The 72,089-nt window shown below is 32.4% G+C and overlaps 7 protein-coding genes across 8 annotated transcripts in view; 3 read left to right on the top strand and 4 right to left on the bottom strand.

The window, feature by feature from the left end:
• LOC108327878 (aspartic proteinase 36) overlaps positions 1–2,280 on the bottom strand; it is a 5,248-nt gene extending 2,968 nt beyond the window's left edge. The window contains exons 1-4 of the mRNA XM_017561603.2: positions 1,783–2,280; positions 1,474–1,603; positions 898–1,145; positions 429–656 (exon numbers count right to left, since the gene is read on the bottom strand). Coding sequence (XP_017417092.1) covers positions 429–656; positions 898–1,145; positions 1,474–1,603; positions 1,783–2,003 — 827 coding nt within the window. The 5' untranslated portion in view covers positions 2,004–2,280. The remainder of the gene's footprint in view (positions 1–428; positions 657–897; positions 1,146–1,473; positions 1,604–1,782) is intronic.
• Positions 2,281–13,211: 10,931 nt separating this feature from the next.
• On the top strand, positions 13,212–16,084 carry LOC108326886 (thioredoxin F-type, chloroplastic). The gene is made up of 3 exons (XM_017560480.2): positions 13,212–13,555; positions 15,260–15,359; positions 15,753–16,084. Exons 1-3 carry the CDS (start codon positions 13,245–13,247, stop codon positions 15,885–15,887), a joined length of 546 nt encoding a protein of 181 aa, XP_017415969.1. The 5' UTR covers positions 13,212–13,244; the 3' UTR covers positions 15,888–16,084.
• A 9,676-nt stretch (positions 16,085–25,760) lies between these two features.
• Positions 25,761–31,036, top strand: LOC108329724 (glutamine--fructose-6-phosphate aminotransferase [isomerizing] 1). Its single transcript, XM_017564075.2, has 11 exons — positions 25,761–26,200; positions 26,316–26,488; positions 26,591–26,702; positions 27,615–27,760; positions 28,009–28,173; positions 28,414–28,774; positions 28,870–29,120; positions 29,227–29,341; positions 29,928–30,183; positions 30,252–30,420; positions 30,746–31,036. The coding sequence occupies exons 1-11, from the start codon at positions 25,957–25,959 to the stop codon at positions 30,827–30,829; spliced, it is 2,076 nt and encodes a 691-aa protein (XP_017419564.1). The 5' UTR covers positions 25,761–25,956; the 3' UTR covers positions 30,830–31,036.
• A 6,026-nt stretch (positions 31,037–37,062) lies between these two features.
• Positions 37,063–40,030, bottom strand: LOC108329257 (uncharacterized). The gene is made up of 2 exons (XM_017563389.2): positions 39,375–40,030; positions 37,063–37,378 (listed from the first exon to the last, which is right to left on the bottom strand). Exons 1-2 carry the CDS (start codon positions 39,819–39,821, stop codon positions 37,337–37,339), a joined length of 489 nt encoding a protein of 162 aa, XP_017418878.2. The 5' UTR covers positions 39,822–40,030; the 3' UTR covers positions 37,063–37,336.
• A 4,251-nt stretch (positions 40,031–44,281) lies between these two features.
• LOC108329256 (biotin carboxyl carrier protein of acetyl-CoA carboxylase, chloroplastic) lies at positions 44,282–49,239 on the bottom strand. The gene is made up of 7 exons (XM_052873551.1): positions 48,941–49,239; positions 48,697–48,744; positions 48,088–48,236; positions 47,643–47,961; positions 47,488–47,559; positions 44,655–44,720; positions 44,282–44,559 (listed from the first exon to the last, which is right to left on the bottom strand). Exons 1-7 carry the CDS (start codon positions 49,046–49,048, stop codon positions 44,536–44,538), a joined length of 786 nt encoding a protein of 261 aa, XP_052729511.1. The 5' UTR covers positions 49,049–49,239; the 3' UTR covers positions 44,282–44,535.
• A 1,790-nt stretch (positions 49,240–51,029) lies between these two features.
• Positions 51,030–51,797, top strand: LOC108328260 (protein TIC 20-II, chloroplastic). Its single transcript, XM_017562093.2, has one exon. The coding sequence runs from the start codon at positions 51,076–51,078 to the stop codon at positions 51,664–51,666; it is 591 nt and encodes a 196-aa protein (XP_017417582.1). The 5' UTR covers positions 51,030–51,075; the 3' UTR covers positions 51,667–51,797.
• A 1,096-nt stretch (positions 51,798–52,893) lies between these two features.
• LOC108329431 (uncharacterized) lies at positions 52,894–58,798 on the bottom strand. 2 transcript variants are annotated; one of them, XM_052873390.1, is made up of 14 exons: positions 58,478–58,798; positions 58,336–58,388; positions 57,952–58,120; positions 57,811–57,874; positions 56,958–57,037; positions 56,656–56,809; positions 55,632–55,693; positions 55,382–55,444; positions 55,136–55,194; positions 54,728–54,809; positions 53,851–53,897; positions 53,526–53,771; positions 53,100–53,162; positions 52,894–52,977 (listed from the first exon to the last, which is right to left on the bottom strand). In XM_052873390.1, the coding sequence occupies exons 1-13, from the start codon at positions 58,622–58,624 to the stop codon at positions 53,144–53,146; spliced, it is 1,245 nt and encodes a 414-aa protein (XP_052729350.1). In that variant the 5' UTR covers positions 58,625–58,798; the 3' UTR covers positions 52,894–52,977; positions 53,100–53,143. The 2 variants fall into 2 exon arrangements, with proteins under 2 accessions (XP_052729350.1, XP_017419113.1); XM_017563624.2 differs by having other exon boundaries at positions 52,894–53,162; positions 58,478–58,797.
• Between the last annotated feature and the right edge of the window lie 13,291 nt (positions 58,799–72,089).

Genomic DNA, 72,089 nt, shown 5'->3' with positions numbered 1-72,089 from the left:
TGACGGCCTTACAAGAATAAAATATACAAAAAAGAAAACTTTATTGGATCAATTTTCCCCTCAAGTGGACCACAGAAAACAAAAGGACTTTCGAAAACAATATCAATAAAAACCAGTTACATATTATTTGTGTCCCACTTATATATCTCACATTTATAGTATTTTCATCAATTGATCAAATCAATTTGATACCATAATCATAAGGTTTTTGCTAAATATATCAAGACAATAAAGAATTCAAAAGTCAATAATAATCTTCAAAAATATTTCCTCTATAAAAACTCATCAGAAGTTAAATGGAAGTACCCTTATCATTCAATATATACTACACTAATCAATCAAAGTACAATTATCAAACAACAAATCAAATACAGTTACAAGAAATAACATGCTATGGAAACAAAAGGCTAAGACTATTCCGCACATACATTTTTTGTACCAATGAAGTTTTGTTAAATTTTGGCTGCACTACTTCCCCTATGGCAAATACTCCTCCTCCATTATAACTGTCAAGACAGTGGGAAAATACCCTTTTCACCTTTCCAGCTGCAGCAAGTTGTGAAAGCACAGACGCATTTGATTGTCCTAAACCAATTATTCCATCAAGGGATTCCTCAGAACCTGAACTCAGTGTCCCAGATTGTTTAGCTCCACACCTATCAGGAAGTGAATATTCAGGTAGAAATAAAACACAAATGGAATGGTGACCTTTTTCTTTATGTATTTACCAACCTAGGAAGAAGCAATATTATAGTTCCAAGCAAAACTGAAAACAAAAACAAAAACCTAGTGCTATGAAGCACTTGCTATCCAGAGGGTCTAGGGAAGGGTAACCATGACCTTTGGCTCACTCAATTATGCATGTGTTAAATATGAAGAATTACAAATTGCACTCACCCAAAAATAACAGTGCTATTATCTGGTACAGTCTTGAGATCACCATTGGCTCGGTTGAATGTAATATAATCCTTAATATAGGACCCAGTGGTTGTACTTCCATCTCCATAAGTTATGCTGTACGGACAAGCCATGTCTCTTGAGCAGCCAGAAATAGGACCATTATATGTGGAAGTGCAAAATTTATCGTCACAACCAACCAAAGTTGAAGCTGTGGATTGTGCAGGGTCGTAGAGGGTTAAGTCCATCTGCAACATGATAATAATATGGTAAAACCTACATCGGTAAGTTGTCAAGCATTACAAATTTTACTATGAAAAATATGATTCATTGTCATATACACAAGGATATATGACTACTCCTTAATAAGATCACATAACTCATTTCACCTCAACTAATCCAACTGAAAAACATGTATCCAAAATGTACGACATTTCATGTTAATCCAATCACTCTGATTCATGAACAAATGAAGCAAACATGTACCGTGCATTCTACCATAACAACTTTCAATATACTTATATTTTAACCAAATGCCATGAATGTTGAAACAGTAAATTAAGTGTGGATACATACACCAAGACCACTTTTCCTGGGACATGTTGTGCAGCCAACACAATTCACCCACAGAAGGTCACTTCCTGTATCAACCTGCACATAGTAGTCCTTCGCGGGAGAGCCAAGCCCAATTTTTGTATAATACAGTCTGAACAGATTACACAAACAACATCAAACACGCAAATAAAACATGGCGACAACCTTCAGAGCATGCAACACACAAACCACACATGATTGAGCGCAAAAACACAAAAAAAGAAAAGAAAATAGGTTTGCATGTGAAAAACAAAATGTAAAGAGAATACAGAGGAGGGAAAACAAACCGACCCATTTGAATTGGCACGACCATTGCCACCGAGAGGGATATCAACGGCAGAGAGAAACCTCCCTCGGCGCTGAGCATCATGATCTTTGATAGCAGCAAGGTTTTCAACGGAGCCTTTGAATTTGCTTTCAACAGGGAAAACCAAATTGGCATTGGCAACACAAAAAAGTTGCAAAAGAAACAATCCCACGAGGAAAAACACCAATCTTTCTTGAAGATCCATTTTTTGGGTAGAGGGTAGCTTCAAGAAAAAGCAACAACTAAGAACAACAACACAGAAACAACAACGACTAATTCAAAAGCATTGCCGACCCAGATAGACAATAAGGGTCGGTGAATGAAACAAAGAAGTGGGATAGGGAAGGTCCGAAGAAACAAACTAATACAAAATGAAAGCGACGCATCTTTGATAAACACGGACATACGAGAGGAAGAGAGAGACAAATGGAGAAAAAAGAGGGAATTTCGCGGTTTCAGTGGCAAACGACACATCTTGAACAACATATTTAGAATATATATATGGTCATATTTTAAAACGCTTAACCATAAATAAACAACTTGTTTCTTGTGACTGTAAATTTAACGTTTTTACTCTCTTTTATTTTTTGTTCCTTTCTTTGTTTTGTTTTATTCAGTTGGTCTCTTCTTCTTCTTCCTTCCTTGTTCTTTTCCTTCTAATCCAATTTTCAGCATCACTTTTTTTCATTCCAAACAAGCCCCATTGACTCTACTTTGCCACCTACTTATTCACGCCATTTTTGGAACAAAGATAAACATGCATCACACGCATGGATGATGCATCTTCAACTCTCATTTCGTGTTACATACATCACCATTTTTATTATTTATTATGTATTATTATAACTTATATTCTACTTTCCTTAATCTGCAATATTTATTTTCCAATTGTTAAAATCATATTTATATGAACCAACTTCGATGATCACGTCATGTTTGTGGATTAATTCATACAATTTTTTTGTTTAATCGATATTTTCAATTAGTCAAAACATTAACATCGTAATAACGCAGTTTACTTACAAACAAAAGGCTTACAAACAAAAGGCGTAGCTTAACGTAACGCAGTCTCCTGTTACTAGTTTTGTGGTGGAAATGCTATTTAGGCAATATCCTATCAACGTCATATATAATTATTAAATTTATTGCAAAATTACCTAATTCAAATAGCTTTCTTTAATAGTGATATACTGAGATATTCTTTTATTAAAATATATGTTTTTTTTAATCATCAAACAATGTACTTGTTTGCATCTCAATATAAAATTTCCAGTTTTGATTTTTTTTTTCAACAGAGAGATATTATTTAATTTTCTGTATTTCCAACAGATGAGAACCAGATCACTGATGATGGCATGTTGATTAATTATATATTTAAGAGTTGAGCTCAAAATTAGATTAAACTAAATGTAAGTCATTCATAGCTTACACTTTCTAATAAAATTCTTATTTAATAATAGTATTAATTAGGAAACCTCTGTTATTTTAATACTAGAAAGGTCTCTAACTTACTTCCTAAACTCCTCAGTTAAAACAATATTTTAGTTTCTATTTTCTTTTCAAATTTAGTCATAATATTGTTTTTAATATCTCCAATTTTATAAATTTTGTTCAATTTTGTTCGATTTAATGTTTTTCTAACATCATTTAACTAATAAGTGTAGAAACCTATGTTACTGTAATAAAAATAAGTCTCTAACTTCCTTCTTAAATTTCTTTTGCTTAAAATAATTTTGTTTGGAATTTATTGAAATTTTTAATTTTTATTAATTTTATTCAATTAAGTGTTTTTAATGGTGTTTAAATAACTGATGGACAATAAGTATTTGTTACTTTGTAATTTTTTTAATTTAAAAAAAATATTTAGGTGTTAAACACTATTGTGTCACATGTAGGAGTAGCATTTGTCACTACGATTTTTGTAAATTTCAATCACATATCAATATTTTATATTTAATTTGATTTATATATTTATTATTTTTGTTTAATTTAAACTTAAATTTTTTTAATGAACAATTTTGTTCATTTTTAAAGTTAAACCACATTTAATTTGCATTTAAATTTTATACGTATTTTTAGGATAAATTATTTGATTGATTTTTAACTTACAAATCACAAAAACTATTAATTAGTTTAGTTGATTTTTACCCAAAAATCACATAAAGTACTAAATAATTTATGTGATTTTTAACCTATTAATTCTTTTTTATGAATAGTGTCACACCTCTAAAAATTTTATTCTGATTTTAAACCAATTACATCTTTAAATTAGAAATATTTAATAAAAATGTGAATAATTTTGGTATAATATATTTTGCATTAATTTTTTTTAAGAAAGACAGAAGAAATTTGACACTAATGAGATGTGAGAAATTAAAATATTACTCCAATCCAAAACCTTAATTTGGTCTTAATTTAGAAAGAAATAAAATTGGTCCATTTTAAAAAATATTGGAACTAATTGAATAGAAATAATAAATATAGGGACCAAATTTAATATAAAAACATTGACACGTGACACTAACATGTATACATGGCACTGACACTAACACGTGACACGATAGCTTGACACATGAACATTTTTTAATTAAAAAATAATGAAAAATAAATAAGAAAAACACCATCTAACACTTGACATACATTGTTCACTGTCTATTAATTATTTAAATAGTGTTAGGAAATAACTAAATTGAACAAAATTAATGAAAATTAAGATCCTACTAAAAAATACTATGACTAAATTAACAAACCTGAACAAAAATAGAAACTAAATTAGTATTTTAACCATTCCTTTTTTTTTCTTTCAAAATGTAAACAAATTAAATTTCAAAATCAAAAAAATATACATATCTCTGATTTTGAAATTGAATGAAGTTTAAAGGATGTTCAAACTCTTGAAAAAGTATTTAGCAAACTAGTTCCACTACTTTTCATACATACATACATATATATATATATATATATATATATATATATATATATATATATATATATATATATATATATGGGTTTGCTAATGTGCGTATTCAGTTGGTACATTTTAGCAATGTGTACCAGGTTTTAGTAGCAAAAATATCCTTATATATCATGGATTCTAAGTTTTAAGGTTAAGGGTATTTTAATAATTTTCATTCTCAAAACTAAAAAAAAAAAAAAAGACCGAAACCCTTACTCACCCTTTACTCATCCCTTACTCACCTCTCTCATTCCTCTCAACCCTTTCTTTTTCATCTCTCTCATTCCCACATTTTCTCTGTCGTAGCTCCAACTGAAAAAAAATCAGAAAGACTCGTTGTTAAACAATTTATTACAAAAAATGATTTTATAATGAGTTTTCATTTTATAATTTTTGTCTTATCTAATTTTATCTAATTTTCACAAGCATAATGACATATGAAGGAATTGGTAATTGGTCTGGAAAAAAATTAGAAACACTCACTATTAAACAATTTCTTACAAAAATGATTTTATAATGAGTTTTCATTTTATAATTTTTGTCTTATCTAATTTTATGTAACTTTCACAAGCATAATAACATCTAAAGAAATTGGTATTTGGCATGGAAAAAATCAGAAACACTTGCGGTTAAACAATTTCTTAAATAAATGATTTTATAATGAGTTTTCATTTTATAATTGTTATCTTATATAATTTTCACAAGCATAATGACATATGAAAGAATTGGTAATTGACCTAGAGAGTTTTTTTTAGAGATGAAGGGTTTGGGGGTTTCTTGTTTTTTTTTTAGTTTTGAGAATGAAATTATTAAAATACCCTTAACCTTAAAACTTAGAATCCATGATATATAAGGGTATTTTTGTCTACTAAAATTCGGTATACATTGCTAAAATGTCCATAGATCTCCCCATTAGTAAGATATTGTCCGCTTTAGACTAAGCCCTCACGGATTTACTTTTCGTACCACTCCAAAACAATCCTTACTAAGGGATGTATCTTATGTGTATATAAACTCATGTGTATTTTATATTTTATCCGATGTGGGACTTTGTTTGTACCCAACATATTTATATATATATATATATATATATTTATATATATATATATATATTTATATATATATATATATATATATATTCTTTCACATACTTGTAATAAGGATTGTAAAGCGAGACTATGGTCACATCCAACGTACGATCTTAAGAACAAAAAAAATATTACGGAGTATGCATTGAATTCCAATTTGTATTGTTCGATTTAGAGAAGTCAACGATGACAGTGTCTTCAGCCTCATCCCCCTTCTTTCTTTTTTTTTCTTTTATTTCATTTGGGGATGTTCTGTCTAGAATTTGGGTATTATATGTTTTGTTCATCCACTCTCCCATGTTAGTTTATTTTTTCTTTCTGAGGGCCTCACATGTGTCTAAAAAAACCTTAGGTGATGAAGAATTATGATGATAAGAAACTAGACCAAAGGTCGTGAACCCAATTTGGTGTCCTTCACTCTAAAGTTGTTTATCATCTACACTTTCTAAATTCCTGCAAACAACACCAATAATAAAACATTTTCAAACATATTTCAAGGCAATGAAATATGGATTGTCCTTTAACATATATGTCTCCTTGTTGAATTAAGAAACAAAGGTGAAAACATTGTCAACAACAAAAAACTCGTTCACCATATTATCCATGACAAAAGGGGAATGTGGTGCAAATGACATTAACAACAAATCATCTTCGAATAGGGCAAAAAAAATATGAATTGTCCTTCATCATATGTTTTCTTATCCACTTAAGCATCAAAGGTGAAAACAATGTCAACCGCAAAAAAAAAACCTTTCACCACATGGTTAGTGACAAGAAGGGAATGTGGTGGTGTACCAAGAAACTTGAACTCAAAGAGAATAACAAATGCAACGTTAAAAATTAAGAGGGTCAGAAACACATTTGTAATCTTCATGGCCCCAACTAAAGATAAAAGAATCATCACTTAAGTGTCATTTGGTAGTTGTAGCTTTGTAGTGAAAATGTAATGAAAAGTAGTAGAACTACTTTGTTAAACACCTTTTCAAGAATTTTAACATACTTTAAACTTCATTAAATTTCTAAATCAAACATGTACTCTGATGCTAAAGTCAATAGATGAACATTTGATTAGCAAATGATGCATATTATTTGCATGTTATCTTAAAGTCATACCTAAGACATTTATATATAGTAGTTGTGGTGAGTCTTTACCTTTTGTCATATTTTATTTTGCATTAAGATGTTAATTTGTCATTACCGTTGTTAATATGGCCATGTTATGATTGGTCGACCATGTTTGATTTTGACACTAAGACTGGTTGGCTATTATATTATGACATGTTGTAATCTTGCTCGACCATGTTGTTCGGGCCATGCTGTGACCAATCTTAAAGCTCGACTTAGGAAAGCTCAGGTGAAGGAGCTCGCCCTGGAGGCTTAGGTGAAATAGCTTGGCCTGGGATAGAGCTTGGCCTTAGAGGACCTCGACTTATAGAGGTCGACTTGAGAGCTCGATCTAATAGGGATTGGCTTGAGGTTGACTTGAAAACTCAAATTTGAAGTTCAATCAGATGGACATACACTTGAATTATTATCATTATTATTCTCATTATTATCATTATCATTTTTCTCATCACGATTACATAATAAAGAGAATAGAATAACGTGGTAAAGGAATAGAATGAAATAAAAAAAATGTTTCAAAAAACTCTTTTTGAAATATATATATATATATATATATATATATATATATATATATATATATATATATATATTTCGAAAAAACTCTTTTTGTCATGCATAAATATTATTTTAGAAGAATCCTTATGTAAGATATAATATACATTTTAGAATGTTTTTTAAGGAATTCCCAAAAACTTTTTTCATGCATTTCATGCTTTAAAAAATTTTGCTTAACAAATATCATTATGAAAATTTTAAAAGTTGTATTTCCAAAATATTTATTCCAGAAGTCCCTTTCACCGAAAATATATATGGTCATTTTGAAAATATGAGGCGGTCCACGGAGAAATTTTCGGGGTGCAGAAAGTGAAAAACTTAAAGGGGTGAGAACTTTGAATTGGGCCTGAATGACAAAAGTAATGAGTGTTATTCCTCCACCATCCTATCTTCTCCCTCCACCTCCCCAATTTTTTCTAAATTCCAATTTTACCTTTTTTACTTTTACTTATTTTACTTTTTATTTTTTAAAACCCTAATCATCTTTCACTTTCACTCTTTCTCTCCGAGGCACCCCCCACCTCCACCAACTTTCACTTTTTCTCTTTCTTTTCAATTTCTACATTTGTTAACACCATTTTCCATTTTTTGCCTTTTCTTCATTCTTTATTCTCAAAAGCTTAGTTACGTTATATTATATATGGTTTGATCACTTTTGTCATATTTTTTAAAAAATAATGGAAAGAAGTTGACAGTTTGGACAACAAATTTCATGTTGTAGTTCACCAACATATGTGGATGTGAGGATTTCTCAATGTGGTGTAGATTCAATAAACTAGTTCTGATATTCAAAGTCACAGGGTGTGATACATGGTGGTGACATAGAGAAGATGAAGGGGACTCGTAACACTATTAGCAAAGAAGATTGTAGGGATTAAGTAGATTAGGTGTTAACCGATGTTGAAATTGAAAAGAAAGAGATGGGAGGTGGGGGGCTTACCTCTGAGAGAAGAGGGTTACTCCCTACACCACCCCACATTGCTTCCTGCACCACAACATTTTTTAAAAATTTCAAAACTATCCTTTATATTTTAAAATATCCTACCCCCACATTTTTTCTATGTCGATATCCTTTGAAGAAAAAATACTTCAACGGATATGTCACATCCGTTAACAGATGTGGCTACATCCATTCAAGTTTTTTTTTTTAGTTTTTTGTTTATTAATTTAATATATTTTTATATAATTAGTTAAAAGGATATGCCACATCCGTTAAAGGATGTGCCACATTCGTTAAAGGATGTGACGACATCCGTATGTTTTTTTTAAAGTTTATTAATTTATTATATTTTAAATTAATATATAAATATTATTTTATTTTATTTTAAATTTATTACATAATTATATATAAATTAATTTTATTTTATTTAATAAAATAATAATTATTAATTTAATTTATATATTATTATTTAATTAATTATTATAATATTTTCATATTATTAATTAAATGGATGTGTCACATCTGTAGGTTTTTTTTTAAAGTTTATTTATTTATTATATTTTAAATTAAAATATAAATATTATTTGATTTTATTTTAAGTTTATTACATAATTATATATAAATTAATTTTATTTTATTTAATAAAATAATTATTATTAATTTAATTTATATATTATTATTTAATTAATTATTATAATATTTTCATATTATTAATTAAACGGATGGATGTGTTACATCCGTAGATTTGTTTTTCTTTTTAAGTTTATTTATTTATTATATTTTAAATTAATATATAAATATTATTTATTTTTTTTTAAATTTATTACATAATTATATATAAATTAATTTTATTTTATTTAATAAAATAATAATAATTAATTTAATTTATGTATTATTATTTAATTAATTATTATAATATTTTTTATATTATTAATTAAACGGATACGCCACGTCCACGTCTATAAGGTTTTTGTTTTTGTTTATTAATTTATTATATTTTAAATTAATATATAAATATTATTTAATTTTATTTTAAATTTATTACATAATTATATATAAATTAACTTTATTTTATTTAATAAAATAATAATTATTAATTTAATTTATATATTATTATTTAATTAATTATTATAATATTTTTTATAATTAGTTAAACGGATGTGGCACATTCGTTAAGTTTTTTATTTTTTCTTTAAGTTTTTAGTGGTCACATTTATTGATGGATATCAAAGATGAAATGGATGTTGACATTCGTTGAAGGTGAAACGGATGCCGACATTTGTTTATTGGAAGAACAAATTAGGTATGAGGTGGTGCAGGGAGCAATTGGTGGTGGTGGAGAGAGTAACACTCCTCAGAGAAAGAGTGAAAGAGGATTAGGGTTTTAAAAAATAAAAAGTAAAATAAGTAAAAGTAAAAAGGATAAGATTGAAATTTAGAAAAAATTAGGGAGGTAGAGAAAGAAGACGGGGGTGGTGGAGAGAGTAACACTGAACTAATGTAAAAGCTATCATTTTGGGAGCTACAAATAGAAAACAGAAGCTACAAAAAAAAGGTGTAGTCGAATAGTAAAAATAAACAGATATTTTTCGAGAGCCCAATTACTTAAAGTAAAAGTAAGTATAAACAAATGTGAGTTACACACTAAACCACATTGTAAGGGTGAGCTAACAATTCAATACAATAAACATACCTCGATATCAAACCATACTATGCTCACTATACCAGATCAAATTACATCAACAAATATGAGTTACACACTAAACCACATTGCATGCATCAATATATATCAAACACCAAATCAGAATGCATACACCAATATGCATCATGCATACACCAATATGCATCATGCATACACCAATATGCATCAAACACCAAATCAGAATGCATACACCAATATGCATCATGCATACACCAATATGCATCACGTCCATCCATCCCAAAAGTCATACAAATTGACTATATCACATACATTCACATATCCTCCACATAAATCACATCATTATAATTCTCAATCATGTTCAGATGCATAAATTCAAATCTAATAAAATCCAATTATTTCAGAAATTATACAAACTGAATATATTCCAACAAGATATATTACACAATAATTTAACAGTACATAATCTGTTCAATAGGATTTAAGTTAAAAACTTGTCGAGTAGACTTCCAGGAAAGAGAGGTGCGTCACAATGGACAACTTAAGTACCAAATCTTTCCTTAGCCAAAGCGTTCCTCAACTAGTTTTTAACAAATTTCTTATTTACAGATTTAAAACAATAGCATATAATATTAACACCGAAAGTTAATATAGATATCAAAAAAATAGAAATTTAAGCAATATTGAGATCTCTAAGAAGATACGAAATTAATATCTATAAATCTGTAACTCCGATTTCAAATCCGAATGGTCACAATAATTCACTATTTGTTATGAACTACATATTAAAATTTCAGGTTGATCCAACGGTTAACTAGATAGATATTGAGGTTTTACCGAGGTAACTCAGGTGCAGAATTTTAAGTGGTTTTCGGTTATACTAAAAATGCGGAACTAATCTCCCTAAGCACAGACATTTAATTACAAATCTGAACGGTCAACATGACTTAATATGTCTTATGAATTACATTCTAAATTTTGGGCTCAATCTAACGGTAAATGAATTATATATGAAATTTTTATCATGATAACTTAAGAACAGAAATATAGTGTTCATCAGATTTTTCAAAACTTAAAAATTGTTTTCTCCAAACATAGACTTTCAATTTAAAATCCGATCGGTCAAAGTGTATTAATATATCTTAGGAATCATATATAAAATTTTCAAGTTGATCTAACTGTCAAATAAGTCATAATATATATTTTACCGAGATGCCTCAGTAACAGATCTACAGGGGTAATTAATTTACTCAAAACATGCAGAATTTATTTCTCTAAGTACAGACTTCTAATTATAAATCCAAACGGTCAAAGTGAAGAAATAGGTCTTAGGATTCATATATTAAAATTTTAGTTAAATCCAACGGTCAAAATAATTAAAAGAAAAGTTTTACCATACTAACTCAAAAATAAGAAAATTATAATCATGAAAACTAAATTTATATAAGTGAATAAATAACTATCATTACCAAAATTTTAACATACTCATAACTCATATATTCATTATCATAACATGGATAAAAATCATATACAAGAAGGATTAGCTTCCCTTACCTCTATTCCAGACTTAATCTCCTGCTCCGAATTTGTTTCCCCGAAACCCTTCAGAACCTCTACTCTTCTTGCAACTAAAAATTTCTCCCTAACTCTTTCTTCTCTATTTCTCAAGCTCTCACTTGATTCCTCTTTTCTTGGTGCAAAATACCCTTCCCTCCCATGGCTATTTATAGTAAAAAAAAATTTAGTATTCATTAATATTTTAATATTATTTATTATTTTAATATTATTTAAAAATAATATTTCAATCATTTTCTCACCAAATCTGATCCTAATTTCTACCTACTACTTTCTTCCATGCTAAGGAATCTTAATGCTGAAAATTTATTTTTTACTATTTACTTTTTACTATTTACTATTTACTTTTTACTATTCAATCTAAAAAAATTTACTAAATAAGTTACTAAAAATTTGAACCTCTCCTTCAAAAATTACTATAATTTTATATCCAAAATTTACAATTTTCTATCCATTAAAATTATTATTACTAATAAAATACTAAAATTTACTACTATATATATATATATATATATATTTTTTTTCATGAATCTTACAATTATCTCTTAATAAAAAACTGCAGATTTAAATTTAAACCTTTTAACGTTAGCTAGATAAGAAAACTGAGAGCACAGTCACAATTATTCTTGCAAAGTTTAACTAACATTTAATTTATGTAAAACAATTGTAAGAAAATAAAGTGAAGCTATACATATAAATACAAATAAAAACAAAAAGGAGTTTACGTTATTCAAATATTTTCAATTCAATTCAATTTTCATTGATATATATATGATATATATGACAATTTTTATTATACAAGATATATTTCAATAATAATAAAAATATTATTTTATGCTAATTATAAAAAGTATTTTTATTAAAATAAAAAATAATTAAGATAATATAATAAATAATAATTATATTAAAAATAAATAATTAAAAATAAAAATTCAACTAATAAATATTAAAAAAAAACTTTTTTTACAGGCTTAATCCTCAACAGTGTAACTAGGGATTGCTTCCAAATGCTAACGCTTTACCAGGGATGAATGATCTCACAAGTTTGTTCATTGTTCAGCAGCTTCTTCTCTCAATGCCATCGATTCCTCCTCTTTTCAGTGTTCGTCAAATCTCCATGCAAAGGTCTAATTTGTTCCTCTTTCTTTTTCCCATGTCTTCATCACAGTTTCAATTGCATCAGAAATTTCAACATAACGCCTTTATTTTTATGTGGAGATCAAAGATTTTATGATCATTTATGTGGAGAAGAAGAGCTCCAAAATGCAGAATCAAAGACGTTTTTGTTTTTTCTCGAATCCAAAAAATCAGACAAGGGTACTTTGGTAATAACAAAAAAACTAGACGTGCTTGTTTGTTCCACCATCACTGTGTCTGCTAATTTCAATTTACCAAAACCACCCTCATCCTGAGATAGCAACAATATCATACACAAATCACAAGGGCAATCATGTCTTTTCCTGTTGCACCTCCTCCCCTCCACATGCATTTGCTATATGTGAGATGAGTTCTTTCCCCTTTGCCATTGGAACTCCCAGCAACCACCAATGGCTCTGAATGTTTGTGTTTCTCCAAACCCTAAATGGGTTGCATCTCCTTCCTTAGATAGTGGTTCTTCTTTGAGACCTTCACTTGGGTCTTGTTTTGGTAACCTAAACATTCCTAGTGTGAATCTCAACTTGAGTACTAGAACCACAAGTTTGAGTTTGAGAAGAAGTTTTAGTGTAAGATCTAGTTTGGAAACTGCAGGGCCCACAGTCACAGTAGGACAAGTCACCGAGGTAAACAAGGACACCTTCTGGCCGATTGTTAAGGCTGCCGGGGATAAAACCGTTGTCCTAGACATGTACACCCAATGGTATGTTAATTTTCCTTTGTTAATTATGTATAGCTGTATCATGTGATATATACTGTTATACCTTATAACCACGTGCTTGTCTTTTTAAGAATATTGTTATATTGTATAGTGGATTGGATTGGAATTGAAGAAAGAATCATACTTTACTTTTCTTGTGAAGCTGCATGTGCTGGCTCTCTTAGCTGGGGGATTCCTTGGTAAACACTGTTATGGTTAGCTTTATTAGTATTTTGTCAAGATCCGAGATCATCGTTGGTATCACCTAACAATTAGTGATTTGGATGAAAAGGTGAAAAGAGGAATGAAAATCACTTTGTTGTATACACTGGCTTGGTACAAACCAAAATGTGAGATATAATTTGGAAATTGGAATGGCATTCATTTGCCCTTGCCTCATCCCCTCTTTTGCTTTAAAGTGAATTTCCCGCTCTACCGAGAATGAAAAATCCTATCATGTGTGATTCGAGCAATCTTAGTTTTTAACATAGTTTCACTCATAACAGGTGCTGAATTGTACAGCTCGGAAGTCGTAAGACAAATAAAAGTTTAGTTAATATCACAGTTTGCATATGTTTTGTGTGACTTGATTAGTGTTTTATATAATTCTTGTTAAAATTATTGGTCTATAAGCTCATTCTCTCTGCTGGCTTTTAATTATTTTCCTGCCTTCAGAATTGTGCATAAGCTGGCGTTTTTTGACCAGCATTGTCCATAATCAATTGCAGATCAGGCTTAGATTCCCTCATAATTTATCTTTGAGCAATTTGCACAGTATTGTATTTACCTTAGTGGGGATGGTTCAAGATGAACCTCAACCAAGGTAACACCCCGTAAACAAAAAGTTCATCATATGATTGGGTTTGATGTGAGAGAAATTGGATTTGTTTCATAAGGTGAGGCTTCATTTTAGATGGAAAAGTTAGATGCTATGACCAAGAAAATGAAGATAAATAAGTTTAAAGAACTGAATATTTATTATAAATGTGTATGCAACTTATCACACTATTTATTAGTTGATTTAACTATCAATAGTTATAACTTTTTGCTTTTGCCAACTTATCACAATATTTAATGTCGATGCTTTCCGCTCTGACATTGGTGGGAAGCTTCTAAGTTGGCTTTTGACCAACAATTATGTGTCAAACCTTTTAGGATCTATGTGCTTTGCAAAGGCCTATACATGTGTTGCAGTGTGAAGCTGTATCAGCTTTTGGTATATGAAACAAAGGGTTCCAAATCTGGTCGCTTGTATTAAATCACTGTCAAGTCGCTTTGCCTGATTTAGTTGTATAATGGGTGTAATTTTTTTTTATCTCCACCATGTGTACAAGAATGAATTGTACATGAAGTTTCATAGTGATGTTGTTTGACCTAAACAGTGATCAGCTTCAGAACAAGTTTCTTTGGTAATGATAAACTGGTTGGGTTACAACGTAACTAAAAGCAGAGCTAATTCTAAAAGTTAACTTCAAAAATCTGGTTAATTTGTTATTGTTATTCTCTGGTACGGTACTGCAGAAATGTTTGTTTTGAGAGTCTTTATTTCATTTTTACCATGTTGAAGGTGGGAAGTATTCGGCTTTGTCAATAACAACTCATCTTGAAAGTCTGGATATGGTTGATCCTTTTATGACATTGTTACCCTTGCTTGTTGCCAACTGAAAATTTGGATAACCTTTGATATAAATTTATGAATTTTTTCAGGTGTGGCCCTTGCAAAGTGATGGCTCCAAAGTTTCAAGAATTATCTAAGAAGTATGAGGATGTTGTCTTTCTAAAGCTTGATTGCAACCAAGACAACAGGGTATGGATGAAGTGTGCAAGATAGTATATAGTTTTTCAATTTATGGTTGAACATATAGTTTAGTCCTTTGGTCCCTACTATCTTTAATTTGACCGTTATATTTATAGTGCATTCTTACTTAAATCCTTATTTATAGGGATTAAACAATATATAACCAAATTAAGAATGCATTACATGTATAGGACTAAACTAAGAATGTGTAAAAATGTTAACTATTGGTCAACCACTATATTCACCAATTCAAAAATATTTACTTATAGGAATCCATTTAAGAACCGTGACACGTAGGGATGAGATCAAAGTTCATGTTTATCCTCAATTTATATGTGAACATGTTTTCTAAATCATAGGGTTAACCAAACGTGGTATGATTTGTTTGATGGTTCTTGACAGCCATTGGCAAAAGAGCTGGGGATTAAAGTGGTTCCCACTTTTAAAATTCTGAAGGACAACAAGGTTGTAAAAGAAGTTACTGGAGCTAAATACGATGATTTGATTGCTGCCATTGACAATGTTCGATTGAGCTAAGAATATAAGTATTCTCTTTCCATGTAAAAATATTATGCTTGACACCCTCTGTAAGTATTCTATGCAATTGTAAGATGATGAGGATTGGAAGATGAAGAAATGGTTTCATGTGATTGTTGTAAGCTAATTGTTTATTCCCTAAAGGAAGAGTTACTCGATTATCCAAGTTATCAACTTGATCATGGTGGTTCTATAAATTATTGTGTAGTTTGGTATGCTAATACTATTTCTTAATAATGCATGTCTTGTAATTGAATTTAAAAGCCATAGCTTCTTTGTTGTGTGGACATATTATTGTCAAATTGGATTATGATGCACATGGGCTTAATTCGCAATTAAATATAAACATTGTGACCGTAATTTGTCCTTTGACCAAAAGTTTTGCACATGGACTCTTGGCATGAAAATGATAGTATATGGTGGTTGCTTCAATTTAAAGTGTAGAAGATAAGATTATATATATATATATATATATATATATAGAGAGAGAGAGAGAGAGAGAGAGAGAGAGACTTTTTTTCTATTAGAAATGAAGAAAAAGAAGTAAAAAGATCCCACATGTTAATTTTTTAATTTTCAAATATCATGAAATAATAATGATAATATATAATAAGAAGTTAATAATATTATTATATTAAAAACATATTTTTTTTAATTTCTTATAATATAATCAACAATAATTTTTACTCATTTGTTATCTTTTTCTCTTTTCTTTTTTCAATTTCCCACTTCAACTCATTTAATAAAAAACAAATTAGAAAAAAATATATATTGTGGATTCTCAGCTTCTCCGTGTATGTTGAACATAGTTGTTTCCATTTTATAAGTGCCCCACCTTTTTGGAGCTTATCAATTAATTATGATTCAAATACATGATTTCTTGTTCCATAGTTTATGTGATGTGGCAAACCTGATATGTGTTATCAAAGTTATTACATTCAATAAGTTTAAAGATAGTTTTTATAACTTTTAAAGTGTTTTTGTCATTACATCAACAAAATTATCATACATAAAATAATAGTATAAATTTTTCCTTAAAATAATAGTGTAAATTTTATATGAGAATATGTTAACACCAAACACTTTAACAACACATATATCGAATATCTGATCACAGTCATGAATAAATGTGTATTAGCTTTACTAAGTATGTTGTTAAAAACCGAGAATTAGAATCGACAAGTCAACCAATATTAGGATTAAGAAAATAATTTCGATTTACTCCTAAAATGAAGATTACGGTCCAGATAAAATAGTTTAGATATTTTAATTTGCATTATTACAATCTTTACTTATACTAATAACTAAGTGCTAGATATATTATGAGAAGATCAACAATATCAAAAACTTTGTATAGACTGAGAAGATTGACAAGACTGAAAAACCAAAAAATAATTAAATTTTTTGAATAGTACTCATATTTGTATTAGATCTCAATTCGGTCGTCAAATTTTAAGTAGTCTCAGTTAAGTTTTCAATTTTGAAAATGTGATACAATTTTGTTATTTTTGTTAGTACACAATGTTAGTTTAGTGTCATGTCAGTCCTTGTTTTTTTTTAATTCTTAATTTTTTTTTCAAAAGTAATAAAACTATATCACATGTTAAATGAGGATCTTACAACATGATAGAAATAGCGTGACAATGATAGTAATAGCGTGACGATGATAGTGTCAAGTGTCACTGTTGGAGAAATTATCATGTGAAAAATTTCAATTTAGTCATTTTATTTACATTTTGTCTCAATTCAGTTCTTATTTTTCTTTAAAATTGGAACAATTTCATCCCTCTCCAAATTAAGAGAAAATTTAATTTTTATATAGATATATAATGATATTTTATTTTCATTAAAAATGATATTTTTATTAATTGTGTCAAAATATAAATAAAAGAATTAAATTGAGATTTTTTACATGATAGTTTGATACATGACCGTGTTTTTGTCACGTCACAATGTCTCTTTGTCACATAACATATCTTCATTTGATTATGTGATTGGAAGGTGAAGAAATGACTTAATAAATATGATTGTTGTAAGCTAATTGTTTATTATCAAAATGACTCAATTATCATCGAAGTTATCAACTTGATCATGGTGATTTTATAAATTATTGTACAGTTTGGTATGCTAATCCTATTTCTTAAAATGCATGTCTTGTAACCAATTTCAAAAGCCATAGCTTCTTTGTTGTGTGGACATATTATTGTCAAATTGGATTATGATGCACATGGACTTAATTCGCAATTAAATATAAACATTGTGACCATGATTTGTCCTTTGACCAAAAGTTTTGCACATGTACTCTTAGCATGAAAATGATAGTATACGGTGGTTGCTTCAATTTAAAGTGTAGAAGATAAGATAGAAAGAGAGATAGACTTTTTTTCTATTAAAAATGAAGAAAAAGAAGTAAAAAGATCCCACAAATATTATGAAATAATAATAATAATATATAATAAGAAGTTAATAATATTATTATATTAAAAATATTTTTTTAATTTCTTCTAATATAATATTCAACAATAACTTTTACTCATTTGTTATCTTTTTCTCTTTTCTTTTTTCAATTTCCCACTTCAACTCATTTAATAAAAAAGAACAAAATAAAAATGACAATAAAAAAAAGTATATATTGGGGATTCTCAGCTTCCCCGTGTATGTTAAACATAGTTGTTTCCACTTTATAAGTGTCCACCTTTTTTGAGCTTATCAATTAATTATGATTAAAATACATGATTTCTTGTTCCATCGTTTATGTGATGTGGACAAAACTGATATGTGTTATCAAAGTTATTACATTCAATAAGTTTAAAGATAGTTTTTATAACTTTTAAAGTGCCTTTGTCATTACGTATCAATAAAATTATCACATATACGATAGTATAAATTTATTCTTAAAATAATAGTGTAAATTTTTTATGTGAACCAAATATTTTAACAACATATAGATCCCAAATACCTTATCACAGTCACGCATAGATGTACATTAACTTTATCAAATATGTTGTTAAGAACTGAGAACCAGTACCGACGAGTCAATTAAATATTAGGATTAAGAAAATAATTTCGATTTACTCCTGTAATGAAGATTATCAAATGATCAGATTATCAAAAGTCAAAATTCCCAATACTATAAGTAGACATACGGTCCAGATAAAATAGTTTAGATCTTTTAATTTACATTTACTACTAACTTATATTTATAACTAACTTTGTGTTAGATGTATTATGAGAAGATCAACAACATCAATAACTTTGTACCGATTGATAAGATTGATAGAAAAACCAAAAAAAATATATAAAAACTTTCTAATAGTAAAATCTCAATTGACTCATTGAGTTTTAAGTAGTCTCAATTAAATATTCATTTTTGAAGATGTGATGCAATTTGATCATTTCTGTTAGTACAATACTAATGACATTAACATAGTATTACATGTGAATTCTTGGTTTTTTGTTTTTTTTTGAAATATTAATTTATTTTATTATTTTAAAAAAAAAATTTTGTCACATATCAAATGAGGATCCTACCACGTCACAAAGATAACGTGATGTGACAGAGACAATGTCACGTGTCACTATTGGAGAAAGTGTTATGTGAAAAATCTCAATTTAATCTTTTTATTTGCATTTTGTATCAATTCAATTTTTATTTCTTTTTAAATTGGAGCAATTTCTTTCTTTTTCAAATTAAGATGAAATTTAACTTTTATATAAATGTATAATGATATTTTATTTTCATTAAAATTTTTATTTTTATTAATTAAGACAAAATATAAATAAAATGACTAAATTAAGATTTTTCACATGACATCTTGACACTATCATTGTCACGTCACACTCTTTGTCATGTGACAAATCTTCATTTGACACATGGCAAAGTTATATTACTTTTTTAAATAAAAAATTCGGGACTGACACATGACACACTAAGTTAATGTTGTCATTATTGTACTAATGAAAATGACCAAATTGCATCACATTTTAAAAAATGAGGAGTCAATTAGGACTACTTAAAACTTGAGACTAAATTGAGATTCTAGTACAAATATGAAGACGATACGAGGGTTTTAACCCAAAAAATAAGATTTTAATACCAATTTTGTAAGAATAATTTACGTAATTAAATTTATTAAACAAATAATTTTCCCAAAAAAATTACATGATAATTGAAATTTATATCAAATATTTTTAAACATAATCAAGTATGTTTTACACAACAATAATTTGAGATTGTAAAATTACTAAACAAAACATTATACATGATAATCATTAAGCATAGAAGACCAACATATAACTACTATATTAAGTCATATGTATTGCATACATATAGTCATATAACTAAACTAACACAAACTGAGTTTTTTCAAAAAGAACATTATACCAAACTATATAATTCTAAGACTATACTACTGCACCACCCTTATCTTGCAGTCGATCAACTGTTACATTATTATTTGTCTCACACTATTAAAGTGATTATTGCAAACAAAAAGAACACACAAACAAAAACAAATATAAAAGAAATGATAAGCTAATGTGCAAAAAAAGTAATTATAAAACAAGTATAGAGTTATTATCACATATAAATCATTCATATCAACAACCATAACACCTACAAGGACTCATATTAGACTCGATGACCCAAATACATGTATTGATATTAGATTCTGGCAAGTTATGCACTTGTGATGATCTCTAGTGCTCTACAGTGTCATTGTCAATGGATTTTGCCCTACCACATACAAGGTTAGTCTGTTAACATATTTAGTCAAGGTAAAACCCTTAAACTAAGATCTTCAACCCCTATAACCATATATCTCACCCTTCTTTACTTGAGATTGAATGATTATTAAAGTAAAAAAATAACTCCGAATACAAAATCTATATATCAATACATACATTAGTGAAATCACCACAAGAAATTTCTCCTTGAAATTCCTTCAACCACATTTATCACACATGTTCAAAACAAGATTATCACTCAAATAAAACACCAAAGTTATGGTGTTTAACGCGACAATTCTGGCGTTCAATGACGCTTTCTAGCGCTCAACACCCTGGAGTTGAAATGTTTCAAATCTGTAGTAAAAGAAATGGCGCTTAACGATACATGGGTGTCGCTCGACGTCAAAGGGTTCACAATTTTAGGCACCCACCAGTACTAAATTGACTCTCAATGGTTTATAGCTAAAATGCTCACAGACCTGCACAATGAACTGACGCTAAGCACCAGCCTACCATCACTTAATGTAGTATCAGAAATCAGTAGATTAATTTTTTAGATTTGGGGAAAATGGAACCTCTTCAATTGGTCAAATTGGCATTCCGATTTTAGTACCTTGTTCAAAAACAACTTTTAATGCTAGGACACATGTCAGTTGGCTCAATTGATCATATCCTAATTTCCTCAATCAACACAAACTCAACCAATACAAAAAACAAGACAAACATCCAAAACAATATAATTCAGCAAATAAAATTTCATCACACAACTCAATTATGCAAATAACAAATTCCAAGATATTTTTATTTTAAATAATTTTGTTAGTTTCCTTAGTTGAAGAAACAAACCAAACTTCTCAAGAATCCTAAAAACACCTCCAAACGCATATGAAGCTCTATGTACTCTTATAGAAAGTTCAAACACTACATGCAAACTAAGATGGTCCAGATGCACAAAAAGAACATACAAACTAAGAAAATGACAGAAAATCAACTTACTTTATTGAAAAAATTGATTAGAGAAAAGTGAAAAATGATGTGATTTTAAACATATAAAAATACGACTTGAAAACCTAGAGGAAAGGGATAAAGCTCCACAGAAAACGTGTTTAAAAAATGATGTGATTTTAAAATAATAAAACTCGTCTATAAAATTTCTATTTCTATTTTAAAATTTATTTTTAAAATAATTGAGTTTTACTATTTTAAATTAACCATCAATTCTAAAACACGATTTATATTTTAAATGTATGCTAAACATTGTAAACAATAGTATAAACTATTTTAACTATTAAATTTATATATATGTATAAATATATATATATATATATATATATATATATATATATATATATATATATATATATATATATATATAAAGATAAGAAAAAGATATAAAAAGAAAGAGACATGGATTAACAAAATAAAGGAAAATATAATTTTAGATGATTGAAAACAAAATATTATTTTCAGACTCAGAAGCCTCTCACAAATAACTTGAACCTTCAATTTCTATTTGATCATTCCCCAATGATGTTAGAAATGCAGATAATATTTTTAAAATTCTATAAGAAAAAATGTAAATACTACAGCATTAGGATTAACAATTGGATTGTGTATTTGGAACTATTAATAACAATAAAAAAAACATATCCAATACAAATATAAAGGAAAATTTGAATAATTACAATTTTAAATTTGTACTTCATGGTTTTAAAATGATTTTAACATTATTAATGTCATAACTTCAAATAGACATATAATATATTAAAAATGAGTTATTGTGATTTATTAAAGAGTTTAAACTTTCAAAAGATAAATCTACATTATAAATATCATATTTATTTCAAGTAATGCAAACAGATCGTATATAGATCAATGAACATAAAATATATTATCGTTATAATTATGTATAAAAAAAGGAACGTACATAAATTACTCTAATGTAGCTTTAGCAAATGTTTATATATAGAAAAAGATAACTGTAACAATAATGAAACATAAAATTTAATTAAATAATTCATACTTTGGTATATTCTTAATAAAAAAAATATACATTATATAATAAATGCGTAGCATATTAATATATGGAATTTATGATATAGGAATTTTCAATTGAATTATAAATTTTTAAAAAACAATGGTATAATTGAAAGATACAGAGCGTAAAATTGGTTTAAAGTTATAGCAATCTAATATAATATCACTTCTTTTTATTATAATAAATTTAACTGTACTTTTAATATAAGAATTACTTGGCTACTAACATATTCTACTATGGATAACCGCATTAGGATTAAGTATGTCATCGCATTTTTAAAGCAAAAGTTCATTTTAATTCCAATGTACTAATGAAATCTTCTGTCATCCACGTCTTCATCACAGAATTAGTATATCATAACTACATCTGTACTTGTTTTTTTACCTTTTTCAAATATTGAATTTTTTACAACAAATAAACAACACAATAAAGAAAACATGATTTTATTCAATATTGAATATAATTTCAATTATTAATTTTTTTACAAAAAATAAAAATAATTAAATATTTAACATAAAGAAGGATATACATTTTTTTTCAATATTACATATCAAGAGATAAATTATAATGAATAAATATAATAATTGAGTTAAGGTCCAATAATTATGTAAAATAGTAAAATGAACAAATTTTAGCATTGAAAATAAATTAAATATTTTAAAAAATAATATAAATTTGTAGATGGTTTAATAAATTAAAAATATTTTAGTAATTTAAAACAAAAATACATATAAAAATGAAGATAAAATTGAGAGGAATAAAAAAGCCAATATATATATATATATATATATATATATATATATATATATATATTTACATTTTATATTTTACATAAAATAAATATATATTATTTGTATTTACACTCACACATAATTAATATAAGAATTTTTTATCAAAATAAAATATAAGTTCATAGTAATACCTAGAACAATATTATCGTCTATATCATTAGTGTTGTTAAAATGAGTTAAAATTCACGGGTCAATCCGGTCCACCACGAATTCGATTCGGGTTGAGTTTGAAAAAAATGTATTTTTTTTATGTCGGTCAATTTTCAACCCGGTTTACAAACCCACTTAGTTTAAGTTAATTATTTATCATTTTATGTTTTAATATTATTAGTTAACATATTTTATTGAATTATATATGAAAATAACTAAAAAGATGTTTCAAGAAAGTAAAATATTATAAATTTATCCATTTGAGTTGTATGTTAATTTTTTTATTTCAAATTATCTTTAAAGTTTAACATTATTCTAGAGTGAAATTATTTAAATTTGAATTACAAAAAAAATGTATTTTTTTAATAAAAAAAACTTTTAATCAAGTGAGTCAACCCATTTAACCCACAAATTCATGTTGAGCTGGGTCAGATTTGATTTTTTTTTGCTTGCTAATAAATGAGTCAAATTAGATTGACTCACTAATTAATCAACTCGGACAAATCGGGTTAGACGGATGATGTTTTGACCGCACTAATATTATACATGTCATCAATTTAACTTTCTTAATAAAATCACATGTACCTATCAGAAAAAAAAAATGTTTTCCTATTTCATAATTGTAGTTTAAAGTTGTTTCATACTCCAATATTAAAATAAATTTACTAAAATACTTTCTAAATAAATACATTACTTTAATTCATACATAAAGGAATTAATTTGATAATAAATTAAGAAGAAAATAAATAAAAAATATTTTCACTCGCATAAATTTTTATATTAATTTTATATTATTTTTTATTTTTTTATTTTTCTAAAAAATATATAAAATTTATTATTTTATTTATGTATTATGTTAAATGAATGTAAAAATGTGTTATCTATTTATATATTATTATTGGAAGTGTAAATATTTAATTTGAAATTCTTTTATATAACTCGAGTTCTAGATATTACGACACCAAAAATAATAATTGAATTACCTTTGTTGATTTATTTTTAAAAGGCGTGTAAAAGTTTGTTACTGTATTATTACTTATAAATTAATATTGAAAGTGTAAATATTAGTTAATTTGATTTTTTTTTAAATAAATCAAATTCTAGATACTACGAGACAAAAAAAGTAATTGAGTTGACTTTTATTTATTTATTTTGAAAAAATATTGCAACGCATGTAGTTCATTTATATCATTATTAATTGCTATTAAAGTTATATCTCATTATTCAGTAATTAAAAACATATACGCTCATGGCATTTAATAAAAAAAATATCATCTTATTAAAATTATAAAATAATCCATTTAAAGATCTTAATTTCTTTTAAACTGTAACTTATATTGAATTGAAGGTATTGACGAAGTTTAAAAAACTTATAAAGAGACCATTTTACTTTCATAAATTACAGTTTAAAAGAAATTAACATTCTTTAAAGGATTTTTTTATAATTTTAATAAGATGACATTTCCTTTTATTAAATGCCATGAACATATATATTTTTAATTAATGAATAATAAGATATAACTTTAATAGCACTTAATAATGAAATGAATGAATTACCTGCGTAACGTTTATTAAAAATAAATAAACAAAATAAACTCAATTACTTGTTTTGTAAATTAGGTTGTAACAATTTTTTCTCTATATTTACAAATTAATATATAAATAAAAGTTTTTTCTTTTGATTTTAATATATTTATTGCACACAATAAATTTAAATTTGTTATCAGAAGTAGTCTTGCATAAGTCTAATTAACATTCAATTTATGCAAAATAATTTCTTTTAAAAAAAGATGAATAATATAGGATGAATAGACAATAACAATTAAAATTTTATGTGTTTAAATAATGTATAAAATTGTATAAAATAATTTTAAAAAATAAGCGTAAACTCTTAAAAGAATATACTATTGGAAATAAAGTTGTATAATATGTTGTGTCTATAATAAATAAAATAGTTTTAATAAGGTGAAAAGTGGAGGGAAAAATTGGAGAGAGAAAAAGGTAGGTAAATTGGAGAGGGTTGAGAGTGCATCAGTCTAATGGGGAAGTGCCATGTAAGACAGCTGATGCAGAGTAAAATGACGAGAATACCCTGTTCGAAGTTGCGCCTAAACAGTAACAGAAAATTTCAGTGATTTGAAGGATGGGAAGAAGAAAGGAAGGATCAGAAAAAGAAGAAATGCTGAATTGAACAACATCACTCTCACAATCACAACTAGTCAAATGCATTTTATTTCCTTAAATTAAAATATTAATAATAATGAAACATGAAAATTAAAAAAGAAATGCGCAACGGTTATAAATATGAGTCTGGGTCTTGCAGAAATCAAGGAGTGAAAACACAGAGAAGAGAAGAGAGAAAATGTGTGGGATTTTCGCGTATCTGAATTTCAAGGTGAACAGAGAGCGAAGGTACATCTTGCAAGTTCTCTTCAATGGCTTACGCAGATTGGAGTATCGTGGATACGATTCAGCCGGCATCGCCATTGATTCCTCTTCTCAATGCTGTTCCGATGGCGAATTCGCTCTCGCTCATCCGCTTCTCCCTCCTCTCGTTTTCCGGCAAGAAGGAAACATCGAATCGCTCGTCAAATCTGTGTACAAAGGTCTAATTCGGTCTTCTTTCTTTTATCTTTTACTTTTTTTCCTATTTCTTTATCGCAGTTTTAATTGCATCGGAAATTTCAGCGTGACACGTTTTGTTTCTGTGTGGATTGACAGAAGTGGGAAAAATCAATTTGAATTTGGAGGAGCTATTCAGCACGCACGCCGGAATTGCGCATACTCGGTGGGCTACTCACGGAGAGCCTGCTCCGCGGAACAGTCATCCTCAGACCTCTGGTCCGGAAAACGAGTTTTTGGTTGTTCACAATGGAGTGATCACTAACTATGAGGTGACAATAGTACTCTCTGAATGAACGCCTATTGATGCGAGTTCGCCCCTAGTGTTGCTCTGTTTCTCTGTGCTTATTGCTTTTGAGATGTTGTGTGTTCAGGTTTTGAAGGAGACGCTGCTGCGGCATGGCTTCACCTTCGAATCGGAGACTGACACTGAGGTCATTCCCAAGCTTGCGAAGTTTGTCTACGACAAGGCCAACGAAGCTGCAGGTAATTTTTATTGACGAGTTGGTCGAGGTGCTTTTTTTTTTCTTTTTTTTTTTGGTTTTGAACAATTGTATGGGGTTTATAGGTTTATGGTATGTGTGAGTATGAGTGTTATTGGTTAATGGTTTAAAAGTTTATTAGTAGTTGTTTCACATGATATAGAACTGAAGGAAGATTTTCCGATGATGTACATTGTGAAATCTGGTGTGGGTGGAAAGAAGGTGGTGGTGTAGGTGGGAAGGATGTGGAGGTAGATAAGGTCTCTACTATTTTAATGTTGCGAAGGTTCAAAATTGTGATCGTGGCTTTGTTGCTTTCTTTGTATTGTGGAAATTTGTAGAATGTGACCGATGCGGTCAGGATGTGGTCCGAGGGACCTCAAAAGCTTTTGTGCGACAACTGTGATTGCGGCACAGTTGAGGTTATACACCCAAAATCCTTTTCTAGAAGGCATAGCTTTCTTGGATAAAGAGGCCTTTTCCACTAGGAGGAGTTAGTGACATGAATCATATAACGCCATGATATTCCGATTTTACATTAAGTGCAATCAAGTTTTAAATTGTGACAACATTTTCATTACAAGCGAACATGGCCGATTTGGTGGTGGCATTTGCAGTTGTTATAGGAGACTCCAAAAACGGTGATGTTGCGGCTGAAATTGCAACTCTGAATCCATTATGTTGTTCCTCTGTTCCAAATGTGGATAAACATGGCAGAAATTGCAACTCTGAATTCATTATGCCTTCCCTTGGTTCCAAATGTTGATAAACTTGCTTCTAAATTGATTTGCATTTATTCTGTTGGGAATTCCTTATTATTTGTTACTCTGTTTGCAGTGGCTTCCTTAGACTTGTGTGAATATCACAGTGGTTTTGGGTGATTTTAGCTTGAAATACATTTCCAATCATGTTGCAGATGGTCAGGTTGTTACCTTCAGCCAGGTTGTTTTGGAAGTTATGAGGCATCTTGAAGGAGCTTACGCCCTTATTTTCAAAAGTCCACATTATCCTAATGAATTGATTGCTTGCAAGCGTGGTAGCCCACTGCTCCTAGGTGTTAAAGTAAGTTGAATGCAATTTAGCAAAAGATTCTTAAACAATGACCTACATGTAAATTTCTCTTCCAGTGTTTTTTGTGGCAAGATTTGTTCTATTTTCTTTTTCTCTTGGCTTCGTCAATGATGCTTCTAGTCAGAGCCGAAATATATCTTGAGTTACGTAGTATTCATTTTTCATGATTAGTGGACGTTTAGTGAAGGTGAAGATTTTCCAATGGACAATGATTAAAGTAATTTGTGCTCTAATTTCAGGAATTGACAGAAAATAAAGGCAATGGTTCGGCATTTGAGGATGAAAAATTCCTATCAAAAGATGACAAACCCAAAGAATTGTTTTTGTCCAGTGATGCCAATGCTGTGGTTGAACACACAAAGAAAGTGCTAGTTATTGAGGATGGTGAAGTAGTTCATCTCAAGGTACAGACTACACTCCCTCTTTTCAATGTTGCACTTGCAAGCCAGTGTTTTCATGTATAGTACTGAAATATAGTAATCTGACTAAGGAAAACACTTCCTTTGATAGTAACTTTTCTTTGTGAAGATTGTTTTCTAATTCCTTGGCAGATCACTTCATCTATCCATTGCTTTCTGCTCTATTCCCTTTTTGGTGTGAATAGATCATTCACTGATACTATATGTTACGTATGATTGTGCCAGGATGGTGGGGCTTCTATTTTGAAGTTTGACAGTAACGTGGGAGAAAATGGGGCTTTTCTTTCTAGAACTTGTTCAGTGAGACGTGCATTATCTGTTCTTGAGATGGAGGTTGAGCAAATAAATAAAGGTCATTATGAGCATTATATGCAGAAGGAAATTCATGAGCAACCGGAATCTCTAACAACCACAATGAGGGGGAGGCTTATACGTCTTGGAGCCAACAAATCCAAGTCCGTTCTATTGGGTGGACTGAAAGATCATCTCAAAACAATTAGGCGTAGTAGAAGGGTAGTTTTTATTGGTTGTGGTACAAGTTATAATGCTGCTTTGGCAGCTAGACCCATCTTGGAAGAACTTTCTGGTCAGTGTTGTGTGACATAAATCTTTTTTTGTAAGATTTTGCCGTTTACAAGTTTGCTCATTCCTGCAATGTTTATTCTATACATTAAATTATAGGTGTTCCTGTTACTATGGAAATTGCAAGTGATTTATTGGACCGGGAGGGACCGATATATAGGGAAGATACTGCTATTTTTGTTAGTCAGTCTGGTGAAACGGCTGATACTTTACTCGCACTGGAGTATGCTTTAGAGAATGGTGCACTGTGTGTTGGGATAACAAACACTGTTGGTAGTGCAATAGCAAGGAATACTCATTGTGGTGTTCACATAAATGCTGGTGCTGAGATTGGTGTGGCAAGTACCAAGGTAAATTTTGCATTTAAGGCTCGTGTTTTCTTCATTTCATTGTATATTGTCTTATTATTATTTGTTTATCCAATGGTTTACTCATGCGCACTTATAACTATTATAGGCATACACGAGTCAGATAGTGGTGATGGTCATGTTAGCTCTTGCAATAGGAGGTGATACTATTTCAAATCAAGCCAGAACAGAAGCTATCATAGATGGTCTTTTTGACCTGCCAAGTGAGTTTTTGTAGCCCAAGTATATTACAGGAATAGGATACATTTTGGGAGTCTGGTTCATAATTGGAGACATGCCTTGAGTATAATTTTCAACTGATTCTCAGGTTTTAAAATTAGATTTTCTTGATAGGTGAATAAGATCGCCACTTGGTTAAGATTTAAATGAATGTAGGTTAATCATTTAATAAGAGTTAATATCAATTAGTGTCTAAGTTCATAACATCTAGTAGAGAACTCTTAATTAATGAAAAACGAGAAGGACGGATTTGTTTTTAATAAAACTAAAAGCTGGAATGCATTTGAAGATATCGCTGTGTTCCACGGCGATTTTGTTAATTTCTTTAATGGAATAATAATTGTGTAAAAAATAGTCATAATGTAATGTAGGTTTGCAATTACGAAGCCCTCGGGAGCTTGTGGATTGCCACAAACTTTCTTGGAATGGAGTAACCCCGCCCCCCCCCCCCCCCCCCCCCCCCCCCCCTCAAGCTTCTATGGCCAAAAAGAAAAGAAATTATAATCTTCAGGATTCTAGGTAGCTACAGGAAAGTTCTAATAATAATCTAATTAACATGTTGGATTGTAGATAAAGTGAGAGACGTGCTGAAACTTGACCAGGAGATGAAGGATCTAGCAAAGCTGTTGATTGCTGAGCAGTCTCTTCTCGTCTTCGGAAGAGGGTACAACTATGCAACTGCTCTTGAGGGAGCTTTGAAAGTAAAGGAAGTGGCACTCATGCACAGTGAAGGGATACTTGCTGGTGAAATGAAGCATGGTCCTTTGGCATTAGTTGATGAAAATCTTCCAATTCTTGTTGTAGCTACTCGTGATGCTTGCTTCAGGTTGGTTTTGACTGTTGATTAGTATCTGACATTAGAAGTTTTATACTGACATCTTTTATCCTTGGCAGCAAACAGCAGTCTGTTATTCAGCAACTTCATGCTCGCAGAGGTCGTCTGATTGTTATGTGTTCTAAAGGGGATGCTTCCTCTGTATGCCCTAATGAATCTTGTAGGGTAATTGAAGTTCCTCAAGTTGAAGACTGTCTTCAACCTGTAATTAATATAGTTCCATTGCAGGTATGTTTACAATGCATTTTTATTGTTTTTTTATCCTTACAAACATTGCTTGATTTAGCAAAGGGAATTTCAATATTAGTGTTAGATTATATTACTAATATGCCTATCTTTATATAAATTAATCCTTCATTGCATGAGCTTCTTAGGTACTTTCTCTTTTTGTTTGAATATAAATTTCGATGTCTGGATTTCTCATGCGAATTTTGCAGATCTCTTTCCTTTTTGGTAGCTAAATCTTTTTAGACTAATCTTGATTTCATTCATTTGCACGAAGGAAGATTTGAATGCCTTATATATCTCAACAAACTATTTCTTTCCTATGCAGTTATTGGCATATCACCTCACTGTTCTCAGGGGATTTAATGTGGACCAGCCTCGTAATCTTGCCAAGAGCGTCACAACGCAATGAAGAACAGTGTGGTATATTAGCATATTGTAAATTATTAGGAGATGTAGGCTCACTGGTTGATCTAAAAGACAGAATACTGTTTTAATGTGATATTACATCTTTTTGGTGTATTTAATTTCTTTGAAGTTTCACTAGACAGAATATTGTTTAACATGACTATTACATCTTCGGTGTATTTAATTTGCTGAATCTTGGTTGCTTGGGTTCTGAGCTAAGTTGCAATTCCTTAATCACAATTGGAATGAGTATCGATTTCCATAAAAGTAATTTATAGCATGGCCCTACATTTTTCCAGAAAAGAAAAAACTTAGCACACACCTTTTGAAGAACACGTCAAACAGAAACTGCATCTGAAACTAGGATCCTTCTCTATTACCTCACAAATAAGGTGCACCGTCAAACCGCAGGAACAATACCCAAAGTTCCATGTAGTTTATTTAGGACTAAAACTTATGTAAACATTCTCTTTTTAAATTCTGAAAGTAAAGTAATCATGATTTGTGTTTACTGATGTCCCAATTTGAGTAGCAAAACGAATAAAAGTTCAATCTGTATGCATTTAAAGTTGAATAAATATATTGCTACTTTAGGGTCACGTACACTTGTTATGAGTTTATGGGCGAAGAAAATTCTCTGATTTTTCACTCATATCTTATGTCAAATCTCTTGAAATAAGTACTATAGTACTCGTTTGACATATTCTCTTTGGTTGACGCCTATTTTTTCATCTTAGAAGCCATGTCATGAGGCATGGATGCGATATGTGTATTAGATATGAGATATTTGATATGTTAATATGTTTTTTTTTAAAAGGCTTAATAGCTTATTTTGTCCACAAAAAAAGTGCTGAATAATGTCAATTCAGTCCCTTATTTTAAAAGTGTTTGAAATTGGTCCTCATTTATTAAATTTTAAGTCAATGTCGTCCTTTATGTTAAATAGAAACAAACGGCATTAATGGATTGATGATCTGGCAGCAGATAGTGCTTACGTGTCATTATTGGGCTGCTGCAATAGAGATGTTTCGTTCCCTTTCTCTTTGTCTCGTGCGAGAGGTTGGCTAGGGAAGCAATTCTCTTCTTCCCCTTTCCCAGTAGTTCTGGTTTAGCCTTGCAAAAAGGGGAAGCACCAATTTGTTTTCCTTATTGTTGGTTCCTCTCAACAAACCATATTCAGAGGTTCTCTTCTCAATTTCTTCTGTCATTTATCTCAAGCAAACAAACCTCAATCAGTTCCATTCCCCATGTCTTTGTGCATTACTTGTGGATCATCCAACCTTGGAGAAGAGAGTTTTCGGTTTGTGGCTTAGTAGTGCAGAATCCTGACCGGTGACTCGCGATGTGACGTTGAGAAAAGAGTTGTGATCCTGGTTGTTTAGGAAGGCGACGGCGCCGTGAAGGTCTCTGTTTGATGGTGACTGGCGACGGCAGCAACGACCCGTTGCGAGGGGTACCGACGACAGCAACAAAGTGAATCGCGATCCCATTCTTGCAATTTAGGGTTCCTAACCTTGTTTCTGATTTGGGAATGTGGGTTGTTGTCTCTTCCTTACAGGTTTTGGTCTCGTTTTGTTTTGAGCCAGGGTTTGAAATGGGGATTTCGAATTGGGATTGAACATAGGGTTTCTTAAATTTGGAATTTAGAGGTTAGGGCTTTCAAATTTTGGGTTTCTTACCTGATTTCTCTCTTTGGTTGAGATTCTATTTCTTCTACGTTGATTCAAGGCTTGAATTGGACCTTATGATCCTCTTTTCTGTTTTGCGATTTGAGAAGGTGAGGTCTTTGATTTTGAATTTGTGTGGGGTTTTGGCTCTTCGTGTTGATCTGAGTTTGGGTTTCATGAGCTCACATCTTTGAGTGCTTGGTTTCGGTCAGTGTGTGGGTCTGACGATGGTTGTTTCCTAACTTAATTTTTCCCCAATTTCAAACACCCAATTTGTTAATATCCACCTCAATCTCTGATTAAATAACAAATCAGCACGCACACAACTAAATAATGACACGTAAGCACTATCTGATGCTAGATCATCAATCCATTAACGTCGTTTTTTTCTATTTAACGGAAGGGACGACGTTGAAGCAAAATTTAATAAGTGAGGACCAATTTTAAACACTTAAAATGAGAGACTGAATTGACATTATTCAACAAAATTGGGGACAAAATAGGCTATTAAGCCTTTTTAAAATAATATAATGATACATGATATATACATATTGAAAAGTAAGTGTACAATAACTTCTAAAAATATGATAAATATATGATTGTTATTGTGTGAATCTAAATTAAAATCATATATATTAAAATTGTTAATATAAAAAAGTATAAATTATTATCATCATAAAAGTATTACTACTTTATAAATTAGATACTTTATTGATATGTATCGGTAAAGTATCTTAAAGTATTAGAAACAAGTACAAACGTGTCAGATATTGTCACCCAAATTGAAGTATCGATACATCATAGATTGCACGTCATGTTCCTTTTAAGGATGTATTTGAGGGAGATTGTTGAGCGGATTTGGAAGGATTTAAAGGTAAAGTTTGTGTTATTTATTTTAAGGGATTTGAAGGTGGAAGTAAAAAGATTTGAAAGTAAAGTTTGAGAAAAATTTAATGAATTTGATAGATGAAAATATTTTAATAGATAAAAATTAAAGAATACAAATTTACCATTATTATTATTATCATTATCATTATTATTATTATTATTAAAAGTAATACAAAATAAAGTTTGATGATTGGTTTTTAAATAAAAAATTAGTAGATGTAATTAATTAAAAGTATAATGTCTTCCACCAAATACATGGTTAAATTGATATAAAATAAATTGTTTATAGTTGAAATTAATTTAAAATAAAATAAAATACACATAATATTATTTTTAAAAGCTTTATATTTTAAAAACAAACAGCACATACTCTTCTACCAACTTAACCATTAAGAGTTACATGAACTACTATCTCATTAGAAACCCACCACTTACAACACAAGAAAGGATAATTGTGTAAAAAGTCACGTAATCACCTCCAAATTCATTCTCTTGTGTGAGGATAACCCAATATCAATATCCACAAATTAATCTTTGTAAATCCATCATAATAAACGGAAATGAACACGCTGTTCACTTGTTCACCCATCTCTTTGAATAACACATACCTTGAAGTTAACAAACTCTTAGATTGTGTTTGTTTCAATAGATTTGTTGTTGGGAGAGATTATCACATATGAATATACACGAATTCTTCACGTTCAAATTTGAGGATTTGAGAGAAAATGAGAGCGGTGATTTGCAGGATCACCTTTATCTTCAATTTTGCTAAGGGGTGAGGATTTATGGTGATTTAGCCGTGATTTTACATTGTTATCTCTACATGATGTGATTTTGCGATGGTTCTTAAAATGGATGATTCTTGGCATTGGACTTGTGTTGGTAAAGATGAAGAAGAAGAGGGAAGGGGTAAGGAACTCATTGGAATCCAATTCCAGTGAAAGAAGATTTATAAATCAGTGAGCTCAAGTCTCTCAAAAGACGAAAGAAAGCAATTAATCTCCCAAAAGACGAAAGAGAGCAACTAGTCTCCCAAAAGACAAAAGGGAGAAACCAGTCTTTTCAAAGATTAAAAGAAGCAAACAATCTCCTAAAATTTATTGGAACACCTACACTCCTAAGGTCTGAAAAAGCGCAAATAGTCTCCTAAAATTCGATAGGAACAACAAGAAAATATTACAGTCTTACAATTCTAGCTTGGCTTGAGTAAGTTGTAACTTGACTAAAGCTTAGTGAGAAGCAGACCCTAACCTAACTAAAAAATACTACAATCCTACTATTCAAGCTCAAATGAGAGCAAACCATAAAATGACATCCTAAAATCCTACTGGAGCAATTAGACTCCTAAGAAATAAAGAATATATCCTAAAATCTGATGGGAACAATTAGATTCCTAAGGAATAAAGCAAGGAGCTGATAGGAGCAATTAGGTGAGGAGAAAAATGTAATGAAAACAATTAAACTCCTAAGGAATAAAGCAAGTCTCCTAAAATTCGATAAGAACAATTAGACTCCTAAGGAATAAAAAAAAGCAAAATTCGATGGGAGCAATTAGACTCCTAATGAATGAAAGGACCAAATGGTGTGCTAAAATCTTATGGGAATAATTACCGATGGACTAAATAAACTCCTAAGAAGTACTTTATAGTTTTTTGTGTACAAAATGAGGTGTTTACCTATTGCATTTCTTATGATATGCTCTAAACCATTTTGAAATAGAAATCGAGATAACAAGCAACATTACTATAATTTGCACGAGGTAACATTGATGATACATTCAAAGTTTTTTCAAAAAGCAACACAACAAAGGAAATACATGAATTATGTTATGACAAAACAACCAAGAAAAATATAACTTCGCCAAAAGCTAACCATTTACAATTAACGATGACAATCAAGCTTAAAAGCTGCAAGTATACTTACTCTGGTGAAATGAAGTAGTTGGGTAAGCTCTCTCCTTTTCGTCGTTCAAGAGTTGATACTATTGCTCGCATATCTCCTTTTCTAAGTAAATCTCAATCCTTTTTTTTCTTAAAGCGAAGTCACTTGAAATCCCTAACTCGTAAATGTTCACTGATTAATTTTTTTTCTAAACCATAATCCCAAATTTCCATATCAGAAAACCCTTATATGTTACATGTTAGAAAACAAATGTTATGACACCACAAAATTCTCACCCGAGCATATCCAATAAGTCAACATTAACTATTTAAAATATGTGAACAAAAATGGATTGGTTAATGTATATTAACCCATTTAAATGAGTTATGAAAACCATATGAGTATTTAAGCGTAAACTTTAAATGAGTTATGAAATTAAAAATAAGACGTTGAAAAATAATAAATGCAAAAGGAGAGTTCATATATTAGAAAAAAAATAAAGATAAATAAGTTATTGTTTGACATGTTGTAACTTAAACAACAACAAACATTATTTAACACTAAAAAAATTAACATAAAATTAAAATAATTATATTCATTATTAAAAAGTTAAAAACTTAAAATAAATCAAAATTTAAGAGTAAAATAAATTTTAAATTTTTATCTTAAGAACTAAAAATATATTTAATATTGTAATTTACTATATTACTGTATATGCATTCCGATTAAAATCGCAATCTTCAACAATTATTCTCGAAACAATACTTATTGCGATCTTTGTTCATCACATTTTCAAATCTCATGGCTTGGGTTTGGGCACTTTGGGGTTGACATAAAACAAAGGGTATCGGGTTTCAACAATTAATTTAGCCTCTTCAAATAAATTCAGTAACATGACTAACTTTGTTTATTCAGGGGACCTCCAAATAATATTTGACAAGATAGGGTATCGGGTGCAATAATAATTAATCTTAAGCTGCAATAATAATAAATCATAAGAAGATAGTTGTATTTTTCTCTTTAACTATATATTTTCATAATTTTTTAATAGATATTCTTTTCGATAAATAATACATAATCCCTTATATTTTAATAAAATGACATTCACTTCTCTTATTTTATTTAAAAACATCGTGAGTCAAATTAAATTTTACAGAATTAATTTTATTTGTATAAAACAAAAAGTTAAAAAATTGTTTTTTTATAAATAAAATAAATGAGGTGATTACCTCTTTATTAAAAAGATAAAAAGAGTTAAAAAATGAAGAGCCAGGAATATTTATTTACAAATTACACAAAATGTGAATGTCCTTCTAAGATTTTAGGTTTTGGGTTTGGTATAAAAGCAAAGGAAGTTAATATAATGTTTGCTAATAAATTAAGTAAGATGACTGAACGTCTTTATAGAAAATGTGAATATCATTTATTAAAAACAGTGTCATTAATTATATATCCTTAGAGGCAAGTGTAATTTTTCCAATATTTTATTTATAATATTTATACATAAAAATGGAAATCTATTCCCTCTTACTATATGTTAAAATAATCATAAGAATATATTCTTTATATGTTGTAAAAGAATATGTTTAAGTGAACCTATGAGGAAAAGTAGAAAAGAGTATGTTGAAGATCCAAAAGGAGGATGAAGATCAATTGAAACTCAAATCAGTTGCAGAAAATGCAACTATCAAAGCATGAACTCAATCAAAAAGGCTAAAAGGAACTGCTATTAGCTATAGTTACAATAGAAGAAGCACCTACTCATGTTTTATTTTCAAACACAGATAAAAGACCAAACACAGATAATAAAACTTTTTATATAATATTAGCTAAACCACTCTAACCCTACATCCTTTGTCTGTCACAGAACCATCAAAAATTTTCATCCTTTGTCCCTTGAGACAGGCGATTCATTTAATCAGAACAGAAATTAAAAAGCATCGCACTGTACAAGATATATATATGTATATGTATATATATGTATATATATACATACATATATCGATGAAGACCAACTACAGGTAGAGGAACCGATTGATGAGTTATTTGAAATGGTGCAATGTTCATCTTATCTTCTACCAAGCAGCCTTCAGCACACCTTCACTACCAACATTAACCTGAATAAATTGAACACCAAATTATTCACAAAAACCCCAAGATATTTCACAAACCTAAGAAAAACAATCATAAATGTCACAGCCTAGATAACAAAATCACAGCTTCCACTTACTAGCAAAGACCATGAATTTTTTTCAGGCACCAAATGACAAAAGCCATACATGTAACTCATAAATTCCACATACCCAAATAAAGAAAAAAATAGAGACAGTTTCATATGTATTGTTCACGTTTGATGTTGTTCTCTGATCAAAATTAAGTTTTTCCTTGATGATCTATGTAGATTTTTAATACAAACTTTTATCGAGTAGATTACAGATAGAACTTCAGTTTTAATAGAACACTAAGACATAAAGAAATATATTAAGTTTAGTCCAATACAGAAACCTCAAAAATTTCGTATACCCAAATAAGAGCCATAAATGGAAGACAAGAAAAGATCATACAGTTCAGGTACCCAAGAAAAGGGCACAATTAGGTGCAAATTGTTAGTGTTATTTTTTTAATCAGTTAGAGTTTCACTTCATTAATTTAAGTTGGTGTTGATTTTTTATGCAAATCTTTGTTCTGTGAATTATCAAGTGAAATTCTAATTTTAATTGAAAAATAACACTCGAACATTTGAAAATTGCATCCGTTTTCCTCAAAAAGAATACCTATTAAATTTAAGATATGTCCACATAACCAGAATCATAAATGTAAGACGCCCCACAAGAAAAGACCATAAAATACACATACCAAATAAGAAAACACTGAAATTTAAATGCAAATTCTTAACTTTTAGTGTTGTGTCTAATCAGAATTAAAGTTTCACTTCAATAAACTAAGTTGATTTTTAACACAAATATTTATGGTGTGTAAATTATCACGCAGAACTCTATTTTAATTTTTTTTTTTTTTAAAAAAGCACTAAAAACTTAAAGAAATGTATCTAAGCTTTTGTTCACTTGGGAAGTCTCTTAAATTTCACGTGTCCAAATAACAAGAATCATAAATGTAGACACCCCCACAAGAAAAGACAATAAATTCCACCTACCCAAATCAGAAAAGGACATGATTTATATACAAATTCCTAACCTTGCAGTATTATCTTTTATCAGAGAAATTTCACTTCAGATGCCCAAATAACATGAATCATGAATGTAAAAACCCAACAAGGGAAAACCATAAATTGCACATACCAAACTAAGAAAGAAAGACAAAATTCAAATGCAAATTCTTACTAACTTCAGTTCCTAAACTTTAAACTCTTGATCTTTAAAATTATTGCATAATGCTTAAGAAACATTTAGTATCACGCATAAATAGTATATTTAGTCTAAAATACCCTCATTTAATATCTATATATTTAATTATTAGTTCAGGGACAAAATATGAGAGCTATTATACATATGTAAGGGTTTGAATGGAAAAAAAAATGAGACTTGAAAACTGTAACACACATCATGAGTTTAAGAACGAAGTAACTTTTGGCGTAAGTCTAATAAATAAGAGTTGAAGTTTCAATTTGTTAATTTTAATGCAAATCTTGTATCATATAGATTATCATGTAGAACTCCAACTTCAATTAAAAAAAAAAACAGCCGTAAAAACACAGAGAAATGCATCTAAGTGTTATTCAATCCGAAAACATCATAAATTTCAGATACCCAAATAACAAGATCATAAATGTAGACACCACACAAGAAAAGACCATAAATTCCACACACCCAAATAAGAGAAAAAGACAACCTAGATGCAAATGTTTAACTTCCAATGTTATACCAATGAAATTTAAATTTCACCTAAACAATCTACCTAGATTTTTAATCCAAATCTTTATGACCCAAATTACGAACTAGAATTGCAATTTCAATCAAAAATCAACACTAACAACACAAAGAAACGCATCCAAGTAGTGACCAACAAGAAAACCCCACAAATTTCAGATCCCCAAAGGAGGAAAAAACCCCAAATCAAACAAGGCGTTAGAACATTGAAGGATGATAAACCAACCTCAGGGTTACAATCAGGAGGGTCTTCAAAAAGGGAAAGAGATAACTGCTTATCCGCAACACCGACATCAAAGTGTATAAGACCAGAGGTGGGAACATCCACACGAATGCCCTTAACAGGGAACCACAAAAAGAGCTCTTGCGCCGACATACCGGACAATTCCCCGATCCGGCCGAATCCGAGGATACCCTTTATGTTGGAATCGTAGTGCACCTCGTTCTCGAACTTGGCGTTGCAGGGTTCCGGCATCCACACCTCGAATTCCCCACTTGTTCCGTTCAACGAATACTTCGCAATTCCCTTCGGAAGAAGCCCCTCCGGAAGACCCTGCGCCCGAAGCTCGTCGTAAATCGTCGTCGAATTCGAACCCCTCACCGTCACCGCCGTGGACAGCCACCACCAGGCGGCGACCAATGGCAAAATCCAAACCCCGCCAGCTTTAGCCATCGATGATTTGGATTTTTGTGTGAATCTGTGTTCCTTCTTTCTCTGTTCCCTTACCTAATAATAAATCAATCAATGAATTTAATTCTCCTTTCTTTTTCTACAAATCGATCGCTTTCGTCCTTTTTATGAGGAAAAACTGAAAAATACTCCAATAAGTTTGTTCCTTCTTCTGTGCTTTCGGTTTTTATTTTTAAGCAAAATTGCAACAATATTTGTTTTTTTTTTGGTCCGTTTCAAGCACTAAACTTTGAACAAAAAACAATATTTATTTGTTTCTTTTGTTCCCAAGAAGATTGAAATGTTTTGTAAATTAATTTTGGAGTTTTTCCAATGCATTTTAAAAAGAGAAAATAAAAAGTTTTTTTTTTGTTTTTTAAGTTTCTGTTTTTTCTCTTATTCTTTTTCTTTTTGTTTTTTTTTCCGTTTACCAGTGACAAAAAATAATAAGTTCGAGCTGAATTAGTCGTATAAACTTTATCCAATTAGATTAATTTTGCGCAAAAAGAGTTTTAATTTCATTTAAAAAAAATTATGTGTTTTCATTTGAATAAGTCAGCTAGTTAATCTAATTACTGTTAGTCAAATTTAATAGTTAGTTACTTTCAGAAACTAATCTTTTTGTTTACCCACGTGATGAAACATTTTAAATTTGTAATGTTTTTTTTTTTCATTTAAACTACACAAAAGTTAAAGGAAATATAAAAAATATTAAAAATAAAGCAATAAGTAATTGTCTCCGCAAAAAAAAAACAAATAACAAATAAAAAATTAAAGATAATAAAAATATATACTAAAATATAAATTATGATAAGAAAATAAATAAATAAATAAATTATGTGCTATAAATGTATAACTTTTAAATTTCAACTCCTAAAATAAGCTATCTTATACCCCTTACTAGACACTTTTACATTAATCAAATTAACTTGTAAATGAGTAACTAATTTATTGACTTTATCGGATTCGCTCTTTACCTTTTTTGTATCAATCCTTTGAACCACCAATTAAATTCGTTTTATCGAGAAAGCTTTTAATTTTTCATAATTCGTCTTTTATTCATTTATTTTCCTAACGAATCATCAACAGAACACTTTCTTTATTAAATAATTTCTCCATAATTTTGTAATTTCTATTCAATTTCTCTAATAGTCTTTTTAAACACCACTAGTTTTACTTTTAATAATTTTATGTAACATCCAAGTATAAACTATAGATCTATTATAAATAATAATATAGTAGATCAGTTATTTATGAGTTGTCAAAGTATTTTAACAATACAATTATTCAAAATAATTATAAAATTAAAATTTTTAAGAAAATAGATACTACACAAAATATATGAACAAATCGGCCGGTTATACAATACCCTGTATAAACCGAACGATTTACAAAATGTAAATACTAAATCTGTTGACCGATCGATCCTAACTAGAATGCAGGTTTAACGTCTTCCAAAGCCTACTCCAACAAACAAGCACCACCTTCTGCTCACATCCACAGGATGATTATTGTAATAAAGAAGACGATCGAACGAAAAACGTAAGACAAGACAGGAAAAGTGAAGTAAGCTAGAGTAATTTAATTAATCCAATAAAACATATAATTCAAACAAATACAAGAGTAAACAAAAGCCAATCATGTCAATCATGCAACAACCAAATATACATTTTCAGCAATGACCGAACATATAATATATGCAATGACCAATCACTTTTACTCTGATTGTCCCGACTGTATGAATTGTGTAGCTACGACGATTTTGCACCCGGATGGTGTAGTAGCTGGGATGCCCTCAACAGTTGTCACCGGGGTTAGTCCGTTATACCTCGCCCAAGTTACACTTATGGACTAGGACCTCCTGTCATTCTCACACGAGTTACTCCTCTCTACGTGAGAATGAGTAATCACAGAATATCAGGATAAACGTCAGCTTATCAATACCCACATTCATACTCTACAATTCCATAACCATTCCTAAGATATTCCTCCTTGGAATTCTCTTCTACATGACTTAAAACACCATCATCATTATATAATATATAATTCCATTCAACAATCATATCTTTACTCATACAATCGAAAACTCTGTGAACGTTGGAGATTGAACGAAAAGATCAACATAATCCATGCACAAGACCGAATGGGAGAAACCTTCCCTACATAAGAACATGACCGAACGGTCATTTAGAGAGAAACTCAAGCAAGAGTCGAACAATTGGACTTATACCGAGCACTTATGATTTAGAACGAACATTATTGGCTTAGACCGAACGCCATTGGCTTAGGTCGAACACTATTGGCTTAGGCCGAACACTATTGAAATAGGTCGAACACTATTAGCTTAGGCTGAACACAAATGACTTAGGCCGAACACTATTGACTTAGGCCGAACATTATAAAAATCGAATACAAGTATCAGACTGAGTACTACGAAGAGGCAGAGTGCTAGTACAAGACCAAGCACTACCAACAACGAGCGCTAATACAACACCAATTGCTAACACTAATATAATTGCTAGTACAAGACCGAGCGCTAACACTAGCATAATTGCTAGTACAAGACCGAGCGCTGACAAGAGATCCCTCAACCCACTAAGACCGATCGCTAGATTCAATAGAATACTAGTACCAGACCGATCAGTCATTAACTAAAATCCCACAGAAGTAGAACTCAGTTAAGACCGAACACAATATAAACTTAGCACTACTAAGAAACGAACGCTAATACAAAACTGAGTACAGCTAAGAGACCGACCACCCACCTAATATTGAACACATTTTCCCCAATTTCACCATCACCCTTCCTCATAATTCACTCGGCCATTGAACCAAAATTCTACAGAATCCCAAACCTCATGAACATAGCACATAACAATCCACACCAAGATCACCGAACATCAAATAATTCATTTTCACACACATGCAGAATCATCAACATATTCATACATCAAAATCAAGTAATTAAATTAGCTAGCTTCCCTTACCTTTTTAACCGAACAGCAACTCAGCTCATAGCAGAATTTGTTTCCCTAAAACCAAAACTTTCTAGAATGCCTATAACCCATCAAGAAGGAATAATCAACCAACAAACCAAAACATGATCAAAATTTGTGAAGATGAAACAGATGAACAAATGCAACCAGAAATTTGACTTGCATGTGCCCGAAAACAGATTTCTTAGGAAGAGAATGAACTTACTTGCTCCAAACTTGAATTTGATCGGTGAAGATGGAAGATTTTTACACTTTGATTACTCAACACTATCTGATTGATAATCAAAAGAAGAAGAAAGTGAGAATTTTGTAGAGAGAAGGAGGAGAATTGTAGAGAGAAGGAGGAGAAAATGATTTAGGAACGTAGAGGGAAGAAGTGCATGCAGAGGAAAGTGACACAAAATTTTGAAAAGTTCTTTTATATACTAACGTCAAAACCGATCGACCACTCAGTTACGCACACCTGTTTTCCACTTTCTAAGTTTCTAAAATCCTTACGCCTACACCTGGTTTCCACTTACTGGTGAATTTAATGGTCCTGACATTCTACACATTACAAGTTCCTCAAATGATCCCTTAGAGGGATCAAGTGGGAAAAAGGTAAGCAATAAATAAATATAATTTAATAAAAAAAACATAAAGACTTACTTAGAAAAAACAAAAATAGAAAACCAAGAAATTTTGAAGTACTACAATCTTCACCAAACCTATTCTATACTAGTTTGCACACATCATCGACTTACCTCACATTTATATAACTTTTATGAGCTTTCAGCCTTTGGTAACCAAACAGAGAGAAAAGGACATAAAAAGAAGACAAAAAACAGAAAACAGCAGAAGGAAAGCAGGAACATCATCCTAAACATTGTGATTCCGAAACAACGTTGGAATTTAGCATTTTTCAATATCTCACATACGTGATTAACACTACTGTTCCCAAACATCATTCCAAAATTGTGATGAAGGTTAGGTTCAGTATTAAAAGTACTACTTTACATCTCAGCAGCCTTGGACCATTTTCTTATGATTGGGAATAACGAGTCTTTTTACCACTTAAGCTGCATAAAATTTTGAAAGAAATCATACCCCAAATAAAATACTTATCAGTAAAACAAAAGCCAAAAAAAGAAGGGTAAACATTCTCTACATAATTGTATTTTATCTTTAAATAAAATTTTCATAAATATTTCTAAAAGAATAAGATAAAATAAATTGAGCTTTTATCATAAGTTGAAAGCTATCATTTAATATATATCAATTTTCAGAAAAGTTATATAAAAGAACTTCTGTAAAAGTTAAATACATAGGTATTGAAATCTTTATAGTTTATAGAAAAAATTTAGTTCATTTTACGTTCTTATCTTCCTGTCTTAGAAGTAATCATGGAGATATTTATTCAAACAAAAAACACCACCATGGATGAAACGTTCCCCACCCTTCCATAAATAAAAAGAAAAGGAAGACAACTTGAGATGAATATCATACACATTAACTTACCTTAAAAGTTGAAACAAAAACAAAAACAAAAATCACTGGAACATAGTGCAAGCATGTAGAAGAAAAATAAGGAATAAATCCATTGTAAACTAGAATAATTCTCTCAACTGAGTCATTCCAATTTAGAACAAAATCTTCCTACACTTCCTCTATCTTTAGGGGGATTGATGAGCCTCTCACTTCAACTACCAAACTGAAGATTTTCATCTACAATACTCTGAGCTCTATGGTTCAATCACAAATAGGGGCTGCAAGGAAACAAAAGAAATCAAACCTAAATATCACTGAGCACGTAAATTTTAATGGATGAATTATTAATCGTGAGGTTCTAGAATATACTCACAGTGTCAACGCTTACAGGCTTCGCATCTTCTGCAATGATTTCAGCTATGGTTCCTGATTGATCAGCCTGTATAGAACACAACTTTTAAGTAAAAGATACAGGAGAAAAACTACAGGACCATCAAGAGAACAGAAAATTATACAAACCGTACATTTCTCATTGACTTTTGACATGTATCACAATTACAAACCAATAGACAAATTATAGTGACAATTATGTTTAATGAAAAGTTTGTTCTGTGGAAGTGTCTACCATAACACATCCTTCAATATTTCAATGTTTTGGCACTTCAGTGTTGCATCTTGACAAAAAAGAATAAAGAGTAGCTCTTTCGAATTAAAATACTGAATGTAATGTGCCGATTGATTTCACAAGCTGTTTTCTCCGTGAGTATGAATTAGGTTAAATTACTAGTAGGATCTTGTCCTTTTTAATATTCTGCTCAGTTAAACCTCATTGCCACAATTATACATATGTACAAGTGTAAGAACCACTACCAGCAGAAAAACCAGCCACTTGTTGGGAAACTGCAAGGAACTTCAAATATACTCTGATTCTTACTTAGCTAATAAAATATTGAACAACTTATTTGCAGAGAGACATCAACAACGACAGGACCCTTGGTCCTAATGGTACAGCAACAGTGTTTGGTTTTGATGATGGGCCAAGTGGCCCAACAATTAGTCTCTATACTACGGGGAAGGTTCTTGTGGGATGTGGAGGAGCTGAGTTGCAGATTGTTAGCATGTATATAGAGGGCAGAGCAAGGTTACTGCAATCAAAAGAAGGAGGTCCATCTCGGTTATTAGCCCTTTTGACTAGGCAGATAAAGCATTTACTATGAGGAGTTTTTATTCTTGGAGAGGGAGAAATTATTGTATATGCTCACTGAGCTTGTTTTCAAGTCCTAATTTATAGGATCCTAGAATTGGTTCCACCTGCTAGATCCAAGGGAAGATTGATTCAAAATTTCAAATTATGAATATACTCAAGTGATCAAGAAAAGTATGGAGGATGATAGAAATTGGTTCAAATTAAGCTCATAAAGAATGTACAATTATTGATGATCAGAAAGAATGCACAAATTCCCTGCATTTTTGCGAGGTTTAAGACTCTCACTAGCTGACTAACTCCTCCTCTCAACCCATCTTACTATTCACAGGAAATATGCCTATTTATTTCTTCCAACCATCTCAGCTTAACTGGCTATGAACATTTTGCTTGTCCTCAAGGTTGTTCGGTCTCTGACCGGTGAAATAAAGTCTGTTCTGTGTCCTAGTTGGCTGAAACAAGATATCCAAGATCTGATTACAGTTGATAGAATAGAACTAGTTCAGAATCTGAAAGAAATTGTTTTATTGATGAACCCTAAATCCCAATTGTTGTACCAATGTGTAACAGCAGCCTTGGCTAGGGTAGAAGATACAAATGAATGATTTCCCTTGATATCCGAGTTCTCAACCTCCCCTCTTTATTTATACACAATATGCCTTATTTTTTTTCTACTATCTCAGCCTGCCCAACTAAGCTAATTAACTCCTAACTAAATACAGTACCTGTCAGAGATTAGATAACCACAGCATTAGCTCATTTGAATGCTATCTGGGAGAGACGTAAATGTTTTACAATGACACTGAAACGATCAGAGACAAGGATTGGGACAAATAAGCCAGAAAATGGACAGCAATCAAAGGTCATCATTACAGGAATTGAAGGGGAAAACACAACCACTGAGGTCAACAATGAGAAGGACATCATAGATGTGGAAAGTGGTGTTGCATAGAGTTTGATAAAAATGTAGAAATCGTAATCAATTAGCTGTGGAAACGAAGGTATTATGGCCAAAACTGTTTATCAAAGTAAGAACAAACAGGGGCCACCAAAACAACAATAACAGGAATTATGTTGTCAGTGAGGCCACAAGCCGACAAGTGGAGGTACTCTGCTTCTGTCTTTACCAATTGGGAAGATAATGGCACCCTGACATCCAAAGAAAAAGGAAGATCCTTGTCTGTCATATAGTGAAGTCTGAAATCACTGAAGCAGAAGTGGAAGGTAAACCGATACATATACATACAGACTAAAAGCTAGGTTATCAAAGAGAGATTCAAAATGTGAGCTACAAGACCCACATTACAAATTGTGAATTGAATCTTATTTCAAATCATAATAATCCATAATTAAAAGAAAAAAATTTATTCACATAATAAAATCTTCTATCCGAACATCTCCCACCAGGTTGACTGCCCCAGATAGTCCACCCATACATTTTTCTACCAGTTATAATACAGTTCATTCTATAACTTCCCCAGTAAAATTACAGAAAAAGATTTGAAAAATTATATTCATTGACAGGCTTGAAACGAGATAGGGGAAAGGAAAATCCACAATCATGACCAAATCACCATTCTACAACCAAATTTGAACACTTTTTTCAATTTCTATTGGCTCAATTTACTTCATAAAGAGGTGAAAATGAATTGCATATGTGCTGATAATCTTTATTTTTACATTCCGTTTTTTCATCCATTACTAATCATTAATTAAGAATCGATGCAGATTCATTTTGCAAAAAGGGGATCATATTTTTGTGGATTGCACTAATTAATGTTTTATAGTCTGCAAATTACTGTTAATATAATCCTTACAAAAAGAAAAGGAAAATCAAAATAAAACTATCCCCATTTTGTGGTACAAGTTCTAAACTCTAGAGATCCAAATTAAACATTTTGACAAAGCAAATAGAAGTCATAGGTGCATGACAAATAAGTGATGCAGAATTCACTAATTTAATTAACAGTTGCAAAAGAAAATGTACAACATTAGAACTTACCTCTATTTCATTCATTAATTTCATTGCCTCGATGATGCATATAACTTGCCCCTTCTTGACTTTGTCTCCAACCTAAAGAAGGAACACCTTGCATCAGGGTGCAAAAAAGCATGATATGAAAATATTAAATTATACAATAGATAGAATAGAATTACTTTCACAAAGGGAGGTTCAGCAGGTGCAGGACTTCGGTAGAATGTCCCTGCCATGGGTGATTTAAGAGGTGGAAGCGATGACTTGGTTGACTTAGGAGCAGGGGGAGAAGTTGGTGTAGCAGTTGGACGAGCTAGACTAGTTGTTGGAATAGATGTAGGTGCGGCAAGTGGCGGTGTTGCTGCTGGTGGAAGGGATGAGTACACCACCGCAGGTTGAGGAGCAGGTTGTAGTTCAGGCATAGCCTCCTTTTTCCTGATTGTTAGTTCAATGTCATACTGCTTCATCTTCAACTCCACAATGTCCCTTGAATCAACAAGCCTGCAGCAGAAAATTGGACAATAAGGCGCAGCTGATTACATTGCACCACTTCAAACATGCAGTGAAAAGCTTATATAACAGCTATTACTACTAATAGAAGGAAGCAAGACTGAATTATCTGCTTACTTGACAAGACTCGCAACTTGAGTAATAAACTGAGAAATCGATTCTTGAGTTGCCAAGACTGATGGTGATTCGGTCGAAGGTTTTGCAGGTGGTTCCTCATTTGATTTGGCTTTGATAGGAGTAGCATTGGAGGAACTGTCAAGTGCAACCTTGATGAAGCAGAAAGATGAGACCAACATTTATGTAACATGAGTAGATTTTAGCAAAATTTACACGTATTTGGAAGAATTTCTCAGAAGTTAAAATAAACCAAGTATCTCTCATATACTTAAATCAATTTATGCATCTGAACTTTTGAAGAAATTAAATTAGAAAACTTCTATACAAAATTAAGTGCACAAGTTGCTTTTATCATTTTACCTCTTCATTCTCTATTCTATAAACATCATCAAGAAGCATATTCAAACAGCAGTAAATGACAATCCCAATCTTACAATTTTCTAATCAATCATTATAAATACACAATTTTCCATTCCATCTCAGTTACCCTCTTCAACAAATTAACAATTTTCCATCTAAGCTGCCTTCTTCACAAAAATCATATTTTGAGATCAAACACAGATAGACAAATACAGTACATACGAATTCAGTAGAGGAAATATTAATTACCTCATTTAATTGCGCCTTAAACCTTGTGAAGCACACCGAATGACCAGGCTGCAGACAAAATCAGACAGATAAATGAGTAGTCCCGTAACTGAAACAACAAAACAAAATATAAGACGTGGTCGTTTGCACTTTTTGCAACAAGGAAGACACACGCTTAGTGTCTGTTTGGAACATTGAAGAAAAAGGCAGAGTATTTTCAATTGTTGAGACCTAAATTAAGTGAGGGGGAGATACAAATAGCAACCTTGGTGGGAGGAAAACGTAGGCTGTTAGGTTTAGGAGAGAGGCGAAAAGAGTGTGTGAGAGGGAAATTGGTGGCGGCTTTGGTCGCAGGTGGCAACGAGGATGCCATGTCTCGTTGGTTGTCTGAAAAGACTGAAAGTGAAACAGCACTGCAGAGAGGTGGGAGAGATGAAAGGAAGAGAAGCAAAAGAGTGATGGGTGGAACAGTGACACACGGCGCACACCCACTGGCGCTTCTTTAACCTCTCTCACTGTCACTCTCACTCTCTCTCCCTCTTACGTGCCCTATATCCACAACCAGAAACAAACAACACACTGCCTTAAATATGATAATGGTGCTTTTTAATAATATATTCATTTTAGTCTTCTTCTTTTTTACTTTTCAAACTTCTTTTTGTTGTTTTAATTACTGTAATATGTATTAATTTAGTTTTATAATATTAAATGTTTACATTTTTACATTTATTCTTAATTAACACACATATTATATATATATATATATATATATATATAAAGTTTGTTATTTTATGTATGGTTTTCTTTCGGTTGCTATATTCTAGTAACGTGAATAAGTTTTAGTAAAAAAAAAATCCTCACATACTTTAAACTCAAGTATTTTAATAATTTTTATTTTTAATTTAAAATAAAAATAATTATAAACACTCCTATTCTCACTCATATTCTTCAAAAACAAATTTTTGAAGTATTTCTAAAACTTTTGAAGAAATAAATTTCTGAAACACAAGTTTTGGAACATAATTTTCATAGTGTATTTCGAAATTTATTTTAATGAAATTTTTAAGAATAAATTTTTAAAATAGAATATGATACTTTTTAGAATGAATTTTTCGAAATAATCTACATAAAAATATTTTACAATAAGCATTTTCTGTTTTCTTTTTAGAAACGTTCTCCTCTCCTTTTCTTCCTCTGGAGGATGAAGGAAGTAAGGTAATGACAATGTCAGCGGTGGTGTAGTGGTGGTGAAGGATATTTAAATTTTGGGTGTTGCTTCCTCTATCATCACCACTTCTCCCTTCACCTTCCAATCTTGTGCAAAAACTTTTTAATTACAAAAATAACATTTTTTATTTTTAATCTTATTTATTTATTTTAAATTCAAATCCTATCTATCTATCCATTCTCACTTTCCCACCTCTCAACTCTCTTTCTCTCTCTTTTCAGATTTTCACCCCAACTCCACCACATTCGTTCTTCTCATCTCCCATCTCTTATTTCTCTCTTCTATATCCGTTGGGCCAAAAAACTATATCAAGTGGCTCACAAAAAATACATAAAAAAGCTTATATTGATTTTCCAATTATTCTTTGCAATGTTTTGCTCAAAGATGGTACTCCATTAGAATAAAATTATTCAGTAGCACAATGCAGACAAATGACCAATACATATACAATTATTGTTTGAGAACTTTCAATCATGTTTTTCACTACCATAACATAAAAACCTAATTGCAAGGACATGAGTATAGATATATGACATTTAAAAAAAAAGTTAATAAAACAACATCAGAAATTATGAAGGGCAAGGAATGCTTTGAACTGAGTGTTTTCCTGTTTGCATTCAGAGAGCAAACAACACAGAGCATAGTCAGAAAGACTGCAAAAACACATCTGCACATTATTATAATGTGTCATGTCTTGGCAAACAGGAAAGTGACTCCCAGGAGACAAATAAGAGATAGGAGATGAGAAGAACGGATATGGTGGAGTTGGAAGGAATTTGAAAAGAGAGAGAAGGAGAGTTGGAGATGAGGCTGAGTGAAAAGTGAGAATGGATAGATAGATAGGGTTTGAGTTTAAAGTAAATAAATAGGGTTAAAAGTAAAAAAGTTTATTTTTGTAATTAAAATATTTTTGTACTAAGGTTGGGGAGGTGGAAGGAGAAGTGGTGATGGTGGAGGGAGCAACACCCTTAAATTTTTTCTCTTATGTGTAAGGATCCAATTAGTAATTGTGGAGGTACAGAAAGTAAGAGTCGAAAATTGATTTTATTTTGCAGAGTGGGCCAGAGAAGCCCAATGACGCAAATTGAAGTCAATTGAGAGATTAAAAATAAATAAAAATCAGAAAAGGGAAGAGTAGAAGAGAGAGTGGTGGCGGCGTTTTTGTCTGAACAATGGCCACTCTTCCGCTCCTCCGCCCAAGCTGCTTTCTTCCCACTCCCACCCTCAAACCCTCACTCCCCAGACACACATCCTTTCTCCCTCTCAAACTAAAAAACGGCCCCGTCGGGGCGCGCTTGTCGAACTCCTCTTCTCCTCCGCCGACGGAGCGACTCATCTCCATCGCCGCCTACACTCTCCCCTTCTTCAACTCCCTCCAGTACGGTCGTTACCTCCTGGCTCAGTACCCTAAGCTCGCCGTCCTCTTCGATCCCATCGTCCCCTTCCTCGCCTTCTACAGATCCATCCCCTACGCTTCCTTCGTCGCCTTCTTCGCCCTCTACCTCGGCGTCGTGCGAAACCCTACCTTCCCCCGCTACGTCAGGTTCAACGCCATGCAAGCCGTCACCCTCGACGTTCTCCTCGTTATTCCTCATCTCATCGCTCGAATCTTCTCCCCTGGTCGCGGCCCTCTCATGATTTGGTCCAGCAACGCAATTTTCGTCTTCAGCATTCTCTGCTTCCTCTACGGCGTCGCTTCGTGTGTCTTGGGACGCACGCCGTATTTGCCCTTTGTCGCCGACGCTGCTTCCAGGCAAATCTGATTTTATTTGGGCTTCTGCATTTTCTTTTCTTTCTGCTTTCTTCCTTGTATTCAATCCCCTGTCGAATCTTTCTGCATTTTTGTATCATATTTCTGCAAACAATTGATTCAATCAACCGACAAGTTAGGTAACCTCTGTTTGCTCTTTCGCTAATGAATTGCTCTAAATGCTAATGCTACTACTTCTGATTATGCTAAACACTATACTGATTCACTGTTTATTCATCATCCCATGTTCAACAGCGATTTGGTTCGTAAACAGTTGAGTTGATTTTAGTTTTGATAGTAAGGTTTGAACCGGATCTGTTGGTCTGTTCAGGTTTTGATTTTGGTGAATGCATTTTCTGATTCTGGACAAGGAATTAACCTAAGGTGTAAATTACGAAAATACGTGTAAATTTTATTATCTAAATTAACCAATGAATTGTGAAAGAAGAAGAAAAACAAAATATCTTTTTTTTTCTAATTTATGGATAATTTATTTTTTAAGTTGAGTAGTTTTTCTTTCTCTTCTAAATTTTAAGAGACACTAGTTACACTTTCTTTCGATAATTTAAAACTAATATAGATTGTTAAGTTCGTCCGATTTAAAGTGTCATTTTCAGGCTACTTAGATTGTTTTTTCTTATCCTTTTAAATTAGTTTATTCCTTTATAATTTTAACGTAATTCAATGCGCTTCTTTCCATCACATCAACCTTAAAAGTTCAAATTGTCATTTATTTTACGTTTAAAACTCCTCATTTATTATTTAATCTTTAAACTTTTCGACAGTTTTAAGCCGTCTGACATTACATTTTTTCTTCCCACCGAAATTCGATAAAAATTTTGCGCGTGGTCAATTTGTAATAATTGAATGAAAGAACGTAACGAGTGAGATTTGCAAACAGAGAGGCATTGGGTTCAAATCTTTAACACAAGCAAAACGCTAGGAGCGTTCTTGCACTTGCTCCGTATGCTTTAGAGAACATGATCATGACAAAGAGATACCTTCTCTATTATGCTAAGGAATGCTCAATGAAGAGGAATTTGATCATAAGGTTTATCGATTGGCTATGAACATAACATAATGAACAAAAAAGTAAAGAAAAAAAATAACTTCTAATCCGGAGTAAATTAACTCCTTACCGCCTCAGAAACAGGAAAACTAGAATTGTTTGGTTAAATCAAATTCCCAAGTAACTTAAAACACTAGTACGTGAGCTTTTGTGTAACACGAGGACTGTAAATAGCAATTCGAATCAAACTAGGACTTTTAAGCACAATAGCAAGAACTGCTCCAAAGTAAGGCAGATTACAAATTGAATTAATATCTGCAAAGCAACACAAGACCATATTAGGCTACACCTAAGCTCGAGCTACATCCATCATCGGAGAAACAGTTCAACACAAGAAATTGCAAAATTATTTGTCCAACATGAGGTTCAACACCCACCTAAACTAAACATTTTCTCATATCCATAAGATTCATACCAAATGCTAATATCGATCATGACGCCTGAAAAGAAAATAGAAGGGTTAGGTACAAATAGCAATTAAAATAAAATTATGCTTTTAAATTCATCAGTTATATGCACATGCCATAGATGTGTTAAAAATTAAACTCCTGAATTTTCCTCCTATGCTTTTAAATTCGTCAGTTACACTTCTCTCTACCAAACTAATAAACTAATGGAAGAAAAAGAAAAATAAACTAGCAGAGGAAGTTAGCGACTGTCTTTCAACAGAAATCTACTAAGCCTACTTGACTCTTAGATCAAGGGCCCACTTGTGTCATTCATATGGGATCCAAAGCAGTTGCTTCGTACAGTTAAACAGACAGAATGTTATGTAAAATAAAACAAGTCAAGGAAGCATGTACCTATGTCGATCATAATCTCTAGATCGCTCTCGAGATCTAGAGCGTGACCTCCTACGACTTCTTGATTCATAGGAGCGAGTGCGGTCAGAGTCTCTGTCACGGTCTCGCTCATGTCCACGATCTCTATCATAATGCCTGTCACGGTCTCTACTCCTACGATCATGGTCTCGCCCTCGTTCACGACTATCACCACGTTCACGGTCCCTGCTTGACTCCCTGTCTCGATCCCTACTCCGTTCTTTTGACCTATGCCAAATAAATGCATAAGAGTGTTAACTAAATATAAAATTTATTTAAATGCCCATCATTAAGGAATGAAATTTACCTCCTGTCCTCGTGCCGATCAGTCTTTCGGCTTTTGTTCCTTTCTTCCTGAGCCAGAAATTAACAGTCTTATATCATTCCTCTACCCAATTAAAATCAAAGTTCATCCATTATTGAACATTCAAAATCGACAGATACAATAGACGTTCCCAAAAACACAAACCCCCCATCGAACAAAGTTATCCTCACCCTTTCAATTCGTCCTTTCTCCTAGGAATGGTCAAACACTTTGAAATAATCACAAATAGCATTTCGACTTAACAATTGCAGAAAAGAAGAGTCTCTTCAGTATTGAACAACATTGACAAAGTGACAAACTTTAAAAAATATATTAAAAATAAACGTCAAGATTGTAAATGCACATGATACACAGCCAATTGGTAAGAGATGTCATGTATCAACCACGGTTTGATAGATTTAATGGAAGTATAAATATCTCTATAAGGAAAGACAGCAGGTTATGTACAATGACTGAACAAGCATTAAAATTATAAATACACAATTTGCTTATCAGTTCCAAGTTTGGACGCTTCCAGACCAAATAGAGACTTTATTAGTGCAGATTGAAGACTAACAAGATGCAAAGAGGAAAAACAAAACCTTTCACATTAGAGAAACAAACCAAGATGGATTTAGACCATGGACTTAATTAAATACATTTAGCAGTTACCACATTGTTCTCATACCCTTTTTCTTCAAACAACTCCAAAAGAGATAAAATTACTACGGCTTTAGGAATACGTTTGCAACTTGCGACCAAACAGGAAAATCCTAACATTTTTCTCCATATAAAAATAATACATTTCAGCTAACTGGAAAATAATACATTTCAAGAACCCTAAACACAATCAGAAATGCATTAGAGATGTCTGTCTTACTTGAAGTTCTGCTAACTTCTCACGAATCTGCATATACCCTAAATGAAGTTTCCCTCCAAAATGATCAGCTAATCGGCGATCGCTGTAAATAATAATACAAATCAAACTGTTCAAGCAAAATACACCAAAGCATCAAGAGAATAATATATTGATGTATGGCATTATTTCCCCAAAAACTTCTAGGTAAGAATATCATGATCTACAAGCAAAAAACAGAAAAGACGCACATTCTTTAGCTGCAAAAGTTATCCTCGTAAAACTGGCACAAGAGCCTGCTGGTGACAAGGAGGTATTACTAGCGGGTCAAAAGCTGAAGCACTTGAAACCCCAAATTCTAACACCATAAATCCCTTGCAAAAATTAAGGGAAAAGAGAAAAGATGATGGGAGGGACAAAATAAGTTGTTACCTGTCATAAACACTCAAAAAAGCTCCACAAATGTCGCACACACGTAGCTTTTGATCGGTCTGAATAGTTATGACGAGTGAAAGAGGCATAAGAATCAATGTACTTATGTATGTATATATATTATGACAAAAAATAAGCCATAAATTCTCAGTAAAAAAGCTGATAAGAAAAAATAACTAGGCAAGGCAAATTGTAGATGTAATTATTTAATCATACAATCTGTCAGATCATAGAAAATTTACTCACAATCCGGACATCTGCTGCTGTATACTTTGATGAATCCAACACTGGCTCCTGCCTGGCAGGAAGCTGAGACAGAAAACACTAAGATCATTAGAGCCACTACATGAATAAAAGCAAAAAATTAATGAGAAAAAAAACAAAACACACCGGTTCCACACTGGTTCCAAATTTTGAAATAGTGTGCAAACAATACAGTACAAGTATTTCTGTAACTTTGTATAGAATCAACAATAAAATAAAACATACGAATGACCTTCTTAAGTGCTTCAGCCTCTTCCAATGCCTTTTGAGCCTCATCAACCATTCCTTGTTCACCTGTTCATTCAAAAAATAAATAAAAAGGAAGGAGACTGTCTAAAAAAGACTTGTTCATATATTGAGAGTTAGTAAGCAGAAGGCAAAGAACATATCTTGAGGATGAAATTTGTTTTTTAAAGCTAAACACACAACCAAGATAAAAAAAATAATGATATCACGAATCATGATTACCAGGCAGAAGTTAATTACTTAATCGTATTGATATTAAAATACAAGCAAACCAAATCTTCTTAGTGGCTAATGTCACAATACATTAGTTTGGAAACGGATATGTGTGTGTGTGTGTGTGTGTAAACAGACCATATCAATGGTAAAGCTCTCATGTGACATGCATTTTTACACCTAAATAGTCTTGGTCCATTCTTTTATAAAGAAGAAATCCTCCTAGCGATTTTACAGCAATATAAGGAGATTAATTGTTTATATTTCTGATACAGGAGAAAGGGGAACTAGTTATCGTATTTAATGATAACATTTTAACCTTCATATCATATGCATTATTTCAAAGGGAGTCGGAATTGCATGTGAACTTTTCATAAATTGATCTGATTTAAGGCTTGTTAAAATGTCTCATAAGAAAGATCCTTAGAAAAATTTTATGGTTAGCTTTTACTACCGAATTAAGCCATCAGTCCTTTGGAGAGGGTGCTTGTGCTGCTACTCCAGAAATCTATTAGATTGTTTGTTCATAATAACCATCTAGTGCACTAAGGATACATCAGCATTTGGAAAACATGCATATAGAAAGTTTTTCAGAGATATTCAAATTGCAAAAGGCTTTATGCATAATTTCAACAGTCTGCTTTGGTGGGTTTTATTTTTGTGCTCCATTATTCAAACAGCATATAATCAAAATTTAGAAGAGACAGGTTTATCTGAGTTTCAACCTGTTTAAAAAATTAAGCAAATAAACAACAGCAACAACAAATGAGCTTGTATAAAGAGTTTCACTGACTTACCAAGATCCTCAGCCTTCTTCAGTTTTTCATTTATCATCTCTTGTGTTCGAGGATCAGGAGCAACTACAGGTAGGGGTGCCAAAGGTGGTGGATTTGGCAGAGGTGTAGGTAAAGATGCCCTGTCTTTGTTAAAGGCATCTAAAAGAAGCATGGACTGTTCGGAAATTGATAGGAAGACAGAGCATTTATTAGTAACTCATAAAATTTAAATCAGAAAATTGTCGTCATCATCTAACAACACGAGTTACTATAATAAAGTAACAATCGCAAATGGATATTCATGTTCAAGGGATATCACTGACCTGCTTGTCTGCTCTCTTAGTTCTAAGTTCCTCTACGACCTCTAAAGCTCGAATCTTGAGATCTGTCTTGCCTTCAAGATCTGCAAATTCAAAGTAACTTAGACAAAGACAAAAATCTCAACAACCAAGTCTTTCCCAATCAGTAAGCTCAGCTAAATGGATCAAATCACAATGTTTTATAATACTAAAGCAGACAAAAAATAAGAAAGACCAGTTTTTCACAATTTAAGAGATGCTTCAAACAGAGAAAATTTGCATCACCTGTGACTCTCTTAACATAAGATTAACATTTTGAACCATATATAAAGCAAACATGTCCAAATACTTCAAAAATTGAACTTCTTTCAGCTGTATTTACTTGTACTATTGTTAAATGGCATGTTGAATAAATGTTTGAATGATAAACAATAATGAAATTTCACCAATGAAGCTCTGGAACTAAGTAACACATCAATTGAGTTAAGAATAAAATCATGTAAAAAGATATTAGTTTAAATCTAATCAATGATCAACTGATTTGTACTACAAGAATTTAAACGTTTTTAATACATCAGTTATCTAGGTACCTAATTCCCTATTATAATTCCTAAAAAATCTCAAACAATTACGAAATTCCACAAGTGCATACACGCAACTAGCAAGCAAAGAGAAAAATTCAGACTAATGACGTGAATATTCAACCTAAGAAGCCATAACTCCAGGACAAAAAGTATCACTCAGGTTTTAGCAATAACAGATCCAATTAACGAATAACCCCGACTGGCAATCCATACTTCTCTACAATTAAAGACCCAGGAACGCCCATTTATTTATAAGCAAACATGTCCAACCAGTAACAACAACAGTACAGTACCGTATTGATCAGCTTCTTTCAACTTCTCTTTAATTTGCTTAGACAACTCAAGCACCTCAGGGGTCTGCAAACACAAAAACAGATTAGTATTTCTTATCACAACTCGCCGCAGGGGAACATAACACAACAATCAACACTCACTTGAGTAACTTCGGAGACCGAAATCGCAATGGCAGCCTTTGCATCCTCGTCCTCGAGCCGCTTGAGAGCCCTGCCAATTTTCCTATCACACTCACCAATAAGCTTATCTATGACATCCTCCAATTCCCTGTCATAATTATCAGTCCCTTTCGCCTTCGCCTCCTCGTATCTAAGAACAGTTAAACAACAACAGTAACACAAACACAAGAAAGCCACTGCATTTAAATGACGCCGGCACCGCAAACTATTAGATATTTCTCGTAGTTTAATTTTAAAATCAATGCAACGAAATGGCGTAGTTTAGATCAACAAGCCCTAAAAGCTAAACCAAATTGTTCTGTGCTTCGATTGCAACACCCTAGCCCTAGAGATCGAGAAGGATACTCTTTCCGGAGCTGAAGAGAGTGCACCTTGGGGCAAGGTCCCATGTCCATTTTCTGAAACGGAGACAGCGAAAGACAGAATGAAAAAAAAAAACGAAGCCCTAGGATGAGAAAACGAATGGCGAAACAGAGGAAGAAGTTACCGTTAACTGGAAGAGTTCGTGAGGACAGAGACCGACAAGGTAGAGACGACAGACGTCGCGATCGTAGTACTTGCGATTGACTTCACGGACATCGCCGTTGCGGTTGGCTCCCATCAACACATCGAGCTGCTTCCGTATAGCATCCATGGCTGCTTGCTGGCACGAACTTCAGTGCTGCTATGTTATTAGCCTTTCTTCTTCTTCTTCTCCACTCTCGTGCTGTGTTTTTATCTTAGGTTGGGGTTGTTGAGAATTTGGGATCTGAAAAGAAAATTTACTATCGAACACTATAATATGATGTTTTCCAGTATTAGGGTTAAGACGGGGTGGCCCCCTTTATTTTCATGTATCTATAATTTATAACGGTTAATCATTCGAATAGATTTATTTTATATTAATGGAAACACATAAACTACATTTAGTTTTATTTTTTTTTACCAGAAAAAATTATTTTTTATTATGAGTAATTATTTAAATTTAAAAATTAACTATTAAAAAATAAAATTATAAATTGATCTTTTTATTATAAATAATTATATATTTTTTAAAAGTAATTATTAAAAAAGTATAACTGAAGAAAAAAAATATGAGAGACCAAATAAATCTCCTTTATTTGTAATAAGTATAGATATTTTCTTATTTATTTACCTATTTTAGTTAACTAACATTTTAGTTTTATAATTTATAAATAATCACTCGAGTATTTTTACTAAATAATCATAAAAAATAAATAGATGTTATTTGAATTATCATAGATCTTTGAATAATATTACAAATGTGGTAAGCTATTTATTTAGTTTCTTAAGTGAATTTCATACAATTTTTTATTTTATTTGGTAAGAATTACAATATCCCATGAACCTTTGAAAATTGAAATATCATGGATGGCCAGTTTAACATTTTAGTATGAGAAATATACTGTGTGCATTTATCCTACTGATTTTCTTCATATGTCGCACTCATTATTTTATTTTTCTAATCTTTACAGAAAAATTGAAGGAAATATATATATATATATATATATATATATATATATATATATATATTTATATATCACATTTCATATTTATCATCCTCACATACATAAAAGTTGGAATGTATTAAAAAAATAGATAACTCATCCTTAGTGTACCGTACGGTCTCTTATACACCCAAAATCAAACGGCTCCTCGAATCCAACTCTTTTAAAGATCAGTATATTATATGGTCCCCCGACCCCGTGAATCGAACGGTTCAATTCAGGCTAACCACCCATACGGTCGACCGGCCATATGATCAGATTACAAACGATAATAGCTCATTAAAGTCCTTGATGGAGATTAAGGCGTGATTTGACCGTCATTAGGCCGACAAAAGGTAAAAGCCCATTACAACCAGTATAAATAAGAGTCTCAAGTATGATTTCAGGACAGGTTGCATAGGATGCACTATATACATGCATTACTTACCGCTCGGTTACATTATTAACTTGAGTGTCGGAGTGTCTTTGACAAGTACCCGCCCGGCTCTTCATCCTGCAACGCGTTGAACAGTGTTCGTCCGTCCGGTTTCTAGCATCCACTCAGTCTTCAATACAATTAGGAGTGTTTTAATAGGGTCACACCAAACCCGACCGAAACATTTTGGCGTCCACCGTGGGGCCGAGCTGGTATTCCCCATTGTAGCCGCAAGGGACCAGTGAGTGGTGCATCAAAAGAACGTCAACCCAACCGTTCGGCCTCTTACGCTCGGCCTCGGCTACCCGACAACTTGGCCTTGTCTACTCGGCCACTTGGCCTCGTTCGCACGGCCATTCGGTCTCCACTATTTGGCCTCTCGACCTCCATTGCTCAGCCATCCAACTTTTCAACCTCAGCCAAATTTGGCCTCCAACACTCAAACCTTGTGATCGACCATTCAGATTCACCCGTTAGACCATTCCTTGGTTAGGTAATTCCTTGAACCTAGCCTCGCAGGTATTTAGCCAAATTTGGCATCAACTGTTCAACAATTCATCGACCTCAACTTCTCGGCCTTCAGAGGCCTTACTCCTTGAGACCATCCCTTGGTCTCGATCGTTCGGCCTTAATGATCAAGTACTTTTTTAAACCAGGCCCGCAGGTACATAGCAAAAATTGGCATCAACGTCAAAACATTCGACCGTGCGGCCTCAAGGACATCCGTCATTCAGCCTCCGTTATCAAGCCTTGGTTATCCTGCCTCGGCCATCTGGTCTCAACAACTCGGGCGGTGAACGGTGAGTTCCTTATAGAACCACTGTCGTCCGATTCCAGACAAAGCTCAAGTTGATGAACGAGACACCTTGTCAACTTGGCCAGGCGGTGAACGGGACACCCTGCCGCCTGGATCATTTCAAAGTCCAAGTTGATGAACGGGACACCCTGTCAACTTGGTCAGGCGATGAACGGGACACCCTGCCGCCTGGATCGTTTCAAAGTCCAAGTTGATGAACGGGACACCCTGACAACTTGGCCAGCCGTTCCAAAGGCCTCAACCTTTCGGCCACTGCTTGGCCTCAACGTCTCGGCCTCCAAAGGCCTCAGTTGTTCGGCCTCCAAAGGCCTTGACCTTTCACCCTCCACGGCCTCAACCTTTCGGCCACTGCTTGGCCTCAACTTGGCCTTCGTATGGCCTTACCCGCTCGATCGTTAAAGGCCTTAACTTGGCCTCCAAAAGGCCTCAACATCTCAGATGTTCGGCCTTCAAAAGGTCTAAACCTCTCGGCCTCTCGTGGCCTCATCCTCTCGGCCTCCAAAGGCCTCAACCTCTCGGCCTCCCGTGGCCTCAACCTCTCGGCCTCCCAGGGCCTCAATCGTCCGCCCTTCAAAGGCCTCAGCTTCTCGGCCTCCAAAGGCCTCGACAAATCGGCCCTCAAAGGTCTCAACTTCTCGGTCGTCCATGACATCACAATTACTTAGCCAAGTTTGGCAATCAACCATCTGACCCCGGCCATTTGATTACGGCCACCTGCCCTCAGTCATCCAGTCACAACTTGACCTCAACTTTTCAGCCCTAATGGCTTGGCCATCCGTGGCCTCAAGTACTTTGCCAAAGTTGGCATTAAGCATTCTGTCATTTGGCCTCACAACTGTTCTTCTTTAAATGGAATCTCGATCGACCCCCACCGTCAGTAAGCAACAGAGGATCTCCACGATTTGTTACCCGTTTCTGCCTCCCATCCACTCAAACAAGCAGAAGGGACTCAGAGACGAAAGCAAAGCAGAGAACCCGTCCTTTTTAGGAAAACCATTTACAAAACCCCTTCGCATAATTAACATCATGCTCGGGCTTGGGGGCTGATGTACCGTATGGTCCCTAGTGTACCGTATGGTCTCTCACGCACCCAAAATCGAACGGCTCCCCGAGTCCAACTCTCCTAAAGGTCGGTATACCATATGGTCCCCCGACCCCGTGAACCGAATGGTTCTATCTAGGCTGACCACCCATACCGGCCGACCGGTCATATGGTCAGATTACAAACAATAATAGCTCATTAAAGCCCTTGATGGAGATTAAGGCATGATTGGGCCGCCATTAAGCCGACAAAAGGTAAAAGCCCATTATAACCAGTATAAATAAGAGTCCCAGGTATGATTTCAAGATAGGTTGCATAGGATGCACTATATACATGCATTACTTACCGCTCGGTTACATTACTAACTTGAGCGTCAGAGTGTCTTTGACAGGTACCCGCCCGCCCAACTCTTCATCGTGTAGCGGGTTGAACAGTGTTCGTCCGTCCGGTCTCTAGCATCCACCCAGTTTTCAATACAATTAGGAGTGTTTTAATATGGTCATACCAAACCTGACCAAAACACTTAGCAATAGAAAAATATTAGCAATGCAATTCAAATGCTTAAATCCAACTGCTCAAATGATAAGTGTATATGGATAAAAAGAATTTCAAATCCTTATTATATATTTAATTTAAATGGTTTATATTTTAAATATCATATTCTCTTTCTCTTTCTTTCCTTTTCTCTTCCTCTATGTGTTATCTTTCATTAACTTTTGCTATATCTTTTCTTTTACTTCATTTATTTATAACTAAAAATTTTCAAAAATGATTATGTACACTAAATATATTCTTATCACTTTTTATTTTTTATCTCCTTATCTTTTCGTCGTCTTCTTCTTTTCTCGGCTTATCTCTTATATTTTATATAAGATTTGAAGGTTATCTTGAATAATTTACCTATATTTTAAAATTGACATGCATATAAATAATTAATGGATATATTTTTTACAATTAATTAGTTCTTTAAAATTACAATTATTTTTTAATTTATTCTATTTTATTTTATTATTAATTTCATTTTACTTAATCAAAATATTTTTTAAAATTATTTGATAATATAATTTTTAATGTTTAGAATTTATTTAAATAAAAATAAAAATATAAACTTAATGTAACAAATCCTAAAGTCAATAAAATAATGAGTGGATTTGTTTTTCACATGTTCATTGTATTTATTTTCTAAACTTAAATGTAACACAAAAGATGAACAAACTTTAACAGTTATGTTATTTAATATCTAACACATAGGTGTATATTTAACGCAAAGGCATACAAGTATATAACAACATCCAATATAAGCAAATTAGGAGAGTAAAGTAGAAACTAACCATAAACACGCACATATAAGAAATTTTGCTCCAAAATACCTAACAAACATGTAACGACAACATCCAATAGCAAAATCAAGTATACAACATTTTAACAAACATATGGATAGCATTTTGACCCATGTTTGTTGTGAAAGAAAGAGAACAATGGACAATGGAAATGTGAAAGAACAATAATTTAATAGACAAAGAACAATGAAATGTGAAAGAAAGAGAACAATGAAAACAATTCTTGTATTTTTCTATTTCCTTAACTTGATTGAACATGAATTTCCTCTCACTCAGTCATGTGCTCACCAACAGAATGAAGTTTGTTGTGACTCCTCATACAACGTCATTTTTTCAGACTACGAAGGAGAAGAGATGCCTCACTCTACACCTGATCAAAATGTCGATCACGATGGGATCCTCAAAGTGAAGGGGATGGGGGGGTGCAAATTGCACCAACACGACACTAGTAGTCAATGATGTGCCCATGGTGCCTACGTCCAACAATTTGGAATGTATCGCCGCAACACATGTGGACCATGAAATGTAAATGGTTCATTTGTTAAGCCACTCACAAATATTTCTACTCTAGTGGATGAATGATAGGGTCGAGGGTGCAGACTCAAAAAGACTTTCTTCCGATTACAGGACTACGTCACCAACACAATTCACGTGCTAAGCCCGTATGCTCATTTGCCTTCACTGTCTCCATCCTCAGGTACTCCTTACCCTATCACACAATATGTGACTTGTCATAACTTCTCTTTGGCACATCGTGTGTTTCTTGCAGCTCTTGAATATGAAACTGAATGACTTTCGAGGAAGCAATGAAAGATCCTCGATGACACAAAGAAATGCAAAAGGAGATTCATGCATTGGAGGGCAACCAAACTTGAGCATTGATGTCGCTACCTACTGGGAAAAAGGCTCTTGGATCCAAATGGGTTTACAAAATCAAAAGAAAATATGATGGAACGATAAAAAGGTTCGATGCATGTTTAGTCATTCTTTGAAACCATAAAGTTGAAGGAATTGATTATATGGAAACTTTTGCACCAGTGGCCAAAACGGTAATAACACGCATTGCATTGTCCTTGTTGTAGCAACTGCCAAAAACTGGTAATTGCACCAAATAGACATGCATAATGCTTTTTTACATGGTGATTTGCAGGAAGAAGTATTCATGAAGCTACTACCCGGTTTCATTGTTTCTCAATTGGGAATGGTTTACAAACTCATAAAGTCTCTTTATGGACTCAAATAGGCACCCCATTCTTGGTTTGCTAAAATATGTCATGCACTAAAGGCTTATGGGTTTGCCCCATCTCTATGTGATTATTCCCTATTTGTGTTGAACAAACATGAGATCCATCTAGTTGTTTTAGTTTATGTGGATGATCTAACTACGGGATGATCATGCCACAATTGGCCGTTTCAAGGCATATCTACGTGCTTGTTTTCACATGAAGGATTTGGGTCCACTCAAATACTTTATTGGGGTTGAGGTTGCTCGCTCCAGTACTTGCATTTATCCTTGCCAGCGAAAATATGCTTTAGATATTATTTGTGAAACTGGTCTTCTTTGGGAAAAACCTACTCTAACACCTTTATAACAAAATCATCATCTGACTCTTGCTGATGGACCAATGTTCTCTCATCCTAATTGTTATCGGCGTCTAGTTGGACGTCTCATGTATTTATGTTTTACAAGACCAGAGTTATCATATTGTGTTCATATGTTTTCCCAGTTTCTGCAACAACCGAAACAAGATCATTGGAATGTTGCTTTGCGTGTCGTTCAATATCTGAAAGGCAACCCAGGCCAAGGGATTTTGCTACGCAAAGACAATAATCTAGTTCTCTCTGGATTGTGTGATTCTGATTGGGCTACATGCCCCCTAACTTGACGTTCTCTCACTGGATTGTTTGTTTTTCTTAGTAATTCCCCATTTCTTGGAAAACCAAGAAGCAACACACAATATCCGCTCTTTCGCATAAGCTAAGTATTGTTCCATGGTCATTACTAGGTGTGAACTCAAATAGTTGAAAAGCATTTTACATTGTCTTGGGATATCTCATTCGCAACCTATGCAACTCCTTTGCGATAACCAAGTTGTGCTTCATATTGCCAAGAACCCGGTCTTTCATGAACGTACTAAACATATAGAAGTTGACTGTCCCTTTGTTCACAATGACACTCTTGCGAGTATCATTCAACCCTCTTATGTTTCTACTCAAGGAAAACTAGCTGACATTCTCACCAAAGCTGTTGGATGTGCTCAATTTCATTCCTTCCTTGGCAAGTTGGGTATTCATGATCTTCATACACTTGAGGAGGTAACGAAGTGATCCGTGATCCTACAATTCAATACTTATATCAGACATAATTATAAAATATATTCTATACTGAGATAAAAAATAATCATGGAGATGTGCTACCAGAAATAGATGCAGGATTTGTCCAACAAATCACAACCAATCAAGAGAATCAAGTTAGAGTGATTATAGGAATCATTTTAGGCCATTATTCTGTATATAGAATTATTGTTTCTGTAAATAATTTTCATATAAGTTTGGCATCATCTTCAGTAAGATCATCAAATTCTTTCACTACCAATTCTTGTTAAATTTTAATTTCGAAATTGCATAAATTTAAAAGTCATTTTTGAATTTTGTACAGTACAATTTGAAAATTATTATTAACTTTTATATCACATAATCCAAAAATCATTTTTAATTTTCAAATTGCACAATTAGAAAATTGTTTTTAACTTTCAAATTTCATAATTCGAAAGTCTTTTTTATAAAATGAATTATGACTTGTGTAATTAAAAGCTCCTTAAATTACATAATTTAACACTTTTTTTTTACAAAATTAAAAGACCTTTTTAATTTTCAAATTATGTAATAAAAAAGATAAAATTAGAAATTTTATATTTATAATTCGCAGAAAGAAAAGTATAGAAGTGGTGGACGAATTTGCCTTGGCTAATGATCCATATGTTTATTTATTTATATTATATCCTTATTTGTCCTTTAATCTTTAGTTAATTTATATACGTATTTATTAAAAATGATAAAATGAAATAAAGATGTATGACTATTTTATTAAAATAAAAGAATTTAGTGTATTTTTTCCAATAAAACCTGAAAGATAAATAAAAAGGAATAGAGGATGTGACACCCGGGCACTGATACGAGGGCGGGGAGTGACGCCGGTGCAAGAGGCATGGTGCAGGGGGTACAGACAAGGAGCGGCTCCTGGAAGGCTTCGAGTGGAAGGGACACATGGATGAATCGAACATACACCGGAATGTGAGGGATCCAGAGACTGTGTAGGTATGAGACTATACAGTTGAAGGATAGCTTAAAAGAATTGATTTGACTACTTGTTAGACTTTTGGCAAGCGTACCAATAGTCAACTGTAGTATAATGATTTTTAAGTAAGAGTGTCGAACCCACGAGGAACAGTTTCGATTAAACAGATAAATTTTTATCTCAAACAGTATATATACAAGGATGTTCAATTTGATTCATGATTGATGTTGATAAATAAAACTACGTTGCGTGAAAGTAACAAATAACTTAACGAAGATTAATATGAGAAGTTGGGATTGAATTCATCTATCTCACTCGTCTGCAATCTGGATGAATACAAACATATAACAACTGAAATTACCAACATTGATGCAACACACAAAAGTCATTTATATTGATTCCTCGCATATAAAATTCATAAGATCAGTTCCTTGAATATTGATTCCTCACATATCCAACAAACTGTCCAGCATTATATTCAAGTGTTATAAGCAATTGATAAACTGAAATCTATCCCTAGCATCACAGAATATCAAGTATTCTTGCTCAGATCAGGGTTTTAGAAATACTTTCCAGTCAAGTCTAAAATCCACATTCATGAAACTATTGATCAGGTAGAATCAAGCATTAAAAGCAAAACAAAAATACCAATGTTGAATAAAAACAGAAATGCTATATATAAATATCACCATATTACATCCGAGTTCGAATCGATTACATTCGAGTTCGAATCGATTACATTCAATCCCAAGAGAAGAGATCAGCCACTCATAGTAGCCATTAGCATTCTAAGAGATGAAGAAGAAGATCCTACAACTAAAGTGGAAGAAAAACTCTTTGGGTACTTCTTTCTCCGTAGCTCTTCGTCCTCCCTCTTTCTTTCTGCTTCGTAAATATATAAACTGCCCGAATTCTCGCTTAAGCTAAATTATTCTCGCTTAAGCGAGAAGAAACTTCTTGGAGAAGATAGTCATTCTCGCTTAAGCTAAAATATTCTCGCTTAAGCGAGAATGACTTTTAAGGTAATGGCTTCCTGGACAAGTCTAGCTTAAGCGAAATCATTCTAGCTTGGGCGAAATGTTGCAAGATTTGCTCTTCTCTCTTAGTTTACCTGAAATGTATACAAACTAGGGATCAAATGATTTCCTTTTACTCAACAACTCAGAAACATGCGATTACATTTCATCTTTCTTAGATTGGGGAAAATTGATACAAATGTACTCAATTCAAAACATAAGTGCTAAAATTCCATATGAAAATTAACTACTTTTTTGCACTTATCAAATCCCCCCAACCTAGCATCTTGCTTGTCCTCAAGCAAAGTAATAAAATCCCAACAGCTTTTCAAAACTCAAACTTTGAAAGTGGTTATTTGAGAAATCAATTTCATTGTCCTTACAAAACAACTTTTGCATTCCAAAGTATAGATTCAAAATGGTGAATCCAATTATCAACTAAAAGCAGGATAAAAGTGCAACAAATTTTTCAAGACAATCAATTGTAAGAGCCATTGTTTCTAACCAAGGAAATTCTCTCTTAATTCTTACAAGGATGTGTTTCTCTCATTTTCCACTGAAATTGAACAAGTTAAAATTGCCAGTCATTTTCAATCAAACCACACACACAATCAGCATGAATCTCAAGGTCTTTCAAGGGTTGTAATGAGGCTGGGTTTCCAAGAATTATGGTTTTTCAAGATAACAAAAGCACAACTTCAGAAAAGAGAGCATAACTACCCTTTAAACTCACTTCTAATTCTACTCTCAATTCATCCCATCTCATACCTCAACACCCAATGTTTCTTTTTCATTCATTATTCACTCCTTCTTTTTCTTCTTTCCTTTTCATGTTCTTGTTTTTGTTTTTGTTTTTGTTTGTTTTTTTTTTTGAATATATATATATATACATTTCTATACAATACTAAGGAATGCATTATAGTACAAAATACTCAGCCCCTTTCTTTTCTAAGTACAATTCCACCAACAAATTCCCATTTTAAAGTTCAATAAAATGCACCTATGCTCTCTATCCCTAAAGTGTGCAAAGGGAAAGGATACTAATTAAAGTTAAGGTTAAGGTGCATAATTCAAAGCAATTAGGCTCAAATGGGCTATCACAAAAGGATGATTACTCCTAGGTTGGATGTTTGGCACTGAGTTATTTAAATTCAACAAACTGCCTTGATCATTTCCATGCTTCAGGTGTGATGTTATCCAAATGAAAACTCAAGCAATATCAACTTGACAACAAACAGTGGAAACTCTCAAACTGTTTAAGGATTCACACACTCACTGGGTTTTGTGTTTGGTTTCTTTCCTTGGTATATCACTTGTTGTTACAATTGATTATCTTAACCAATTATCCAACACTGATATCCTAATCCCATTTAATTATGGATTCAACCAAAATTTTCCTTTTTTCTTTTTTTTTCAGGATACTTTTTGAAACTTGATTTCTCTTTAACCAATTTCCTCAAGAAAGATTTTCTTATAATTCCCAAAAAAATTCATTTTAGCTGTGCATGTGTTCTGTGCAATATTAAGCAAAAGTAAAGTAAGCAAAAGGTAAGTGAAACTGTACATTCTAACCAAAACAACTAAAGCATAATATTACTAAAATAAAAGTTCTGCAGTAAAACAAAAAAACCGTATTTCATTGAGATCTGGAGGTTGGAATAGTGTTATGTGTCAATATCCCCTCATGACTCTATCAAATTCAGTCTGAAACTCCTCCTCTTGAAGGTCCCAAGGCTGATGTGAATTCGGCTGTAAAACAACTGTCAAGTCCAGTTGGTTCACTTCCCCCTGAAAAAATTGGACTGTCCCCAGGCCTCTGTAAGTATGCCAAGAATTTTGGTGGAGTCATGCCTGGATATGGTCCTCATAAAGGTGGAGTTGTCCTCTATGGTGCATTTCATCAATTAAGTTAGACATTTCATCGAACAGTTCATGTGCATCTTCATACATCAAATTTTCATGAATTAATACATGCACAAACAACCTACATTATTCAGTGATACCAACCACTCACATTTAAACATTCAAAATAATTCATGGACAATAACAACCAACATGGGCACTACCTTAGGGTTCCACAAAACATACAGAGAAAAACCCCAAATTTGTTCTTTGAAAATGGAAGATAGTGAAGTGGAACTTACCTTCAAGGGAATTTAGCAAAGGGAGGGAGGAGTTGGTGAGTTAATTGAGCGCCATTGGATCAAGAAAATCGTGTCCTATACTTTGAAGGAAGAAAGCACTATGTTGAAAAGAAATTAGTTATGAATCAGTGCTTCCTTTTCTGAGTTTTAACACAGGGTCACGTGTTTTCGCTTAAGCTAAAATTTTTTCGCTTAAGCTAGATTGACAGGATTCAATTTTAAAAAGTTTGGCCCAGGCGAAAAAGTTCCAGTTGCTCAACCTTATTTGCATAACATTTTCGCCCAGGCGAGCAAGGTTTAGCTTAAGCGAAAATGTTCCAGTGGGCACCCCAAATTTTAGCTCAAATCTCGCTTAGGCAGCTCAATTTTAGCTCAAGCGAAAATATTCCAGTGGGCACTAGAATATGAAATTCAATTTTTCGCCTAAGCGGCTGATTTTTAGCTTAAGCGAGATGGTTCCAATGAGTATCCCAAGCTTTAGCCTCGATCTGGCCCAGACGAAGCAAGTTTCGCTCACGCGAAAGAGCTCCAGTGGCTCAACTTTAGTTGCAGGACATTTTTAGCTTAAGCGAAAATTTTTAGCTTAAGCTAAAATATCAGCAAAACTTGTTCTTCAGTTTTCTGCATATTTAGCCCAAGCGAGAAATTTTTAGCCTAGGCGAAAATACTGCAGTTTTTGCCACTTTTGAAAATTTTCAACTTTTACTCACCCAATTCATGATGAATTCAATCTAATTAATCCAGAGACACATATCAATCTATTCCTCAACCAATTATCTATCACTCCAAAAAGTTTCACAGCATCAATTGCAGAATAAAACTATCAAACTCAAATTTTATAATTTGGTCAAAACAAGGCAATTTTTAACTTTCAATGAACTCAATTTTGGCATCAATGCATGACACATACCTTTTGGTTAAAAACACTTAAACATGCATGGTTTGTCCTATTGAGACATTTAAATGTTAAAACTTACCATTTTGCATGCAAACACATAATATATACACAAACACAATTAACACACAAGATAAAATTAAAATGCGAAAACATAATTAAACTCTGGGTTGCCTCCCAGAAAGCGCTTGTTTAACGTCACGAGCCTGACGGATGGGGCAATTAAGTTTGATTCACGATGTTGATGTGCTTCTTCCTTTCATGGCACCAACATCTTCTCAGTAGCTTTCCCGTCACCAACTTGACTCTTCTTGAATAGGGAGCCTCAATTTCAAGTACTCCATTTGCCTTTATTGCCTTGATAACCCATAACTTGTTCTTAATAATCATTGGTTTGCCAGGTTTGGGTTCATCACTTTCCACAACAAGGTGTTGGTGAACTAGTTTTTCTTCCTTATCTCCATCCTCTTCCTTCACTTTTGGAGAGAAACAACTAAGGCTCTTTTTGGTTAACTTGGCAACTTGCCTTGGTAGACTAGTAACTTATAGAACTTCATCGGTTGCTTCAAGACTAGTCTGTTCCTCTTGACCTTGCTGCATATCTTTGAAGACATTGAAAGTTACCTCTCTATCTTGGTCTTTTAATCTCAGTATTCCCTCCTCCATATGAATGACAACCTTAGCTGTCTTCATGAAAGGTCTTCCTAAGATGAGTGGTATCTCTACATCTTCCTCCATCTCCATCACTACAAAGTCCACTGGGAATTGGAGCTTATCAATTTTTATCACCACGTCTTCTACCACACCATAAGGATATTTGATGGACCTATCTGCCAACTGAAGCATCGTTCTTGTTGGCTTGGCTTCAAGACCACCAATCTTTTTAAGCAAAGATAGGGGCATCAGATTGATGCTAGCCCCTAAATCAATAAGAGCCTTCCCTATATCATGGTTTCCAATGGTGCAAGGAATGGTGAAACTCCCCGGATCTTTGAATTTTGGAGGGAGAGTCTTTTGCATGATGGCACTGCAATTTCCCTACACTTCAATTGTTTCCTCATCTAAATACTTCTTTTTCTTGCTGAGGATTTGCTTCATATACTTCGAATAGGCATGAATTTGTTGTAGTGCTTCGGTCAAGGGTATGGTGATCTCCAACTGGTTGAATATTTGCTTGAATCGAGCCAATTGTCTCTCCTTATCTCTATTTGAAGGGATTTTCGGATAAGGAAGATGTTTCACAATTTCCTTCTCTTTTTGTTTTTTCTCTTTTTCTGGACTTTTATTTTCTTCTCCTTTATTCACATACTCACTTTCATTTTTCTCTTTCTCTCCCTCACACTCATTTTTCTCTTTCTCATTTTCTTTTTTCTCCAAAACTTCCTCCTCCACAACTAGATTGTCTTCAATCCCTCTTCCCACAATTTTTCTACTCATGGTAGTAATTGAATTGCAATGCTCCTTGGGATTAGTTTGGGTGTTGGCTGAAAAATGACCTGTCTGTTGATCTGATAGTTGTTTAGCCAACTGTCCAACCTGTGTTTCAAGATTTCTGATTGAAGCTTCTGTATTTTTCTGATTGATCATAGAAGCTTGCATGAATTTTTCTAGAGTATCCTCTAAT

Source organism: Vigna angularis, chromosome 2, assembly GCF_016808095.1.
Source record: "Vigna angularis cultivar LongXiaoDou No.4 chromosome 2, ASM1680809v1, whole genome shotgun sequence".
Lineage (NCBI taxonomy): Eukaryota > Viridiplantae > Streptophyta > Magnoliopsida > Fabales > Fabaceae > Vigna > Vigna angularis.
Note: the sequence above shows the minus strand (reverse complement) of the source record. Positions and strands in the feature narration are given on the sequence as shown.

What these genes read in the sequence shown, in the direction of transcription:
- LOC108326886 (XM_017560480.2), top strand. Translation starts at nt 13,245, where the DNA reads ATGGCTCTGAATGTTTGTGTTTCTCCAAACCCTAAATGGGTTGCATCT. An exon ending in CTAGACATGTACACCCAATG is followed by an intron (nt 13,556 to 15,259) that starts GTATGTTAATTT and finishes GAATTTTTTCAG; the next exon opens with GTGTGGCCCTTGCAAAGTGA. An exon ending in ATTGCAACCAAGACAACAGG is followed by an intron (nt 15,360 to 15,752) that starts GTATGGATGAAG and finishes GGTTCTTGACAG; the next exon opens with CCATTGGCAAAAGAGCTGGG.
- LOC108329724 (XM_017564075.2), top strand. Translation starts at nt 25,957, where the DNA reads ATGTGTGGGATTTTCGCGTATCTGAATTTCAAGGTGAACAGAGAGCGA. An exon ending in CAAGGCCAACGAAGCTGCAG is followed by an intron (nt 26,703 to 27,614) that starts GTAATTTTTATT and finishes ATCATGTTGCAG; the next exon opens with ATGGTCAGGTTGTTACCTTC. An exon ending in CATCTTGGAAGAACTTTCTG is followed by an intron (nt 28,775 to 28,869) that starts GTCAGTGTTGTG and finishes ATTAAATTATAG; the next exon opens with GTGTTCCTGTTACTATGGAA.
- LOC108329257 (XM_017563389.2), bottom strand. Translation starts at nt 39,821, where the DNA reads ATGGCTAAAGCTGGCGGGGTTTGGATTTTGCCATTGGTCGCCGCCTGG. An exon ending in CTCCTGATTGTAACCCTGAG is followed by an intron (nt 37,379 to 39,374) that starts GTTGGTTTATCA and finishes CAATTTATTCAG; the next exon opens with GTTAATGTTGGTAGTGAAGG.
- LOC108329256 (XM_052873551.1), bottom strand. Translation starts at nt 49,048, where the DNA reads ATGGCATCCTCGTTGCCACCTGCGACCAAAGCCGCCACCAATTTCCCT. An exon ending in CAAGTTGCGAGTCTTGTCAA is followed by an intron (nt 47,962 to 48,087) that starts GTAAGCAGATAA and finishes TTTCTGCTGCAG; the next exon opens with GCTTGTTGATTCAAGGGACA. An exon ending in AATTAATGAATGAAATAGAG is followed by an intron (nt 44,721 to 47,487) that starts GTAAGTTCTAAT and finishes TGTTCTATACAG; the next exon opens with GCTGATCAATCAGGAACCAT.
- LOC108328260 (XM_017562093.2), top strand. Translation starts at nt 51,076, where the DNA reads ATGGCCACTCTTCCGCTCCTCCGCCCAAGCTGCTTTCTTCCCACTCCC.
- LOC108329431 (XM_052873390.1), bottom strand. Translation starts at nt 58,624, where the DNA reads ATGGATGCTATACGGAAGCAGCTCGATGTGTTGATGGGAGCCAACCGC. An exon ending in CTAAGAGAGCAGACAAGCAG is followed by an intron (nt 56,810 to 56,957) that starts GTCAGTGATATC and finishes ATTTCCGAACAG; the next exon opens with TCCATGCTTCTTTTAGATGC. An exon ending in AGAAGTTAGCAGAACTTCAA is followed by an intron (nt 53,898 to 54,727) that starts GTAAGACAGACA and finishes TTTCTGGCTCAG; the next exon opens with GAAGAAAGGAACAAAAGCCG.